The sequence below is a fragment of the Arvicanthis niloticus genome, chromosome 3 (assembly GCF_011762505.2).
Source record: "Arvicanthis niloticus isolate mArvNil1 chromosome 3, mArvNil1.pat.X, whole genome shotgun sequence".
Classification (NCBI taxonomy): Eukaryota; Metazoa; Chordata; class Mammalia; order Rodentia; family Muridae; genus Arvicanthis; species Arvicanthis niloticus.
In genome coordinates, this window is record NC_047660.1 from 64045120 (window position 1) to 64106067 (window position 60948).

Below are 60948 nucleotides of genomic sequence, written 5' to 3' on the forward strand. Positions count from 1 at the left end.
CATGCTTCCTGTCTAACGCAAAAGGCACAAGTACAACTTCCAAAATCGGGCTGCAAACAGGAGCCTGCATTGATTTCCAAAAGAGCTCTGGAGGAATCTGTATTTCTGCCAAGTGGCTTCTTTACAATTCTTTTTAATGGAGTTCAGTCTTATTTAACCTTTTACACCCCCCACATTTGTTTGTAGGTTGACATATTATTAAATTTTCTGACATAATATACTATACATTTGCAGTGAAAGCTGTAGCAGCTTCAGAGATGGCAGGATTCCCAGGAGATCCCAAAAGATTCTTCCAGGCCTAATGTGCTCTATTCTAGCCCCGTGGTTCCTCCATCCCCTGCCCTGGCTTGGTGGGAGCAAGGTCTAGTTCTCTGTGAGGGGAGAAGCTCAGCGCACTGGTGTCTCCAGTAACTGATAATTCCACAGCAAAGAATCGAGATTCCATCTTTTATGTCCAGGTAGACAGGAAATTCAATTATCCATTCCTCCAACAAAAGTGCGTGCAGGTGAGATCATGGCATTCAGGGTGGTATGGATGTAGACAGTAGAGCTAGCCCTGGTGTCATGGCTGTGGGTGTGAGAGGGGGTGGGCTGACCCTGACTCTTGCCAGCTGTGCCACTTGGGTGAACTGGCTCTGCCTCTCACCTAGGCAGTACTGGAGAGTATGGGTGGGGAAGAGCTGGCACCCATGTATAAGAACGGGAGAGTTGTCAGGGTTCCACCTAGGCCCAGATTCAGGGCTTTGAGTTGGCCTACCCCAACATCTACTGCATCTGTGAACTGTGTGTGAAGAAAGAGGCTGGTCCTCCAGAACGGAAGCTACAAATATCTGCACAACACAGAGCAACAAGAAGATATCTGACAGGAGTCACCGTGAGGATCAGTACTGATGGTGTAGCAAAAGCTAATGGCCTCTAACCAGGCCAGTGATCCACTGCAACGATTATGTGCAAGAAAAGCTGTTTGGGCAAAAAAGTATACTGCATGACACACAGTGATACACCTCAGTTTACACGGTAAGATGTTGTGTTTGTTTGTTTTCTTTTGGGGGGAAACTGCAAGGGTGAAAGAAGGATGTGGAGAGACTAGGAGATAAGTGGGATTAAGGTGTATGATGTAAAATACACAAAGAATCAATAAAGGGTTTTGGAAAACGAATGCAGGCCTTCAGAGACTCCCTGTCCGTGGGCTCACACTTCCGGTGATGCGCAGTGCAGTTTCTGACCACAGGATCCCCTGGAAGCCGACTCTCTCCCTTTCAGCAGAGGACTTGTGCTAAGAGTGTGTGCCCTAAAAAGACTCTGATCTCCCTAAACTCTACAGCCCTCCATTCCCAGGGTCAGGGAGCCTTGGAAGAATATAAGAAGCCTACCTCAGGCCAGCAGACTCAGGCACTCGGACTCCTGGAGCGCTGTCTCCGGCTGCACAAAACTACGCGGGTCACAGCAGCCTGCTTTATAGAGGTCTATCCCATCCTCTCTCGCTTCTCAGTCACCACCCTTAAGATGACCCTGCTTATTTTCTGTAACACTCCCAAACCCTTTTGATGACTCATGACACATATCTGCAACACGTTGCATCTTTAGCGCTACCTCAAGGTAACCTCCTGAGGCACACCCTCCTACCGTTCCAGATGGATCCCTAGTAACAAAAGATTCGGATGAAGACCGCTTTATTTCTAGAGTCAGTACAGAGAAAATGATGATTGGAGTAAGAGAGAGGTCCCGGAGAACTGAGTTAGGTTATGCGTCAGTGCATATCTATTAAATAACTGCGATAAATATTTATTTTATATACATAAATGTGTATCACACAGATAGATACCCAAGTGGCCAAGAGAGCCCGAAGGAAGCTTTGACGGAAAAAAAAAAAAAATCTGAAGAGCTGTGGCCACCAGGAAACACTTCAGCAGATTTTTATCAAACTCACCACATTCTAGACTTTTTTTCTTTTCTTTTTCTTATTTTATTTTCCTAATCAACTCCATTCTAACCCACATCTTGACCCCTCTGGAGGCATGTTTGTCACAGAGCATAAGATGCTTCTGCCAGTGGCACACGCCTCTTGGCATCTGTAAATGTTGCTCATTCTCTGCAGGTTCCCTAAGACCTCGGGCGCTGTTGTGCAATGTTTAGGTACTCGGGAAACACTTGCAGATTGAAAGGCTGTCTGTCACCTCATAGTGGGGTGCCGTGAGTTTTAGACATGTGCTTATCTCTTCTTTGAAAGTGGTGACATCCCTACGTATATCATACACCAAGTGTATTGGGAAACATTTCAAACATGAAGGACAGAGCTGGGTGATAACGCTGCTACTCACGTTTGACAAGCACTGACATTTCTTTCTGTTTTCTCCAACTTTTATTTAAACATTAAAAAAAAAAAGCATTAAAACTTGAACAGACATTCTTCTGTGCTTCTTCCATACCCCATTCCCTTCTCCCTTTCTTCCCAAGAGGCACCGTCATCCAGAAGTTACCTGCTTCCTCTTTGTCCACAGGTTTGCATCTCTACTGTGTATGCACCAATTCCTATACGGAGCATTTCTTTTGCTTTGATACTTTACCAAGCACGGTATTATCACTCTAAACATATGAAACTTCCTAGTTCTCTGCAATCTTATGACTTGGGTATTGAACTAGGACAAATGGCTTCTCTAGTTTATTCATTTGTGCAGCTATAAATATTACACAGACATAAAATTAACTTATTCTTTTTTCCTGTTGATTGACAATTACATCGTTTAAAAATCAGTTTCAAAAAGAAAAAAAAATGTTACCACATCACCCTGTGAACTTCTCCTTGTACCAGATGTGAGCTGCTCCCCAGAGATCACATCTGGAAGGAGGCAGTTGAACCCACGGGCACATGGGTCACCAACACAAGCGCAGTGTGTTAAATTCATGCCCACCAGGCAAATCTTTGGTGTGGTCCCTCTGGCCTGATTCGCTTCTTTAGAGATGCACTCTCATCATTCAACTCCCCATGTAACTGAGGATGACTTTGGACTTATGATCCTGCCATCTCCACCTCTGAGAGCTGGGTTTATAAGAGTGTACCACCACACTTGGTTTGTGCAGTGCTGGGGAATCAAACCCAGGGCTTCGTATATGTGAGGCAAACATTCTACTAACTGAGCTATATCCAGAGGCCTCTCTAATTTCTTACAATTCCTTTTCTTTCCTTAAATTTCTAATATCATTTGGTTGGACTCTTTCAGTTGATGAACTTTCTTCTTATGTTACTGGGAAGAAAATACAACAGAGAGAGATAGCCCATCCCCTACCTACATCTCAAACTCTCTGCTTTCCCTCCATGGATAGTGTTGATATAAAGCTAGCACATAAACTGGTCCTCTGGACCCTTTCCTTCTCACCTCAAGAATATTGTTCTTTGCTGACTCGTTCCCTTAGCATACAAACACTCTGTGTTGGCTCTCAAACTCAGGACAAACATCTAATTCTGGTGTACATTCAACATATCAAAGTGTACCTGGTCACCGGGTTCTCCCAGCATCCCTCAGTTCCCACCTGTTACAGGGTATGGCTGGCATAAACTTCTCCAATACAGTGGCTATCTTCTCTCCCCTCTCCCCTCTGTCTTCTCCTCACATGGTCCAGTTGAGAGTCGTGTTCATTCTGGACTTTCCCAGATGTCCCTGCCTCTTCTATGCTCTCCCTTGTATCTACAATAATCCTTCTCCTCCATACCTAGGGGCAGTTATAGCCTCCTTTTCTACTTCTTTTTTTCATTCACTCGATATTAAAGAATGTGTGGGAACTGATTCCCACAGGTTGTCCTCTGACTACACATGCACCAGAGCATGGATGGTGGTTTGAATATGCTTGCCCCATAGGGAGTGGTACTATTAGGAAGTGTGGCCTTATTAGAGGAAGTGTGTCATGGTGAAGGTGGGCTTTGGAGGTTTCCTCCTAGACTCAGGCTCCACACATTGTGGAAGAGAGCTTCCTCCTAGCTGCCTGAGGATGCCAGTATTCCCCTAGCTGCCTTTGGATCACAATGTAGAACTCTCAGCTCCTCCTTTAGCACCATGTCTCCCTGGATACTGCCATGCTTCCTGCCATGATGACAACAGACTGAACTTCTGAAACTATAAGCCAGTCCCAATTAAATGTCTTTTGTAAGAGTTGCCTTGGTCATGGTGTTTCTTCACAGCAATAGAAACCTAACTAAGACAGCATGCAGACTTCCCATGCCAAATCAATAAATAAAATGTAATTTTATTTTAAAATAGTCATTTGCTTTCCTCCTGTACCTCTGCATTCTCCTTTCCCTGTACAGAAAATCTCCTCTGAAGAGCATTTGCACATTCTCCTCAATTGCTCCTACCTCATTCTTTCTTGAGCCTACTCCTGATAGGCTTTCATCACCACAACTCTCTCGGCACCACTGTCAAGGTCATGGGTAATCCCCGACTTGCATCCACTGGTAGATGCTTAGTCAGCTTCTCACTGAGCCTTCAACAGGCTGATGGAATCGCTCTCCTTCTTGGGACCTCTCGGTATCTTCCACACAGTAGCAGAGAGTACTCGTGGCAGCTGTAGACTGCTGCTCTTCAGTGCAAAGCCCACTACAGTTCCCCAGGCTCCTCAGCTGCTCTACCACAGCTTTCCCAGCCTCAGCTATCAATCCCTCCACTCCCACTTTGGTCTAGCTTTGGCATTACTGGCAATTTGTGTTGGATAATTATTTTGTACAGAAGTTTCTTCCATGCATTGCAGTATGTTTAGCAATATTGCTGGCTTGTACCTACAACATGCAACAGTACTTCCTCTCCCACTTGTGACAACCAAAAAAAAAAATGTCTCCAGATATTGCCAAACACCCTCAATTAAAGACCACAGGTTCTAGATCAAGGAAAGCAAGCTATAGGGAAGTCTCCACTCCCACACGACTTCTTTCCATGGACCCACCCTCATCCCACAATTTCCAAACCAGCTTACATGAGTTGTCATGTGTATGCTGGGAATTGAACTTGGGTCCACTGGAGGAATACTCAATGCTCTTAACCAGTGAGCTATCTCTCCAGCTTGGGACCCCTGGGCTGCCACCATCCCCAACAAATTTAAACTGATTCAAATCATACCATCATGTTCTTCAGCCCCAATGGTTTTAAACTGAAAGGAGATAAATTACCTGAGAAGTCCTTGACTATCTGGAAAGGAATTGGCACATTGCTGAGTGTTCATGCCCCAGAGAGGTCTTTATTAAATGAAAGTGAGAAGACATCGATATTATGTGGGATCCACAGGGGTTGAGTGAATCTCTCTCTTTTCCAAAAACAGATTTCATAAGAGAAGATGATCCATTTTTTGCTGTAAAACCATCTTGCTCTCATGCATTTGAGAGGAGACAGAGGGGTGAAACTGAACTATTGATTTGGTCTTTAATTATTTTGATTCTCTATCTCCTTGTTAAGGTTTTATTATTATGCATATTCAGCCCCTACCTCACCTCTGCCCACCCACATGCTTATGCTGCATGGTCTTACTATGTAACTGAGGCTGGCTTCAGACTCACGGGCTGCCTCAGCCTCCCTGGTGCCCAAGCTCCACCATAACTTGCTTGATATTTTTCCTCAAGTCTTAAGGCCTAACAGTCTGGCTTTCCTCCCACCCCTATGGCTGTTCTCACATGTACCCTTTAGGAAGCTGGGGGAGAAGAGGGCCCTCGAAGGAGGTATCAGGATGGTGGCAGTTCTCTCCTCAGGATGATGGGAGAAGATGATGCTGCCTTGAAATGTCTTGAGAACAGGAGACAGAAACAGAAAATCATTTTAGGGACAAGGACACTGAAAAGAATAGTTTCATTCTTGTCCTTGGTCAGAAGCCAAAAATGTCCTTGGCTCTGTCCTATCCAGAGACCAGGAGTCCCAGAAGGCAGCTTGGTTCTTGTCCCCCTTCCCTCAAACTGTATGTGAGGGTGAGGCCAAACTCCAATCCCTCCTGTCAAGCACTCTGGAACTAGGGCTCTGGATTGTCATGAAGAAAATGGGTTTTATCTAACCCCCAACTTTAGTCCATGTTGTACATGGTTTTAAGGTCTCAACTCTAGAGGGGGGTGATGTTCTCTAGCTAGACAGAGAACAGTAGTTTAGGAGGACAGTTTGAATAGACTCCTCCCTATGGTTAGCTTTGGACCCCACGCCCATTCTCCTGCTAACAAAGAAATGAAAACATCAACTTTTCTATGCCTTAATCCTCCTGATCAAAAGAACATAATGGTTCAGGAGACCAAAATTCAGATATGCCCCAAAGATTAGAATTTTTCACATACTGTAATCTCCTCCCAGAAGTTAATCCAGTTTGAATTGTCGATAGCCTGGCCCTAGGACCACCAGCCCCACTCCCAAGAAAGCTGATTCACCTGGAGACAGTAAGGAGATGAGAGAAATATTGATCCCCTTAATGAGATAATGTGTTTACTCTTCCCAGATCCCTGCTCCTGGCAGCTGCATGCAGAGACTTCACCAGAAATGAACTTGTCATGACCTTATAAGAAAAAAAGCTTCCATCCCTAAGATGGACCCAGGATGGAGCTACAATGATTGAGGAGTTCCTTGGTGTAGGCCTTGTCTTGGTTGAACAAGTGTTCCCTTCTTTGGCTGCTGTTGCCCACCCTGGATCTGATGTAGCTTTGGTGGCTGTAGGCTCCTGGTAATAAGTGCTTTTGTGGGTCAGTGGATGACACAAAGCTCCTTAGTAAGACCCTGTCTCAAAAACAAATAAAAAAAGAAAGAAGGAAAACAAAAGAGGCAAGATTGGTTCAATTTCAAGGCCAGCCTGACCACAAAACGAGATTTCTCTCAAAAGAGGGAGACGGGGGAGGGGCTAGAGTGATGGCTCCTGGGTTAGGAGTACACCTGATGCTCTTCCAGAAGACCTGGTTCAGTTCTCAGCACCCACATGGCTGCTCATATCTATCTGGAATTCCAGTTTCACGATCTCTGACACCCTCTTCTGCCCTCCTCAGGCACAATGCTCAGACATACATGCAGGCAAACACTTGTACACATGAAATAGTAGAATTATATGAATGAAGTAGAAACTTACAGGTTCTTTTGAAAGTCAATTGGATGGTGTTTTTCTGGGGCAAACATGTGAAGGAGTGTTTTGTTAAAATGGACACAGGTGTGAAAGGCTAAGGCCGACTCATGAAGAAACAACGTTTCACTGAAGCAGACACAGAAAAGAGGATGTTTTGCTAAAACACACATGTAAAAGGAGACATAATGAAAGATTCTTTGCTAATAACTTGCATATATTGGTCTGCCTTACACTGCATAGTTGAGCTGCATTTGTTAGAACGCCATAGAAAGAAAGGCACCAAAAAACTTCCAGTGGTGTGCTGCAGTTTCTTGTGGCTTCTGATGATTGGATGCATGTGCTGGGGCAAGGCCCATGCTGAGGCAAGGGACATGGAGGACAAGTAATGTTTGGAGGGTATAAATAGGACTCCATGGAGTGACAGAGACAGAACTTGGCTTAATGGTACAGCTAGCTGTGCACCGCTTGTGGGTCTCATGTCTTCCCTGAGAGAGGTACAGTGAGATCTTCTCCTGCTGTTCCTGTTGGTCCCTCCTGCTGACTCAAGCCAAGGCTGAGGCCTGGTTGCCTCTGCTAGGTCTTGTCACCACTGTTGCTAACCAGACTCCACTGAACTGAACTGCTGGTGTATCTGTGAGGTATCTGCGAGTGGATCAAGTTGTCACTGCCTGCTAACCTATGAACTGAACTGCTAATTTCCAGACAACGCAGATAAGAGTTGCTCAAAAAAAACTTCCTAAACAAGTCCACTTCCTCCCCCCACCCCTCCCCATATTCTTTCTTTTCTACTACCTCTGGTGGGTGGTGTGTTACAAGAAAGGTTAAAGTGTTTAAAAACCATCATTAAAAATAAGATTTTTTTAAAAATTAAAGTTACAAATGTGATATCCCATCATTAATGTGAATGTGTCTTTCTATCTAGAAAGATAAAACCTGCAGATTCCTGCCCTTACAGTTTAATGCTAGGAAAAGTAAAACTTTAATGCATGAGAGTAGGTCTCTCACTACCTCATCTTGGGGAGCAGATCAATGAAAGACAAGAAAAGTCAGTGCCAGACTTCAATCAAGACATCTAGAGTAAAGTCACATGTATGCATAAATGTTAAAAGTTATTTGCATTGAAATGGTTTACATCCCTTACTGTGATGAGTCCACATTTTGGAATATCGCTAGAAGCATAACACTAAATCACGTAAGGAACTTCTTGGTAAATATATTCACCATAAAATGATTTATCATAGCAAAACTGAAAAACACTGTCTAAATAGTCAACACAGAGTAGCAGTTAGGAAAATAGAACCTTTGTATTATAAAATTACTGGGAATGGAGGCTTGCTTTGTTTATATTTTACGACATGCTGTGTTCTATTTCAGTTTTATATTACAGCATAATGGCTTTACTACCACAAAGGTGATCTAGACACCACTAGCCTGATATTACCTGTCCGCATTCATTAAAGCTATAAAGTAAAATAAAAATTTTATTTCTTTTCTGCTGTGCAATTAAGACATTTTAATCCTTTTAAAAATTATTTTGTGTTTTAATGATATTCTTTGATCAGTGTTTCCTCCTCCACTAACATTTTTAAAATTGATTTCATGTTTACTGTGTATACAGGGGTCAGAGGGCAACCTATGGGAGTTGGTTCTCTCTTTCCACCTTGTGGGTTCCAGAGATTGAACTGAGGTTACCAGACTTGGCAGCAACCACTTAGCTCACTGAGACACCCTCCCATCCTCTCTTATTGTCTTCCCTCTCCCTCCAAATCCATTCTTCTCCCCAAGACCCCCTCCTGCCTTTCTTCCATGGTGTGTGTGTGTGTGTGTGTATGTGTATGTCTGTCTGTGTGTCTGTGTATGTATGTGTCTGTGTGTGTATGTGTCTGTGTGTCTGTGTATGTGTCTCTGTGTGTGTCTCTGTGTGTATGTGTCTGTGTGTGTATGTGTATATGTGTATATGTGTCTCTGTGTGTATGTGTCTCTGTGTGTAAGTGTATATGTATGTGTCTGTGTGTCTATGTGTGTGTCTGTGTGTGTGCATGTCTCTGTGTGTGTCTCTGTCTCTCTCTCTCTCTCTCTCTCTCTCTCTCTCTCTCTCTCTCTGCCCACATTTAGTTAGTGTTGCCTGCATGAGCCTGGGTAGAGAGTTATTTGCTTGAGTGAAGGCCATGTACCAGTGGCTACACCACTGAGGAATAGAACTCCATCTCCTCCTCTGACTTTTATTTACAGCTCCCTCAGGAGGGGTGGAGCCTTATGAGAGAGGCAGAGGCAGGCTGATCTCAGTGAGCATGACCTATGTAAAGAGGATAACTGGACTATCTGGAGAGATCCTGTCTCAAACATTAAAAATAAATAAATAAATCACCCTATGATGGGCCCAGGAAGCCTACACAGACAGCCCTGCTTCCTTCTCTGCCCTAAGCAGTCTTAGCTGCTTCCTCTCTCTCACCGGCCCAGGCTCACTCTCCTCTCCATCGCTGATTCCCCGCAAGCCCTCACATCTACACTTCCTTCTGCTTGGACCACTCCTACAGATCTTGTAGGTCTTGGCTCCCACATCACTCCCTCAGAGACCTCTCCCTCTTCTTCCTATACAATATTGCCCTTCCTAAACATTGTGTTCAGAAGTTATGGCTGAGAGTTTCCATAATTGAAGGAAAATATCAAATCTCAACCAACATTAAAAACGTAAAACAGATAAATCCACTCATTTGGAAGACTCATGGTACAGGGATGACTTGGGAGAAGTTCTAAAGGATCAGTTCAGCAAGAAGCGATGTGGCCGGTACAGAACGAATGCAGCACAAGACGCAACAATGGGCCAGGAGAGCAATAAAACAATGTCGGCAAATCTATTATTTAATAGATAATAAGTCATGACTATTGAGAGGTTAAAAGCCTGGGGAACTGAAATACTAGACAACAATAATGTGGTCTTAGGAAGAAAACATGCAGACAGAAATACAGACAGCCTGGTTTTCTTTGAGGGAAGAAAATATATTACAATTTTAATTAATGCTGACTTTAATTAAAAAAAAAAAACCAGTTAAAATCTTGGGGGTGTGCCTCAGTGATGGACCGCTACACTAACCTGACATTCATGAGGCTCTGAGTTCAGCTCCAAGCCAAAGAAATGAAGGGAGGAGTTAGATACTTAGTCATAAAAAAAAAAAGGTAGAAATAGAATATATTACTTCTAGGGGCTGGAGAGATGGCTCAGTGGTTAAGAGCACTGCCTTTTCTTCCAGAGGTCCTGAGTTCAATTCCCAGCAACCACATGGTGGCTCACAACCATCTGGAATGGGATCCGATGCCCTCTTATGGTGTGTCTGAAGACAGCTACAATGTACAATACATTACTTCTAAACCAATAGAGAAACCAAGAAAGTTTTATTAATTTTACCAACAGAAATATAGAGCTGGAGACTTCCAGTGTAAGATGGCAGACTAGTGACTGTATATGAGTGAGTCAGATACCACCATTCAGAGAAGAGTCAGGTGAGGTGGCACTTACCACCAAGTCCAATAGATCAGTAGATTTGATCTCTGAGTCCCACATGGTGGAAGAGAGAAGACCAACACCTAAGGGTTGTCCTCTGATCTCCACGAGCTCCATAGTACATGCATTAACACACACACACAAAATGGCAACAAAAAAATAGACAATCAAACATATAAATAAATATTGTGACTTTTAAAAGACTAGAAAGGAAAAGAGCTGGGGCTAGCAGCACTACTCCAGTCTCCAGCCACAGACTCCTCCTCAAGTCACCAGCATTTACAGTGAACTCCCAGCACCGACCTGACAGTTACAGCTGCAGCCATACAGGCATGGCCAGAGCAGCCACCCCTGATAGTGTTAGCTGTCTTTGCCGGAAACCTGCCTGCAGAAATGGTACCAGGAGTTTCCCAAGGAGAAGGCTGTTGCACAAAGGGCATGCTGGCACACAGTGAGCACAAGCCTGTGCAGAATTGTGACCAGGGAGCCCAAGCCTGAGATGAGAAAAAAATGACTTTCTCTAACATTGCTGGATGCTACCAGGAATCACTGGTGTGTGCTTTGGCACAGTGCTCTGTGGAACGTAGAGATATCCAGGTGAGCGAAACCTTCTACCTTCTTCAGAGCCTGAGTCATAGAAAGCCCTGCCTCAGAAAGTTTGATCCATGTCCTACTGGGGACAAGGCTGTAGTTTTGTCAAGGGGAAGAACAGGATCTGACCAGACAGATATGACAGAAAGCAATCTACAATTACAATAATCCTTTCCATCAAGAAAGACACGCTGACTTAACCCGCCTTGATTGTTGGAAGAGTCGTCCTCTCTCCCACTTGTGGAGACAGATACAAACAGTAATCCTGGGAAAAGAGGAGCCACACCATTACAGTGAAGCTGAAATGTTGGCTGAGAAAATTGTCCTAGTTAGAATTTCTATTGCTGTGGTTAAACATTGTGACTGGAAACAGCTTGGGGAGAAAATGGTTCGCTTTAGCTTATAGTTCATAGTCTTTCATGAAGGGAATTCAAGTAGGGAACCCCAGGAAGGAACCTGGAGGCAGGAACTGAAGCAGATGCATGGGGGATGCTGCTTACAGGCTTTCCCCTCTTGGCTTGCACAGCCTGCTTTCTTATACTACTCAGGACTGTCTTCCCAGGGATCATACCATCCAGTGAGCTGGGTCCCTCCACATCAATCATTAATCAATCATCGATCAAAAAAATTCTCCATAGACTTGCCTACGGTCCTGTCTCGTCAGGACAGTTTCTCAGTTGAGGTTCCCTTCTCTTAAATGACTCCAGATGTGTCAAGTTGACAAAAGACTAGCCCACACGATCATACCACCTTCCACTTCACAGTATTACCCATGTCCTTAGCACTAAAGAGTTTATAAGGGACACATGCCCCAACCAGGACCCCTAATAAGGCTGTCTCTGAGCCTTATTTGGCACACAAGTGAGCTTGCCAAGTGTCCCCTATTGCCAATCAATGTTGATACTGCTGGTGAATCACTAAAGGAAACTGCAGCTCCATAAACAGCAACAGGAAACATAATTCCTAGTGAAGACAACCCACCAGGACAACTGACATAAACAAAACCGATGAGCCAGAGGATTGGGAAAGGGCAGAAGTGGGAGACTCACCCATCCCCGATGCACGAAACACAACAAAGAGCACAAAGACTGTGGTGAAAACCTACAACCCCACAGCTCCCCAGTAAAAGAAGTGAAAGACACTGAGAAGGCTGAGTTGACTGAAAATGAATTTAGAGTCTTATTTTTAAAAGGACTGGTGGCCATAAGTCAAACAAGTGGATGAAAGAAGAAGATCAACTTAAGACTATGACAAGAAAAATAATTGCTGGAAAATAATGAAACTAGATTTCTAGGGAAAAGAAAAAGAGTAAAGCACTCAAGTAAGAAACACAATAGAAAACATGAGCAATAGACAAGATCAAACAGGAGAATCAGTTTAAAAAGCCGAGGGCAGATACAAGATGATCACATATTCAAGGCATTATGCAACAGAACACAACACTGATAGAGGTGACCCAACTTCCAAGGAGTCTGAAATATAGTCAAGAGACTGGGCATGGAATAAAAGGATCATAGATAAAGTCAAAAGGTATAAATAATTTAGTCAATGAAACTATAGGAGAAAATTTCCCAAACCTAGAAAAAGAAATGAACATAAGCACAAGAGACATTTAAAATCCCAAAAAAAACATCAGCAGTAAAAAAAACTTCCCCATGAATCTCATAGTCAAAAATACAAAACAAAGAAACACTATAAAAAGTTCTGGGGGGAAGAAAACACCAACAACGCACCATTAGAAACATCACGACAACAGAGCTTCACCAGCAACCCTGAAAGCATAGAATGATATACTTAAAGCTCTGAGAGTAAATGACACAACCAAAATTGCTTTATCTAACACAATTACCTCTTTAAAATGATGAAGAACTGAGAATATTTGAAGACAAAAAGAAATTAAGCCAACATGTAGCAATGAAGCCAGCACTGTAGAAAATACTTAAAGAAATAGTATATAGAAAAAAAGAAGGTAGCCTCACCTGTAAGAAAGTTCATCTCATGAGAGGAACAGATGAACAAAGAGCAGGGAAAGATCCAATTCTGTCCAACATGGCAAACCGGAAAACCTCTAACACTAACAGAACAGGAATAAAAGAAATGAAGCTATTCTGACTGACCAGGACAATTAACAAAATCATAGGAAATACAAAACTCATCGCAACAACAACCTTAAGTTAATAAATAATTCATTAAATTAAAAATGTGAACTAAATGAATCATTATAAGATCCAATATCTATAGTCCCCAAGAAACTCACTTAACTTGGAGAGACACCCTGAAGTTTAATCAAATGCCAGAGATTAGCTTGTCAAGCTAACAGAAGACACAAGCAGCCTACAGACTGATTCTTCCATCTGATAAAGTATACTTCAAACAAAACAGGTCAGAAGAGATTTTTAAAGGCCATACTATATACTAATAAAGAAAACAAGCCATCAGGGGAATATAACAATTATAAGTATTTATGCAACAAACATTGGAGCTTTCAGTTTTATAAAACAGATACCAAAGGAATAAAAGGTCATGTTGATCTTAACACAGGAGTAGTGAGCAGCTTCTATACCCTACTCTCATATTTAGATAGGTCTTCTAAACTAAAATCAGTAATGAAACCTCACAGTTAAATTATACCATAGAGCAACTTGATTAAAAGGTATTTCTGGAATATTCCATCCAAAAGTTAAGAATATGCACTCTTTTCAGTGACAGATGGAGCCTTCTCTAAAATGATCACATTATAGGCCACAAAGTAAACCTTAAGAAGTACAAGAAAAAATTCAAAATAATTTCTGGCACCTTATCAGACCACAGTGGAATAAAACTAGAAATCCACAGCCATAGTAACCGCAGAAACTACACAAATACATGAGAAGTGAAGAACATAGTTTTGAATGAACAGTATGTTACCAAAGAAATCAGAGATTAATTCCTAATCAAAATGATGCAGATCCTCAGAGCACCCTACAACACAGCCAAGAGTTCTGAAAGAAAGTATTAGCAGTAGGTGCCCAGGCTGACATTAGAGACACCTCGAGCAAGTGACCTAACGATGCTCCTTAAGGCTTCAGATAAACAAGAAGAAGCTAAACCCAACCCCGATATACAGTAACAAACAATAAGATTAGAGTAAAAAAAAAAAACAATAACGCTATAAATACTAAGAGAACAATACATAAAATCATTCAAACAGGGCCTGGGAGACGGCACAGAAGTTAGGAGCGCATACAGCTGTTCCACATCAGCGGTTCCCAGCCACTTATAAATCCATCTTTGTGGGAATCCAATGTTTCTAGCACCTGTGTGCACCATATAAGCATGCAAATATCCACCACACACACACACACACACACACAGAGAGAGAGAGAGAGAGAGAGAGAGAGAGAGAGAGAGAGAGAGAGAGAGAATGAATTAAAAAAGTCATGTAAGCAAATAGTTGGCTCATTGAGACAATCAATTGACAGGATTGCAAACCCTTAGCCAAACCAACACAAAAGCAGAAGATACAAATAAAGAAAATATGGATTTAAAGAAGTGTTGTTACAACAGACTCCAATGGAACCCAGACAATAATTTGGAAAGACTGTGAAAGGTTGTATTTTAAAAAGCAGAGAAAATTAAAATACTGGATAAATTTTCAACTAATGTGACCTACCAATAATAACAAAGCCAGAAGACAGAAACAATTAAAACAAACTGTTGGCAAACAATGAGATTGAAGCAGTGATTTAAGTCTCCCTATGAAAAGGCTCCCTGCAGATTCACTGATGAATTTTATCAAAGCTTTAAGGCAGATCTAACAACAGCACTTCTCAAACCATTCCACCAACGAGAAGGGCAAGGAGCACAACCAAACGCGTACAAAGCCAGTATTACGGTAATTCCAAAGCCAGATTTTTTAAAAATAATAACAAAAAAGTCAATAGCACATTCCAGTTCAGGGGCTGGAGAGATGACTTGGGTTAAGATTGCTTTTGCTTCTTTTCAGAGAACTGGAGTTCAGTTCCTAACACCCGTATCAGGTGGCTCTCTACTGCCTGTGATCCCAGGCCAGGGGCCCTGATGCTCTTTTCTGGCTTCTATGGGCACCTGTACTCACCTGGAGAGAGAAAGAGAGGAGGGGCATAATTTAAAAATAAGGGCTGGAGAGATGATTCAGCAGTTAAGAGCATATATTGCACTTGCAGAGGACACAAGTCCAATTCCCAGCACCTTTATCATGCAGTTCGTAGTCTACTGTAACTCCACATCCAGATCCAATATCTCTAGTCCCTGCAGGTTCCTGCACTCACGTACAAGTACTCATACACAGAAATACACACACACACACACAAAGAGAGAGAAAGAGAGAGAGAGAGAGAGAGAATTTTAAAATAAAAATTTTAAATAATAATAAGATAAATATCTAACACTTGTGGTGGTTAGAATGAAAACAAGCCCCCATAGGCTCATATATTTGAATGTTTTGTTCCCAGTTGGTGGACATCTTAGGACAGATTAGGAGGTGTGGTTTTGTTGGAGGAAGTGCATCACTAGGGATGAGCTTTGAGATGTCAAAAGCCTATGCCAGGCCCAGTCTCTCCCCTCCCCGCCTCTCTCTGTCTCTCTCTCTCTCCTCCTCCCTGCAACTTTCAGACCAGATGTAAGCCCTCAGCTACTGGTCCTGGAACATATCTGCCTGCCTGCCACCATGTGTTTCACCACGATAGCTATGGATGAATGGTCTAAAGCCATAAGCAAGCCCTCAATTAAATGCCTTCTGTTATAAGCTGCCTTGGCCAAAGTGTACCTCTAGAGCAATAAGAATAACTAAGACACCATTATCAAGTTGGTTTTATTTCAAGGATGCAGGCTGGTTCAACATGCACAAATAACTAAGTGTAATATACCATGTAAATAGATGTAAGAACAGAGATCACATGAGTATCTTACTATATTAATGAACACAGAAGAGGTATTTGATAAAGTTTAGCATTTCATGATGATAAAAGTTCTGGGAAAAAAATAAAAGTAAACAGAACATACCTCAATGCAATGAAGGCTATATACTCATACCAACTCTATACTAAGTGGGAGAAAAGTGAGGGCATGTTCTCTAAAATCTGGGCTGAGACAAGGTGCCTACTGTCTCCACTCCTATTCAAAACTATGCTAAGGATCTAAGCTAGAACAATAAGGTAAGATAAAGATATAAAAATAATACCAGTAGGAAAAAAAGTCAACTCATCTGTGTGTGTAAATGAGGTAGTTCTCTACTCAAAAGACCCTAAAGACTTCATCAGAAAACTACTAGATTAATAAACACTCTCCATAAAGTCTCAGGATAAAAAAAACAACATTAAAATATCAATAACTTTCAAAAGCTAAGCAGTAGTGACACATAACTTTGATCCCAGCACTCAGGAGGCAGATGCAAGCAGATCTCTGAGTTCAAAGCCAGCCTGGTCTACAGAGCAAGTTCCAGGGCAGCCAGGGCTACTCAGAGAAACCCTGTCTTAAAAGATCAAAAACTTAAAACAAAATCAGAAACTTTTGTATGTACCAATGAAATGAAACCAGCTCATTAGTGGTGTCTTAGTAACTTTTATTTTTGCTGTGCAGAGACCCCATGACCAAGACAGCATATAAAAGAAAGCATTTAATTGAGGGCTTGCTTACAGTTTTAGATGGTTAGTCTGTCTAATGGATATGTTGAGAAAGAAATTAAGAAAATTATCCCATTCACAATAGTGGGAATGAAATGAGTGCCTAGGAAGTGAGAGACACCCAAGAAAAAAAAAATCAAGCCCTAGATGATGCTCTGAGATTTGGCAGAACTAATACTGTGAAAATGACTATACTACCAAAACTCATCTACATAGTCAATTTCCATTAAAATTCCAATGACAATCTTCACAGAACTGATGGGAGAGAGGACACAGGCATAGTCAAGGACTTCCTAAATAGAACCCTAACGGCATAGGAGAAAACCCAGGAACTGAGAAATGCAGAGGCAGGAAATTAAAACGCTCCTTCGCACCAAAGGAAACTCTGAGCAAAGTGGAAAAACAGCCTACAAGATGGAAAAACAATCTCTGCCGGCCATGCTTCAGACAGGGGCTGCTTTAGTTATTAGTGATAACACACTCTGACAAAAGCAACTTGCCTTAGGGTTTCATTGCTGTGAAGAGACACCATGACCAAGGCAACTCTTAAAAAGAATAACATTTAATTGAGGCTGGCTTACAGTTCAGAGGTTTAGTCCATTATCATCAGGGCAGGAAGCATGCAGAAAGACATGCTGCTGGAGACAGAGTTGAGAGTTCTAAGTCTGAATACATGGGCAACAGGAAGTGACAGTAATACACTGACCAGGCTTGAGCTTCTGAGACCTCAAAGACCACCCCCTAGTGACACATCTCCAACAAGGGCACTATTTCTCCCACTCTCAGCATTTCCTGGTTGCCAGGTTGACTCCTTCTGGGCTATCCACTGACCACGTTAGAAAAAAAATTTTTTTTTGTCAAAAGGAGAGAGGTAGAAGGACATGGAGGTGGGGGTGCATTGGTGGGGGTCTATGAGTTAGGAGGGAGAGCTAAAGGTAAATATTAAGATACATTGTATACATGTGTGAAACTGTCCAAAGAATGAATTGAAAAACTTTCCTTTCAAAAATGAACATGAGAGCAATGTCAGATCAGATTTCTCTAAGTCCTGCTAAGTACTGCTTAGAAGACATCCTCAAACAAAATGATCTAGAAAGAGGGACATGATGTTCGCTTACTTATGTCTTTCCCCGTTACTTCCAAAGGACAGACTGTGATGAAATAGCCCTGCACCAAAAGGTTAGTAGATGAAACCCACTGCTGGCAACCATCAGGGCATCAAGTAGATCCGACAGTAATCCGAGGAGGACTCGGGTCAGAGGAGTCTTCTTCTCAAACCAGGAAGACTCGGAAGGCGTTACTGAGGGAGGCTGCCCTTGGGCATCCAGGGGAACATGACAGTCACTGTCAAAGCCATCTCCAGCAGCGGGAGGCATTTTAACAAGCCAGTTAGGGTGTGTACTTTGAGCCCTCAGGTTTTAAAGCTCTTCGCTGGTTTCAGGACAACCTTGACAGACTGAGACAGTTCTGCATATCCTCTTAGTCAGTACAAACTGTCTCATAGACTTGTGCCCCACAGAGTTACAACTGTGGGAAAGAAGGTTTTTGGGGTTTTTTTTTTTTTTTTTTTTTTTTTTTTTTTTGCTAGATTTGGTCAGTGAGAGCAAACACAGAGTGACATGTACCCCTCTTGGGAACATGTCATTATCCATAAAGCCACATGGTGATGTATGCGTATGTGGTTGCGAGTAGACTGAACTAGATGGTAATGCCAAGGCCGGCTGAGTCCTGGCAATCAGCAGCTACTACTGGCTAGCAAGATAAGTACCTGCTGTGGCTAGGATTGTCCCTCCTGGCAGCAAAACCCCAAGGGCCACCTAGGCCATAAGAATACAGAAAGTATTGCACAGGAATCAAAAGTACAAGACTCTGGTATGCAAACCCAAATACAGCCTTCAGTTACATATAAATGTCAAGTAGACAGTTTCCGCCAGTCTTGAAAAGAGCACTTCCTGTGAGAGCAGAGCCACAGTGATGACAGAAACATTACATTCACAGATCTTCTGAATATTCAGAGGTGGGGTAGGCATATAGGTCTTTTCCATAAGGTTACTCCATAGGCGTGCTCACTTCTCCTGTGACAGGAAGGTAGACAGTCTCTGCTCCAGGCAGAGTGCATCCCGTGAGCCTGGTCCCCACCTCTGTACTGTAAGCATGGTACTATGGGGCTGTGGGGAACATTAGAAGCATCTCTGCTTGTACTAAATCCTTGGTAGAATGCAGTTCATACTGGTATTCCTGGCCACCCAGGGATTTATTTAGGGAATCTATGGGTAGGGCACAAGCACTGAACATTATGGGAGAAGTTTAATTGCATGAAACACAGGCTATAAGAGTTGTCATCTGGAGCTGGGCAGTGGTGGCACATGCCTTGAATCTCAGGGAGGCAGAGGCAGGCGGCTCTCTGAGTTTGAGGCCAGCCTGAGCTACAGATTAAGTTTCAGGATAGCCAGAGCTACACAGAGAAACCCTATGTTGAGACCCATTCCCCACCCATTGGGGAAAAAAAAAAGTTGTCACCTGGAGCAAACTCATGGCAAAGAGAGTTAAATGCTATTACTGCTATGACCTCTAGGAGACAGTGGGATACACCTCACTCTGTATTTGTAATAAGTGACCAAACGGCAGCCCTAAAACATTGAAGGAATTCTCTGCCACAGATGTAACTCTGTCAGCCAAACGTTGGCACTGACTATAAGGATGTGCAGGATGACATCAGTAGACGCTATGACCTGCTGTGGGAGGTTCCAGGAGGTCCTCGTCTCTTGGTGCTCACACCTTTGTCCATTGTCCCTTCAATGTTTTGTCATGAGTGGTGACAGATCACTTCCAAGGCTGTCAAGAAAGAGATTATGGCCTCTTCCTTGCTCAGTTGTGCCACTCATCCTGAAGCTAACTGTCCTGTCTTGAGTAGCACTAGACAGAAGCCTAGGTGGTAAGGAACTGACTACTACTCAACTATATGAGCCTCCAGGAAGCCAGTGCTCTTTCTCTAGGCAAGAGTTCAGGTGGTGACAGGCCCATTTGAGACTACAAACTCACAGGAGGCTCTGAAACAAAACTGCCCATTAAACTAGCCATGAATTCCAGACCCTCATACAGTGTATGAGATAGTGAACATTGCTGTTTTGGCTACTGTAATAATAGATAACTTATGCATGATACAATTAGAAACAAATGAAGTTTAATGGCATAAGACCCATTATGAAACTCTATCTAAAACATTAAATGTGTATTAGTTACTTTTATCATTGCTGAAACCAAAGTCTCTCAAGAAGCAATTTAAGGGAGAGGGGGTTTACTCTGACTTAGAGTTCAAGAAGTCTATCATGGCAGAAAAGGGATGGCAGCAGGAACATGGGGCTGTTGGTCATACTGATCCACAGTCAGAAAGCAGAGAGGAAGAAATGTTTGCACCATTAAAACAGAAAGTACTGCATATAAGAATACTGCCCCAAAGCAATGTTTGTAAAATATGCCAACTTCTATGTCTACAGAGAAAAAAGAAAGCAAGCTCTTCTGACTGCTTCAGTCACATAAAAGTAATCCCAGCACTGAGGAGACAGAGGCAGGCTGATCTCCTTGAGTTTGAGGTCATCCTGCTCCACAAAGCAAGTTCCAGGATAGCCAAGGCTAAACAAAGAAACTCTGTCTCAAAAAAAGGAGGAGGAGGAGGGAGGAGGAGGAGGAGGAGGAGGAGGAGGAGGAGGAGGACGACGATGACGACGACGACATAGAGACAGAGTTATTTTGGCTTACAGCTTATGAAGGAATTCTGTCCTTCATGGTGGGGAAGGCATGGTGGCTGAAGTCTGAGGTGGCTGGTCACATTGCATACACAGTCAGGAAACAGAGCAGAAAGGAAGTAGGGAACTGTCAAATCTCAAGTTCTGCCTCTAGCCACACACTCTTTCTCCTCTTGCAGGTTCCACAGCCCTCCACAACACCACCACCATCTGAGGATCAAGTGTTTAAACAAATGGGCCAATGGGGACATTTTATACCCAAACCACAAGACCTAGTGTCACTATCCATGTTGATGGCTCCAAAACAGTGCTATAGGTAAAGCTGTTGTAGACATCTGCCAGATTCAGAGAGTCAAGTAAACTTTCCTGTCTCCTAATCACCTCCCTTCTGATCACCTCTCTCCAAACCTGATCACAGAGGAAGTGAGTGGGAAGAGAGCAAAAGCCCCTCTTACTCCTTCATAAACCAGATTCCTGTCCTGGGGCCGGCTGGAGAGAAAGAGGGTCAAGGAGGGAAGGCTATCTGCAAATCAAATATCAAATATTGACTACTCTCTTGGTTGGACATTCCTCTAGGTTATTTTTATTATGAAAGGTTTTTAGTACCTAGGGGCAAGTGCTGTTTTGTTTCCAGAGAATTCCATTCAGTAAAGAAATTTTATTCCTGCTGAATAAATCTGGAAGAGATGTCAGAAAACGAGGAGGAAATGTACACTTTCATAAATTCAGACAGAGTTTATGCATTGTGAAGGTGACAGATACTGCTGACAGATAACTCAATAAGTCATTCACATTCTTCTAACCCAGGTGTTTACAAATTGCACAGGAGCCTCTTACGTGGCTGCTGTAAACAGGTGTGAAGCCTATGGCAGCTGCTCTGGCTTTGTCCATCAAGATGTTAAAAGCACTCTTTGATCCAGCAATGCCTTCCCAGGGGATGTCTTCTGAGCATACCCTTACCACGGGAGATGACTTGGTAAAAGGCTGTGCCTGGCAGCATTGTTTGTGTACAGTGGCCTTAACACTGTTAGTGAGGAGTAGTTGAATGTACAGCGGCATATATTGTTACATATATAGTTTATCATTTTTACCTGTTTCTAAGTCAGCTCACACTGCCAAAACAAAATACCAAAGGCCGAGTGCCTTAAACAACAGCCTTATACTTCTCACAGCTCTGAAAACTAGGAAAGTCTGTTGATTAGATTCCTAGTGAGGGCTGCTCTCTCAGGACCTGTTGGATGTCACCTCCTGCTGTGTCCTGATGAAAGAGAGAGACAGAGACAGACAGAGACAGAGACAGGGCAGAGACGGAGTTCTTTGATGTCTTCTCTTACAGGAATTTTTGCTATAAGCCTAACCTCCATGATATCATTTAGGGTAAAGGATGTCTTTACTCCAAATAGTCACATTGCCCATCAGGACTTCATCATAGCAAAGGGGCATGGTTAGGTCCACAGCACGTGTTATAATAGCATTCAACAAAAGAGATTCAGGGGAAGACTCTAAGCCATCCGGAAGGAAGAGGCTACCCACCCAGACACATTGTTAAGTGGAAAACAGAAAGGCACCACTTGAGGTGCTAACCGGCCGAGTGACTACCACGCCTTTCTCATCCTTCCACCCTTCCCGCCCACTCTTAGCCCTGTAACTATACAACAGGCTCTTCTGTCCTGAGATACAGGCTTGGTCCTCTCAGTGATCCTGCAGTGAGAGGAAGGCAGTAAGAACAGGTATTTGCTCTTTGCCCTGCCCCTCAGTAAGCTGTATGGTTTACATAGTCACCACGACATCTCACCCAGTTGGTGCCTGTCCTGGTTTCTGTGCCAACCCTGTGCTTTGCCCATAGTCGGCCCACACCTTTGCAAGCAACACACACACTAAACGCCACTCACTTGATATGTGCTATCTGGTTTCTTCAGCTCTATTTATATAGTTAGTATGTTAGCATTTATGTTCTTAAAAGTGTGTGAGTGTATGTGTGTATGTGTGTGTATCTGTCTGTCTGTCTGTCTGTACATATGTATGCGTACATGCATTTATTCATACATAGCAAACCTCAGTAGTTGTCTTCAGGAAAGAAGCCTGTTGGCTGGGTTGGGGCTCAGGAAGAAGGGGTATTTGCTTCCACTGTATCTTTTTTACTCCACATTGAATTCCATACTATATGCATGCATTCATTATTCAAAAATACGTTTGATTTAAATTTTAGAAAATAACATGAGAGAAAGGCTATAGGAGGCTTTGGCACCAGAAGGCTCCCCAGGCAGCTGTCCCTATAGCACCTCGGTCCCTCCTTCCCTGGGAACATCTGCTTTTCTTGGCAGATGCACCAAGCTACCAACTGAACAAAGGAAAAAGAAAGTGAGCAGGTGCCTTCCACTCTGCTTAGTGGACAGGAGGTAAAGTGCTAGAAACCATTTGGGACCTTAACTCTTAGACCACATGTGAGTCTCTTCTTCCATGTCACCGAAGGCTCCGCACTTTCAGAGGCTTCAAGCTACAACCAACTGGCTCCATTGCTTTTATTCAGGGCTGTGGCAGCAGGGATTGCTGCTTCCTCCATGACAGCCACCTGCAGAGAGGGAAGGGGCAGAGGACCAATGTGTTTTGCCAGAGAAGACCCTTAGTGAGCCACTTCTGCCAACAAGATCCAACCTCCCAGTTTCCATCACTTCCTAGCAACGCCGTAAATTCATCAAGGGATTAATTCATCTGTTGTTGCCCCAGCCCTCAGACCCTCTGATGGTCCTTGTGGGGAGGGGGTAATAAGGCACAGAATCAATGACACAGACTCCAGGAGTCAGGTGAGAAGCAGAAGCAGACTCAATTAGTGAAGAATTGGGGAGTGCTTTTATACCTTCCACCCATGTCCCATTGGTCTATGACCTTGTTGCTGGCACCATCTGATTGGCTGGCCAGCTCATATACTCTATTATCATTTGTCTCCACGAGCCAGGCAGATCTTAAGATTGTAAAATGAGGACGCAGCTGTTGCGCATGAGTGGACCATTATGGGCTGCCAGTCAGGGTATGTTGACTCATTTCTTCTACAATCCATAAGGTCAGAGCCCGTGGAATCAAATCCCTTCCCCAGAGCACATTAGCAGGCAGCCAAGCCTCAAACACAGGAGCCTTTGTGGGACCTCTGAGACCTAAACTGTAGCAGATCATTTTCTTTCTACTGTTTCTGGCTGGTTTGGTTTCATTTCATTTTGATTCATATAGTCCATGGAGATCCTCCTCTCTGCCCTCCCAAGTGCTGGCATTGCAGCCATGAGCCACCATGCCTACAGATAGCTTTCTGATACTTAACTGGCAGTCAAGACATCTTTGTAAGGTAGTAATTTCACAACTACTGCTGACAATTCATGCTTACCACATCTTTGGCCCTCCTCTGGTGGACTCTGTTCACAAAGAACAGAACAGCGCTTCCTCAAAGCTTTTAGTTAGGCCTGCCGTGCAATCCCTCTCTGACAGTCTAACCATACCAGGACTCAAAACTAGCTCTAGCTGGCTGAGTCACGGTGACACAACAGGAGTCTCCCTTTCTGGGTGAGACTCCTCTTCCTGCTCTTCAGCCACAGCTGACCCATCATTAGATGCCATCTCTATTTCTGTCGTGTTTATTACACTGTAGGGCGCTCTGCTTTCATCTCGTTATTGTTGCTGGGTCTTCTAGAGACTCTGTCACCCAGGAAACAGAGAAAGAGAGGCAGCACAGTGAGTCCTTTTCCCTCGACGAACTAATTCATCATCTGCCAGGACAGCATCAGGCATCTGTCTTCTGGTGGTAAGAGACTTCTACAGCCCCATCAGTCTTTATGGCTCTTCCTCCTTCCCAGGAAATGTGCAAGTGTCTGGCTCAATCATAGTCTTCAACATCAACCTTTCCTGCTTAAACAGAAAGAAACATATCTAATATGTTTCCTATATTAATAGACATATGGTATTAATAATGTAACTAGTAAAGAAAATAGATCATCCTCTGTGCATATCTTCCAGGAGAAGAACATAGTAATTAGTTGAAACACAGGAAGCATAATGTAGTCCTTCTCAACCTTCCTAACCCTGTGACCTTAATAAGTTCCTCATGTTGTGGTGACCCCCCAACCATAAAATTATCTCACTGCTTCTTCATAACTGTAATTTTGCCACTGTTCGAATTATAATGTAAATATCTGATATTCAGGATATCTGATATGCCACCCCTGTGAAAGGGTCATTAGACCACCAAGGCAATCGTGACCCATGGGTCGAGAACTCTTTGAAATCAAAAATAATAAAATTCCTGCCTCAGGAACATAGGTTGCTGTTCTTACCTTGGCTGGAAGAGAGACCCAGAGACACATGTGAAGGCTCCCACCTCCACAGCAGCAACTTGAAACTGGTTATGGTCCTAAGGAGACAGCCGCTGGTAAAGGCCTGGCAAGATACCACTGCTGAGAAGAACTGACCCCTGCGGCCAGTCCCATTTTAGGGTGGGGCCCACCTCCTCCCAGTTCTACTCTGCAGCCCCATGGCAGAGGCAAGAGATGCAAGCCCTCCCACCCTGAGCTCCTCCTCATGAGGCATCTCTGCTGGAAATGCCCCTTCCCATCCTATAAAACCTGACTCCTCTGTGTTATCACATCAGTGACCACTTCCTGGACCCATCCAACATTTGCCATCTCTGGCAAAGCAGTACATGCTTTCCTCTGCAGGCATGTATCGTCTCATTCTTGGGATGGCTGTGGTTGACATCCACTGTGTGACTTAGCCATGCTTTTGTATAATCAGAGTGTCCTGGGTCCCTGGTGCACAGAACATTATTGAAAAGACTGAATCCAAAGTTTAATTAGAGGTGATTATGTAAAGCATTGTCTTAGCCACTTTGGGTTTAAACAACAGATGTTTATGTAATGTAATTCTGGAAGCTAGAAGTGAGGTATCAGGGAACAGGCATGGCTAGATTCTTGGTGAAGCACCCTCTTACTGCCACACGGACAGCTTCCTATGTCCTCACATAGTGGAGGCAACTTTAGTACTTTCATTCCATAGAGAATTACCCATCATGACTTCCTCTCCCCAATGATGACCCAAAAGCTAGCTAGCTCACTGCCAAATTTCATTGCATTGAGAAATGGAGTTTCAACATATAAATCTGTGAGGAACACGCAACTTAAAAAGGCCAGGTATGGTGGCATACACCTTTAACCTCAGCAGTTAGGGGGCAGGGTTATGTGTCTATAAGTTCCAGGCAAGGCAGAGCTACCTGATGGGTTGCGGGCCAGCCAAAGGTACACAGTAAGACCTTGATCCCCTCATCAAGCAAATAAGATAAATAAATAAAATAAACAAGTTGCTTTATTCCCAGCCCCATATTGAGAGCCTCAAAGGCACCATCTTACTTAATGCTTACCACACCCCAGAGGTAGATGCTCTTATGCCATCCTACAGAGGAGATTATGCTTCTAATAGTGGGAATTGTTAGGAGAGGAGGTATACAGGAAGGCAAGACCAGCAGGGTTCAGACAGAGATCTACAAAGAACTGTTGCTTTGACTATATGCAAACCTACAGGGTCAGTGGCTAGCAGTCAGAGGTTTGTGCTCTGTGCTGGGGGACAGAATATGGAGCAGCCTGTGAAACAGATATAACAGTGGAGCAAATCTCCAAATTAAAGAAGGCCTGGGAGATGCTTTCTTATCCAGAAGGGTAAGGTGAAAGTCCACCAGCTCAGAGCGCTGAGAGGTGCACGGTGCTGGGGTAGAACAGGATGATGCCGGAACACCTCAGATACTCAATGCACACTGGCAAAGGCAGGCAGAGGCTGCACCTCAGCCCAGCGGGTGAAGGAACAGCAGTGGCCTTGGGATGGGTTGCTTAATAAATAGTGGGATGTGGCTTCACACTCTGTGGAAAAACTTGTTGTCATAGCAGCTAAGATATACCCTAAGTCAGACTCCTGCATCCACTCACCTCATACCCCTAACAGCCTGAAGAGTTTCTTCCCATTTTACACATAAGAAAACTGAGCTGGGGCTGGAGAAATGCCTCAGCAGTTAAGAGCCCAGGCTGCTCTTCCAGAGGACCTGAGTTTGATTCCCTATCTGTAACTCCATTTCCAGGGCATCTGACACACTCTTTCTGGCCTCTGTGATCACCAGGCATACACATGCACCAGTGCGCACCAGTGCACACCAGTGCACAGACATGCATGTAGGTGAAACACCCAAACACATTTTTTTAAGTTTGTAAAGTAAGAAAATTGAGCCATAGAAATATTGATCCTCATACTGATTAGTTTTTCTTGTTAAGACAACACAACTTGGAGTCACCTAGTGTGGTGGTTTGAGTAGATGTGACCTCCATAGCCTCATGTGTATGTGAATGCTTGGCCCATAGCTGAGTGGCACTATTAGGAGGTGCGGCCTTGTTGGAGGAAAGTGTGGGAGCAGGTCTTGATGTCTCCTAAGCTCAAGCTATGCCCAATAAGGCAGTCCCCATCTGCTGCCTTTGGATCAAGATGTAGAGCTCTCCTCTAGCACATGTCTGCCTGTACAATGTCATGCTCCCTGACATGACAATAATGGACAAACCCTCTGAAAGCCAGACCCGATTAAACATTTGTCTTTATAAGAATTGCCATGGTCACAGTGTCTCTTCACAGCAATAAAAACCCAACTAAGACACCCAGAAATCAGTATTCCTCTCGGGTTCCTACCTCCAAGTTCCAGCCCTGAGTTCCTTCCCTTAATTCTCTCAGTGATGGATTATGACCTGGAAGTATATGGGGTAAGGCTTTTCTCCCCAAATTGGTTTTGGTCATAGTGTTTAATCACAGAAACAGAAAAGCAAACTGGAACAGCCCTCTAGACCACAGAGACGTGACTTGTCTGTTGTCAGAATTTAGCCATCAGGTTAACTGTGAGGGACACACATGCAGGTCACTTGCCCTTCCTGAGATGTGGTGTCAATGAGAATAGCCCCAGCAGGGCATCAGCTTTTAGTCATGTCTGTGGCTATCCTAAGCCACTCCCCCCACCAGAAACAGATCTCAGTACCACTTTGCTTCTCTTTGACCCTTCTGGGTAAAGGATATGGGAGAGACATAAAGGATAGAATGATGTAAGAACATTGGAAGGCACATCAGGAAGACCAGGGCCAGGGGGTAAAAGGAATAGCAGGAAAGCCAAGGAGGAAAGGGTAGGCAAGGCTCCTAGTCAGCTCTTTACCAGAACCAGCTACAGACTAATGCAGAAATCACCAGGTCTACCCTTGTCAGGTAGACACCAGTAGGTGGGAGGTGATGCTGAGATCTACAAGGGAGGATGTGACAGGCTTCTGGCCTACTACAAGTGAGTCCTACTGCTGAGATACCAACCTAGCAACAAGTACTTGTTTGGGGTGAGTGGTCTCCCAGGGGAATGTTGCTGTTGCCTTTGTCCCAGAGTCATTTGATCATTCTCTGCCATCTCTCCAGCTTTCTATTAGCTAGCCTAGCCAGAGAAAAGGAAGACATGGAATCAGACAAAATAAAGCTGACTGGCATTGGCAGCCCAAGACCTCAGCCCACCAGGCTGGGCAGCTGTGAGCACCAGCTCACTCTCAGAGGAAGGCGGATGCCCTTCCCTGACCACACTTGTGAGAATCACTGCAACTCCAGATTGGATTGCTGTCTTGGCTTTGGTCTTTGAGGTGTTCTGGAGCTCTTTCCAGCCCCCACAGGTTGTCATGGTGCCTGCTGTTCAAACTTGTGATTGGTCAGAGCTGCAGATTGTCTCCATGGCAATAAAAAGGATCTGTGCTGAAAGGACGTTTGGCCTTGGAAATGAACTCATGGGAACACTCCTGGGAAATGAGCCTCCTTTGCAGGGAAAGGGGGGGAGTGAGGGGCTGGAGACCAGCAGACTCTCCTGCTACAGCTCTTCAGCATTGCTCCCCAACCCAGCTCCCCTCCCCATGCCCCCTACCCCCATCCCGCCCTGGAGGACCAGAAGTGCTATCATGCTGGTAGCCACAGAGGACATCAACTTCAAATTTCTGGCTATACCGAATAAAACTTGCAGGTCTGAAAAGTATGGCTGAGATAAGGGTCGCCTGTCCTTGTGGTGATCCACAGAAGCCCTCTCTGCCCACCATACTGCTTCTGTGCCCCCTTCCTTCCCAGGTCTACACAGAATTTAGCCTCTCTCTGCCCCTGACGTGCCCCTGGGACCGCTCTTCCCTGGTAAGACATGATGAGCTCAAACAGCTGAAAATAATGTCCTTCCTCCCCTTGTAAGACCTTTAATAATGCGACAAACACCCACTCTCCAGACGTTATCTTCCTTCCTCACCTACAGGTCTTTCTTTCTCTTTTGTGTTTCAAACCGGGAACCTGGGCTTTGGCATCATTCAGGCTCCCCATGGATCTCGAGGGTTTTCAGAGCCTCCTGGTCTTTTTTTAACAGATGTTTGCACAGTCGTGTGGAGCTGGGTTCAGAGTGATTGCCTCTCAGGCAGGTAGTCCCCTCCAAGCACCTCTAATCTCTCCCTATTACACTTGCTTTTTAAAAAGGATCAGAAGCCCATCCTTACTTGACTGTGACTTAATAACAGAAGGGATGCTGTTCTCCTTCAAGGCAATCAGAGGTTAAATCAGACCCGGCAGCAGTGCAAAGATCAGTAGTGTAAGAAAGGTTTGGACTTTCCTCTTAGCAAACATGTCATAAGGGCGAAGCAGGTCTGTTCTCCAAAGCATGCATTTCCTGTTGCTTCTGACTCCGTTGGATCCTAACGGGAGCTTGTTTTTGCTTCAGCTCCTATTTTTAAAGGCTAATAATGTGGTTCCTCATAAAATCCTGTGCTAAAGCTGGGGGCGTTATCACTGTGAGAGGACCTAGGCCTTCCCAGCCCAAAGCAGGGAACCCTGAGAGCAGAGCCCAGCCACTTGGAGATGAAGGAGGGTAGGGGCACAAACCCAAACCCATGCCACCCAGAATCAGGAGCAGCCTCACTGCAGCTGCACACTGACCAGCTGCAGCTCCCTGCCCAGTGCAGCTGTGGCTCTCGTCACATAGTCTGAATCAGTCTGTCCTGTAGTATATATAGGACACTTACAAACTAAGCCTGCTTCCTTGAGCTGCAAGGACCACTCCCTTCCTCGGAAACCTTTAACAGCAGATACCTCCTTTGTCTGGTGGATCTAGGACTCTACCTCAGTCACACACCCCTTTTCCCTCCCACACCCTTTTCTACATGGGAAAGATCCATATCAGTGTCTCTTCTCTGCCTCTCTGTGTGTGTCTCTGTCTGTTGGTCTCTCTCTCTCTCTCTCTCTCTCTCTCTCTCTCTCTCTCTCTCTAGTGGATGTGTGTATGTTGCTCAGGTGCATTTGAATGATGTCTTACTTTTCTATTGCTATGATAAGATACCATGACCCGGCAACTTACAGAAGAAAAAGGTTATTTGGGGCTTACAATTTCAGAGAGTCCATAACCATCATACAGGGTAACATGTCAGTAGGCAGGCAGGAATGGCTCTGTAACAATAGCCAGAATGTGCATGTTAATACCTCAACCATGATTCAGACAGAGAGAGCTACTAGGATGGGGTAGACTTTTAAAATCTCAAAGCCTGTCCCCAGTGACACACACCTTCTCCAAAGAGGCCACACCTCCTAGTCCTTCCCAAATAATTCCACCAACAGAGGATCAAACATTCAAATATACAAGCCTAAGGAGGCCATTCTCTTCAAACCACCACATTCATTTCCCTTGTGAACCCCACAGGCTTGTGGTCATTTCATAATGCAATATATATTTGGTCTAATTTCAAAAGACATGGTCATCTTTCATAGTCTAAACACTATTTTAAAGTCCAAAGTCTCTTCAGAGACTCAAGGGAATCTCTTCATTGTAACTCTCTGTATAATCAAAAGCAAAAACCAAATTACATACTTTCAACATACTAAGGCACAAAACATACATTACCATTCTATGCTGGCTAGTTTAATATCAACTTGACATAAGCAAGAGTCATCAGAAAAGAGGGAACCTTAATTGAGAAAATGCCCCAATAAATTGGGCTGTGGGCAACTCTGTAGGGGATTTTCTTAATTAGTGATTGAGCGGGGAGGCCAAGCTCATTGTAGGTGGGGCTTACCCATGGGCTGGTGGTTCTGGGCTCTATAAGAAAGCCAGCTGAGCAAGCGGTGGGGAGCAAGCCAAAAAGCAGCACCCTTCCATGGCCTCTGCATCAGCTCCTACCTTCAGGCTTCTACCTTGTGTGAGTTTCTGTCCTGACTTCTTTTGATGATGAACTGTGATGTGAAAGCATAAACCAAATAAACCCTTTTCTTCACAGTTTGGCCACAGTGTTTCATTGCAGCCATAGTAACCCTAACTAAGGCACATTCAGGAAGGAAGAGGAACCCGGTAGGGCAAACCCAATCCTGTGACTCCATGTCTGGTGTCAAAGAGATTAAATGGCTTCTCCCTTTCAGCTTTGCTGACTGCAACACACTTCTCTTTCTTAGCTGCCCCACCCCACTGTGCAGCTCTCCTTGGCATATGTCTCTGGCATCTCCCATATCTGAGGTCTCCAGAACAATCAAGGCTTCACTTTCATAGTTTCATGCTATGGCCTCTCTGAGCCTCTTGTGCAGGAACTCCCCTGCCTCATGCCAGGCATCATTGGCTCTCCTTAACCATGGAGGAAGATTCTACAACCCTTTTACTTTTACATCCTTAGTGACTCTAAAGCCAGAACCTCATGGACAACACTACCCAGGACAGAACCTGGCCCACTCCTTGAATTACATGTGTAGAAGCTTTTCTTTACTGATTTTCTTGGAGCAGAAAGTTCCTTAGGCCTTTCCTTTTTACAAGTTACTTACTGGGTGGGGTCTTGCACTGAGGGCCCCTCCCCCAATGGTTTCACATCAGGCATCTTTATTTCAGCACGAGCCTTGGCTCCAACATTGAATTTCCTACGTTCTTTTTCACTTCAAACTGTACATTTTGTATTTCTTTTTACCCTGTTTGCTTTTTCGCATTGTAGACCTGTGTAAGAATAATCACTAATTGCCACATGACAGTGCCAACATGACACAGCTTCTCCAACAAAGCCACACCTCTTAATTTTTTCCAAATAGTTCCCCCAACCAGGACCCAAACATTCAAATTTATGAGCCTGTGGGGCCATTTTCATTCAGACCACCGTACACACATATGCAAAGCCCAGGTCTGCATATGGCATCATTCCTCTTGTGCTGTCCACCTCTGCCCCTGCCATCTCTTATTGTCCTGGAGCGTGCCAATTAGGCTAGACTGGTTTCTTTCTTTCTTTTCTCAAAGAAAGACAAACTCCTGGAGCTCGGGAGTGGGCAGGGGCCAGAATTGAATGCTAATTTTAAAAGAACAATTTTCTTATGTTACTGAAAATCCATGTCCAAGGAAAAGTTCCCAAGAAACAGGGGGAGCTAGACATGTCTGAGTGATCTTGTACAGGAGGAATCCAGTCACACCTCATTTGTTTGTTTAACAAACTTTCACTAAGGATTTTCTGCATGACAAGTTCCCCATTAGAGACTTTAAGGGAAAACATAGAGGATAATGATGCCCATGCCCATGGTCAGCAGGAGCAAGGCTCTGCAGCAATGATGCCCATGTCCTGTGAGCAATGGGAGAAAAGCTTTCAAGGACAAGTGGTGGTTAAAGGAAAAAGTGGTAAGAAAGGCAGAGGCAGAATCTGGGGGAGTGTTTGCCACCCAAAGGACTTCAGTCTTGTTTAAGCTGATGGAAAGACAGCCCAAATGGTTTCATCTATCTCCTAACGTCACTGCCTAGCTATGGGTGAGTGTGCCTCTCCCAAAATTCAGGCACTGAAACCTAGCAGACAATGTATTACAAAGCAAGGCGTCAACATATATATTGACACACAGATATATATACATATATATATATATATATATATATGTATATACACACAGATATATATAGATATATATGAAATAAATAAACAACTCTGCAGTTTCCATGTCAGCCAATGTAAGGTATTACAAGTTGTGCTTTGAGTTAGAGAGATGACTCAGTGGTTAAGAGCACTGGCTGCTCTTCCAGAGGACCCAGGGTTCAATTCTCAGCACCCACGTGACAGGTCACAACTGTCTGTAACTCCAGTTCCAAGGGATCTGATACCTTTGCACAACATACATACAATCAAAACACCAATGTATAAAATAAAATAAAAAAAAAAGAGTTAGGTCTTGGAGCTGCCAAGATGGCTCAGCACTTAAAAGCACTCACTGTTCTTGCTGGGTTTGTTCAAGTTATGACCACATAAGAGGTCACAACTGCTTGTAAGTCCAGTTTTAGAGTATCCAATACCTGCTTCTGGCCACCATGCGTTATGTGTCAGAGTGTTTTGCCTGTATGTACATCTATGCACCACATGTAGGCCTTCAGATGTTAGAGGGAGGCACCAGATCCCTTAGAACTGCAGGTGCATTGAGTAGAGCGTTGTTCAGCTTCCATGTGCATGTGGGCTTTCTGTTGTTTTTGTTGTTATTGAAGACCAGCCTTAGTCTGTGGTGATCTGATAGGATGCAAGGGATTATTTCAATCTTCTTGTATCTGTTGAGGCCTGTTTTGTGACCAGTTATATGGTCAATTTTGGAGAAGGTACCATGAGGTGCTGAGAAAAGGGTATATTCTTTTGTTTTAGGATGAAATGTTCTATAGATATCTGTTAAATCCATTTGGTTCATAACTTCTGTTAGTTAAACTGTGTCTCTGTTTAGTTTCTGTTTCCATGATCTGTCCATTGCTGAGAGTGGAGTGTTGAAATACCCCACTATTATTGTGTGAGGTGCAATGTGTGCTTTGAGCTTTAGTAAGGTTTCTTTTATGAATGTGGGTGCCCTTGTATTTGGAGCATAGATGTTCAGAATTGAGAGTTCATCTTGATAGATTTTTTTCCTTTAACAAGTATGAAGTATCCTTCCTTATCTTTTTTGATAACTTTTGGTTGAAAGTCGATTTTATTCGATATTAGAATGGTTACTCAAGCTTGTTTCTTGGAACCATTTGCTTGGAGATTTTTTTCAGCCTTTTAGTCTGAGGTAGTGTCTGTCTTTGTCACTGAGGTGTGTTTCCTATATGCTGGATCCATATCCAGTATGTTTGTCTATGTTTTTTTATTGGAGAATTGAGTCCATTGATGTTAAGAGATATTTTTAAAAAGTGATTGTTGCTTCCTGTTATCTTTGTTATTAAAGATGAAATTACGTTTGTGTGGCTATCTTCTTTTGGGTTTGTTGATAGAAGATTACTTTCTTGGTTTTTTTCTAGGTTGTAGTTTCCCTCCTTGTGTTAGAGTTGTCCATCTATTATCCTTTGTAGGGCTGGATTTGTAGAAAGATATTGTGTAACTTTGGTTTTGTCATGGAATATCTTGGTTTCTCCATCTATGGAAATTGAGAGTTTTTCTGAGTATAGTAGCCTGGGCTGGCATTGGGAAAAGCTCTTTACCAGTCCTACATCTAATAGAGGGCTTATTTCCAATCTGTACAAAGAACTCAAGAAGTTAGACTCCAGAGAATCAAATAACCCTATTAAAAATGGGGTACAGAGATAAATAAAGAATTCTCAACTGTGGAATACCGAATGGCCGAGAAGCACCTAAAGAAATGTTCAACATCCTTAGTCATCAGGGAAATGCAAGTCAAAACAACCCTGAGGTTCTGCATTATACCAGTCAAAATGACTAAGATCAAAAACTCAGGTGACAGCAAATGCTGGTGAGGATGTGGAGAAAGAGGAACACTCCTCTGTTGGTGGTGGTATTGCAAGCTGGTACAACCACTCTGAAAATCAGTCTGGCAGTTTCTCAGAAAATTACCTGAGAACCCAGCTATACCACTCCTGGACATATACCCAAAGATTCTTCAACATATAACAAGAACAGATGCTCCACCATGTGTTGGGAGCCAACTCCTACCAGAAAACAGCCATCATCTTTGCAGCCATCTTGGGCCATATATTTGCATATATTTCCACCCTGACAAGAGACTTGTTTTTCTAGCATAATATTTTTGTAAGCAGCCTACAACAGCTGAACACACTCTGATAAACATCTTGTTTTTTCTCTGACATATCCTGGACTTGTTTAGTGCTCCCAGCTGCAAGGCACTCGTGGTTAAGTATCTCCAGCTGCACTCCCCTGCTTGTGCTTATATATCCATAATTGCCTTTCAATAAACGAGACTTGATCAGACACCCTGTCTTGTCTCCATTCTTTGCATCTCTTGCCCCTCCATCCCCACTCTCTCCCTTACAGATCCCATTGATTGACCCGTGGGCTGGGTTAACTATGTTCATAGCAGCCTTATATATAATAGCCAGAAGCTGGAAAGAACCCAGATGTCCTTCAACAGAAGAATGGATACAGAAAATGTGGTACATTTACACAATGTACTACATTTAACAGCTGAGTACTATTCAGCTATTAAAAACAATGAATTCATGAAGTTCTTAGGCAAATGGATGGAACTAGAAAATATCTTCCTAAGTGAGGTAACCCAATCACAAAAGAACACACATAGTATGCACTCACTGATAAGTGGATATTAGCCCAAATGCTCAGAATACCCAAGATACAATTCACAGACCACATGAAGCTCAAGAAGAAGGAAGACCAAAGTGTGGATGCTTCAGTGATTCTTAGATACGGGAACAAAATAATCATAGGAGCAAATACAGAGACAAAGTGTAGAACAGAGATTAAAGGCCATCCAAAGACTGCCCCACTTGGGGATCCATCCCATATACAGTCACCAAACCCAGACACTATTGTGGATGCTAAGAAATGCATGCTGACAGGAGTCTGATATAGCTGTCTCCTGAGAGGCTCTGCCAGAGCCCGACAAATACAGAGGCAGTTGCTTGCAGCCAACTATTGGACTGAACACAGGGTCCCCAATAGGGTCCCCAGTGGAGGAATTAGAGAAAGAACTGAAGGAGCTGAAGGGGTTTGCAACCCCATAGGAAGAACAATAATATCAACCAACCAAACCCGAAGAGCTCCCAGGGACTAAACCACCAACCAAGGAGCACAACCATGGAGGGACCCATAGCTCCAGCTACATATGTAGCAGAGGATGGCCTTGTTGGGCAACAATGGGAGGGGAGGCCCTTGGTCCTGTGAAGGCTCAATGCCCCAGTGTAGGGGAATTCGAAGGTGGGGAGGAGGGAGGGAGTGGGTGGGTGGCAGAACACCTTCACAGAAGCAAGGGAGGGGTATAGAGTAGGGGATCTCCAAGGTGGGGGGACTGGGAAAGGGGATAACATTTGAAATTTAAATAAAGAAAATATCCAATTAAAAATTAAATAAATGAAGTCTTCTAAGAAGAGTTCATGGGAGTAGCTAAAATCAGGACTAGAGCATAAGTGGTTTTTAAGTAACGATGATGAATAAATGAATCTGACAAAATAAAATTAAAATTAAAAAAAAAAAAAAGAACTGCAGGTGCAGATATCTGTGAGCCACCATGGATCCTGAAAACTGAACCTGGCTTCTCTGCAAGAGCAACAAGTGTTCTTAACCACTGAGATGTCCAGCCCACAGATTTTTTTTTAATTTTTAAATATTTTTAAAGAGGTAGGCCTTTAAGAGGTGACTGAGCCATAAGCCATCCCCATTGGTGGATGAGATTTAACTTTTACAAAAGTGGCCTCACACTGTGTTTGACTCTTTCTCTTCCCTTGTCTACCATTCTTTTCTCTCCTCCTATAAGATGCAGGATTTCGAGGTATTATTTTAGAAGTAAAGAGACTTAACCTTAATTTTCTGTCACCTTGCTTTCGGACTTCCCAGCCCCCAGAACTGTAATTAAATGATGTTCTGTTCTGTAAGAAGAAACCATTCCCAGACACTTTGTTACAGCAGAGGAGGCAGGCTCATGTTTAAAATCTGCACCTTCAACAGTGGGTGGCAGGCACACATCCGTAATCCCAGCACCCTAACAGCTAAGACTGAGGATCATTGGGCTGAACTCTGCCTGGGCTACAAAGCAAGGCTTCATAAATAAAAAAAAACTAAATAAATAAATATAAAATAAATAAACAACTCTGCAGTTTCTATGACAGTGACATTCTGTTCCAAAAAAAAAAGAGTTCAGAATAAATAAAAAAAAAGCAGCCAGTATGCCTCTCTGCAACTAAAATTTTATATGCTTAAAATCACCACCAGCAGCTAAGCCCTCTCTGTTCCTCTGCTTGTTGCAAGACTGCACATTAGTATGGAGTCCAGGTACAGTGTGAAGTTAGCTGGTGGAGTTCGGGAGATTGTAGAAAAAAAAAAAAAAAAAAAAAAGAATGAGTTGAAGGAATGTTGTGGCCTTCTGGGTGGAATTAGGACCTTTAAAGAGTCCCATAAGTCATCAGGAATCACTTTAACCCTATATCCATTTAGCAGCATAACAACGGGCTCTCTCTTAGGCCCTCTGACCTGTCTAGCCATCGTTCTTGACTTGATAATGCTACCAGATGTGAGTTTCGGCACGTGGGATTGGACTTAGACCTAATTGAAAGTGTTTGGCTCCTCTTGCGATGATTACCAACTATTGCACTAGCAGGCTTATCTCTCCAGGCCAGCGATTATTGTATCTCAATGGTTCATAGTTGGGTATGATAGGTAATAAGAGCTGAGGGAGAGCTGAGTTTGACCAAAACACACTGTGTGAAACTCTCAAAAACTAATAAATCAATTGGAAAAGGGTTCAAAGGAATATGGTCTGTGCCACCCTTCCACCACATGAGGACACAGCAGTGAGATACAAGCTTGGAAGCAGAGAACAATCTTTCCCAGACACCAAATGCTACTCATTTATAGCCTCCAAAACTATAAGAATAAAGCATGCCCTTTACAAATTCTCCAGATTGAGCTGTGAATGTCACTGTTAGTAAAATGCCTACCTAGACTACACAGCTCCTATTACCAGCACTACATAAACCTAGCATGGAGGTGCAGATCTATAATCCTATCAGTCAAGAGGTAGAAACAAGGCTACACAGCAAGTTCAAGTCCAGCCTGAGACACACAAGATGCTGTCTCAATAAATAAATAAATAAATAAATAAATAAATAAATATCTGTTCTGTGTTTTTTTTTTGAGAAAATTTTAAAAGATTTTTATATGAGTTTTTGCCCTGTCTCTGTCCCTGTCTCTGTCTCTGTCCCTGTCCCTGTCCCTGTCCCTGTCTCTGTCTCTGTCTCTGTCTCTCTGTGTGTGTGTGTGTGTGTGTGTGTATACCTTGAGTGCCTGGTATCCTTGAATGCCAGATGAGGTTGATGGATCCCTGGAATTGGAGTTAAAGGCAGTTTGTTAGCCACCATAAAGGTTCTGATAATCAAACCCAGGTCTTCTGCAAGAGCAACAAATGGTCTTAACTGCTAAGCCACCTCTCCAGCCCCTATCCTATTGTCTGACAACTGACTGACTGACTGACTGACTGATTACAGCAGTACTAACAGATTAAAACAAGGATGATGACAGTCTCTTTCACATGACATTTTGCTGCCTGTGGCAGGTGGGAGAGCTGGCCCTGCCCCTCATCTGTTGCAGTACTCCAGGGAGCAAGCCCTGCACAGTAGAGCTAACCCTGGTAGCAGGGGTGAGGGTGAGTGGGCTTTGAGGGCATAAGCATGGGAGAGTTGGCCCCAAAGCTTATCTGCTGTGCAGTGGTCCAGATAAGAGACAGATATGCCCTCCTACTCCGTCCCTTGCCACAGATGGCAGGTGGGAGAGCTCTGGGGTCATGAGAACAGGAGAGCAGGCCCTGCACCTAGCCTGGGCAGCAAAGCAGAGCTGACCCTGGTTGCCAGGATTGTGAGTGAGCAGCCCAGAGGCTGTAAGAGTGGGGTACAGCTGTGCCAGCCCCTGGCCTGATGCAGCCCTTGGGTGAGTGGGCCCTGTACTTCACCTAAGCTGCACCTATCACCTACCAGCATGGGTATGGATAAGACAGCTCTGGGTGAGAGCAGGAGAGCTGGCTCTGTGCCTTGCTGGCTGCAGCATTGGATGAACTAGCCAGAACAGGGCTGAGGAACTCACCCTAGTTGTGTGGTACAGAAGAGCTGCTGGGCTGACAAGCTCAAATACCTCTCAGGCCCAGTTCTGGGGCTTTGAGTTGGCCCACCCCAACATCGACTCCATCTATGAACTGCTGGAGCTACATGAAGGGGCTGGTCCTACAGATCCAAAGCTGTAGGATCTCCATGACACAGGGCAACAACAAGACATCTGAGAGGAGTCCCAATGAGGATCCAGAATTGATAGTGTAGCAGAAACCTTGAACCAGACCAATGACTCATCACAATGAACATTTGCAAGAGAGGAAGTGTGGACGAAAGGGAATACTGTGGGACACACTGTGACACATTACAGTTTCCACAATGAGAGTTTTTTAAATGTGTTTCTTAGTGGAGGGAGGTTGTAAGTGTGTAGTGTGGATACAAGAGCACAGGGAGGTGAGTGAGACTGGGGTGCATGATGGCAAACTCACAAAGAACCAATAAAAAGGAAAATAAGAAAAGAAAAAGGAAACTCCCCATAAATGAGCCAAATGTCAAGTAAGGGACCTTCTCTGTAGATGGAAGAATAGCTCATGTCTTTGATAAAAATCAGAGCTAGGACAGTTCTAAACTCCTGGTGTTCCATTTGGGGTTACTAGTTATTAAAGCTCCAGATCCCCACATCTCAGCCCTGGCATTCTTCAGGTCACCAAGGCAACCACCATTGCCACCTGCACCTTTTCTCAGTTGACTTCCAAAGCTGCATCACCGTAAACCAGACAGGAGGCAGCCCAGCACATTCTCCTTTCTGGGGTCTTCACAGTCCTAATGTTAGCTTAGAGAAAATTGAAGGGAAATTTTAAATTGTGATGGAAAATTTTTACAGTATTGCATTTAAGCAATTCTATTTGTAGCAAATAGAACATTCAGTTGTTGAGAGACACCCAGTTCCTTTATGCATGATTAGCTAATTAAGGGTTTTTTTCTCTATGATCCTCCCTTCCTGCCTTGCCATCCTTCTCATTCTCTGGTTTCTTCTGGTAACCCCCAAGGGACAGCCACAGGACTGCTCAAACCATTAGTGGAGATTTGAGATTAGCAACTTGAAAGCTTCCTGACATTTCTCCATTGCCGATCTTTGCGGGAAGTGAAGTGACTGTTTCATTCTGTGCAGAGCTTCACAAAAGCAACGGATGGGGTGTTGTCCCCCACCACAAATCTGAGCACGGGAATTGCTGCTTCCTAGAGACCTCTGCAGACAGTTTACTGCCCTGGTCACAGCCTCTGGCCCTCATTTTAATTTCAAATGTGGCTGAGAGAGCTGCTTGCTTCCCATTGTGCACTGTGGAACAGCATTCTCCTCTCTGGTTGGAAACAGTGGTTGATAATTCCCCAACTCAGAAGCTCTTGATGGACAGGTGACAACCCGTAGATGAATTCTCCCCCACCACTGTTAGTAGACACTTCACTTGTGAGTAGTAAGCTGTACTCCTATTTAGAAAACCTGCAGGAGACAGCCCTGTGACTTACTGTGCCATCCTCCGTGATGAAGTAAGAGAATGGGGGGGAAAGAGGAGGCCAAAGGCATCAAAATTGGCATCTGTAAAAAGCTAATATAGAGCACGACTGGAGAGAGCCCCACCATTAGGCTGCATACAGGCCTGAGATCTCTAAATGCTGAATGCTGGAAAGGGGACACATACAAATAAACAGTCTATAAAAGGAGGGCAGACATTCCTCATGGCCCAGAGATTTTTGAGACTCAGACCTGCCCAATTCTCTGGCCTACTTCAATTCCAGAGAGTGTCGTTCTCATTCTTAAAAATGTCACTGTTTTTATCATTGTCCATGTGTCCTTGATCTAACTCTTTGTTCCAAAACACGAGAACTAAGGAACCTCAGCAGGTGCCCTCTGGATTCCAATCTGTGCCCTCTGGATTCCGATCTGTGCCCTCTGGATTCCGATCTGTGCCCTCTGGATTCCGATCTGTGCCCTCTGGATTCCGATCTGTGCCCTCTGCATTCTAATCTGTGCCCTCTGGATTCCGATCTGTGCCTTCTGGATTCCGATCTGTGCCCTCTGGATTCCGATCTGTGCCCTCTGGATTCCAATCTGTGCCCTCTGGATTCCGATCTGTGCCCTCTGGATTCCAATCTGTGCCCTCTGGATTCTGATCTGTGCCCTCTGGATTCCAATCTGTGCCCTCTGGATTCTAATCTGTGCCCTCTGGATTCCGATCTGTGCCCTCTGGATTCTGATCTGTGCCCTCTGGATTCTGATCTGTGCCCTCTGGATTCTGATCTGTGCCCTCTGGATTTTGATCTGTGCCCTCTGGATTTTGATCTGTGCCCTCTGGATTCTAATCTGTGCCCTCTGGATTCCGATCTGTGCCCTCTGGATTCCGATCTGTGCCCTCTGGATTCTGATCTGTTCCCTCTGGATTCTGATCTATGCCCTCTGGATTCCGATCTGTGCCCTCTGGATTCTAATCTGTGCCCTCTGGATTCTGATCTGTGCCCTCTGGATTCTGATCTGTGCCCTCTGGATTCTGATCTGTGTCTGTAACAGGACACACAGCAGCTTCTCCCATGTCCCTGACTCACTCTCATCCCTTGCTTCTACCACTTCTGTTCCAAAGCCTTGCTTAGGCAGGAATTTCAAAAACACAAGACCATGCAGGCACTGCAAGAGAGGGCTGGACAGAGGCCTGAGATCACTTTTCACAGAGGCTGACTGAGAGAAGAACTTGAACTCAAATCCTAGTCTTGCCAAGCTACATAAAAAAACATAGACAAGAGAGCCCAGCCAGAAATACAATGACATTTTTACTCACTTGGATTTACAGGAACATTTCCTGCATTGATGGACAGTATCTTTTAGCCTTTAAAGATTAAAGGAACAGAAACACTGAAACTAGAGACCTGCCTAAGTAAAGCCCCTTCCCGTGGCTCATCTGCTGCTAATTAACTCCAAGGGCTTAGTCTCCAAATACTGCTGATACTTGAACATGGGATTCCAACCATTAGATTTTTAAGCATGCATTCAAAATGGAGAGGGACATGTCTTAGCACAATCCAGCCCAGTTTGTCTACCGTCTATTACCGTCTATTACCGTCTAGTAACAGAGAACAAACAGCCTTGGATACTTCCCTATTTTTGTCTTCACCTCACCCCACAGAGCTCAGCTCCCATAAAACCTCACATCCACCTCTCTACTCCAGCTACCCAGTCTCAGACTACCCCAAGACCACTTCTGTCCTAGTTCAGCATGGAGTCACTACACTGTGGACTATACTACAGTGGACCCTGGAGTAGGACAGCTGGAGCCCCACCTGAAATGTGCAAATATACAACCAAGTGTTCCCAATGGAGGCTTTGTTATTCAGATTCCTGTTCCTACCCCTCTCTAACAGCTGAAGATGGATAAGTGCAGTAACCCTGCCCACAACCTTCCCTTACTGATGGCCCTTTTTATTTCCTCCTCCCCACATAAACGACCACCAGCCAACAGGAGCTCTCAGAAGTACCAATCTTGGTTATCTTTTGTTTCTGCGTGGTTATTTTTTTTTCCAGATATTAGCCCAAGAAAAAGATGTCTTGGTCCTGCTTGGAACCACCTAGATACTGAGGTTAAATCTCCCAAGAAAGCAGATGCATGCAGTATCCACAACCCTCCACCCCTGAGCTGGAAACTCTCAGCCCTGAGCAGGGCTGAGAGAAGATACCTGACCTCATCCTTGCTCAGCCCATGGAGGCCACTAGGGGGAGGCTATGAGACTTGGGCATTGAAGACACAGCAGATGAAGTCAGAGTTACTGGGTCTTCTACTGCCCCATCCCCACCCGCAGAATAGCTAGGGACACTCCCTCACCTCACCAGTTCTGGAAAGAAGGGAAGACAAGAACTGTATGTGGAGTGCAAAGCTCCCCTCCACACATTTTTACCTGTGATGGCTCCTCAGCCTTTCCTCTCCCAACAGAAGTCTCCCCCAATCCGAACGTGTATCACAGGTCCACCAACCCTCATCTTTGAACACTTCTCCATTACAAAGTCCTCTTCTAGATCATCTGTCTGGAAACAAGACTCTCTCTTTGGGTGACTCCCTCACTACTCTGCGGGCAGGCAATGTTGCCTCCACTCTCACTGAACTGAATTAGCACACCTCTGCCCTGCCTCCAGTCCCCACCACGGTGGGCCTGCCACAGCAGACAGGAAATGCCTGTCCTTGCTATGTTGCTCTTGACTCTGCCCTTCCCAGGACCATCCAGAGGTGAGGACAAATATGACTTTATTTTAGGAAAGAGATGTAAAGCACAGAGAAGGTTTTGGGATCCTTTATGGCCACTCCTTTCTCTTAAGATTCTTCTAGAATGCCAAACCCACTATATCTGTAAGCTCACAGCCTCATATCAAGAGCCTCAAATGTTGGTGAGGTCCATTGAGTCTCCAGTGGTCCTATAGAGAATCCAGAGATGAGAGTACTGATGGGCTTCCTTCCTCAAGCCTAGCATAGGTGAGCCTCAAGGTACTAGCCTAACCAAGCTGCAGACCCTCTCCTTAGCTGCTAGGCCAATACCCTTGGGTGTTCAGCTCTCCAACTCCCCCCCCCCATAGAAACAGCCAGTCACCACAATATTCTCCCCAGTAATGTAGCTGGCATCTTCAAGCATAGGAAGAACACAGTCTTCAGGCTGCCCAATCCTGGATGGAAAGAGGATTTGCATTCTGGTTCTGATGCCCGGGTGCTTACAGGCCACATATGCCATGGGGGTTATGTGGGGGGAATGGGGTAGACTCAGCCATGTGAACCCAGACTTCAGCAAAAGAAAAGGCCAATCGATAGAGAAATAAAATATCCTCAGCTGCCCCTCCCCATACTGCAATCCCACTTGCCTCTGTAGCTGGTAGTTCTCCTTTAAGTGGTTCCAGACAGCCTGGTTGCTGTATACCAAGGCAAAGAGAAGAGAGAACTAAGTCATCCCAGCTAAGACAAGGACGTGGTGAGACCCTGAAGTGGCTACCTGGCCAAGCAGCCATGGCTGCCTGTTGCAGCATCTGTGGAGTGAGCTCCAGCTGAGTTCAGAGGACAGTGAGGACATACAGTCAGGTTGGGGAGTGGGCTCCAGCTGAGTTCAGAGGACAGTGAGGACATGCAGTCAGGTTGGAGAGTGGGCTCCAGCTGAGTTCAGAGGACAGTGAGGACATGCAGTCAGGTTGGAGACAGCCAGTTCTCACCACTTTGCTGAAGTCAGCCATAATAAACCCTGGAACCAGACAATTCACCCGGATGTTCTTAGGAGCCAACTCCAGTGCCAGTGTCCTAGTAAGACCTAGCAGGGCTGTCTTGCTAACATCTTCTTCCCATCCAAGACTGGGCACCCAGCTCCTGGAAGAGAATGACAAGTGCTTGGGATGGGGAGAAGTAGAAGAAAGCATCTGTTGGATTTCTCACTCACAAGGATCAGAGCTGGACAAGCCCAGAACTCAGTCTGCCCGGCTTTGTCAAAGAGCAAAGGCATGTGGGTACAAGCTCAGCCCAGGACATCAGGAGTAAGACAAGTGTCTATCCTGGTCATGGTCCCTGGGGGATGCTGGAACACACAGTTACCCCTTACTCTATACCAACCAAGCAGATGAGAACCAAGCACTTACCATAAGTCAAATACAAGCTGAGATGGAGGAGTCAAAGATGGCAGCAGTGCTCCTAAGAAGAGTCTGAGAGAGGCAAAAGGAGACGTGAAGCTAAAGCTTGACTACCGTCTGCCGGGGTGTTATGACAGCCATCATACCAGCCAATGCAGGGCCCATCACTACCCCAACTCTGCCTTAGAAAACTGAGGCTAATTGAGTGGCAGAGCTGAGATTCTGGTCCCACTTCTCATGAGCAGAATCTCCATGTTCATCCCTTGTATGTCCCCTTCTTCCTGAGGAAGAGAGGAGCAGAAAATCAAGTGTTAGGAGGAAGTGTCAAACAGGCCTGGAGAAATGACCACCAGGACAGGGGACAAATGCCTATCAGTGGTGCAGTGGAACCCATCAGAAGGAAGCTGGCTCAGTCAGGTAAATGCTTGTAGTGAAAGTCTGAGACCTGAGGTTGGTCCCCAACACCCACGTACAATCCCAACCGACCAAGAGCATAAGCAAAGACAAGTAAATCTCTGGAGAACGCTGGTCAGCCAGTCAAGCCAAATCAGTGATCTTCGGGTCCAGTTAGAGACCTTGTCAAAAAAAAAAAAAAAGTAAGCAGAGTATAACTTTAATTTTTTCAAACCTTATTTTTAATGATGATTCTTAAATGCTTTAACCTCCCTTGTAGACCACCACCTTCCAGAGGTAGTGGGAAAGAAAGGATATGGGGAAAGTGGACCTGTTTAAAAAGGCTCTTTGGAGTATCTCCCATCTGTGTTGTCTGGAAATTGACGATTCAGTCCACAGGATGGCAGCAGCAGCTTGATCTACCTGCAAACACTTCATGGATACACCAGCAGTCCACTTAGGTAGAGTCATGTTAGCATCAGCAGTGACATGACCTAGCCGAGACAGCCAGGCATCAGCCTCAACTTGAGTCAGCAGGAGGGACCCAGAGGGACACCAGGAGAAGTTCTCAGCTGTGCCTCTCTTAAGGAAGCAAAGATTATCAAAGACTTGAGACCCACAAGCCTTGCACAGCTAGCTGTATCAACAAGCCAAGTTCTGTCTCCATAACTCCATGGAGGAGTCCTATTTATACCCTCCAGACATCACGTGTCCTCCACGTGCCTCACTCAGCACATGCATCCAAGCAACCCTAGTGCTCAGAAGCAACAACAAACTGCAGTGCACCACCAGAGTGTTTTGATGCATTTCTCTCTATAGAGTCCCAACATATGTGGCTCAACTACACAATGTAAGGCAGACCAATACATACATGTTGTTAGCAAAGAATATTTTATTACATGTCCTTTCATGTGCTTGCTTTAGCAGGACATTCTCTCTCCTGTGTCTATTTCAGTGAAACATTCTTTCATGTGTTTGCCTCAGCAAAACACGTGACTTTCCAAACAGCTGACTTTCCAAAGAACCCTTAGGTTTCCACCTCAGTGGAGATAGAGGAAGACATTGAATTTTGACCTCTGGCCTCACACTCATATGAACGCATTTAAGCATACGGTGGTCAGGGGTTAGAGAGAGATGGGTCAGTGGTTAAGAGCACTGGCTGCTCTTCCTGAAGTCCAGGGTTGAATTCCCACAACTCAAAAAGCTCTGTCAATTCCAGTTTTAAGGGATTGTCTGCCCTCTTCTGGCCTCCATGGGCACTACACACATATGGTGCATAAGCATTTATTCAAGCAAAATGCCAATACACATAAAATAATACTATTGAAGAAAAAATGGTGGTTAGAAACATTTTTTTCTACCAGAGACAACATTTCTGCCAGTTGGTAATGGGTCCATGAGGAGAACAGTAAGGCTTGGGTGTACACATAGATGCAATTGTTGGAGACAGAAAGTTAGGAGTAAGAAATGACATGGGGTGGACTAGAGAGACAGCTCAGTGATTAAGGACAGAGTATAACAGAGTTTCACAAGGGATTAAGTTACTGGCTCCAACAGACTCGGAAAACAAACTTGCAAAGGCTATCAAGCAATATCCATATGCTGCTTCTAGCATTTATGGTGAATAGTTGTTTCATATGACTGCTTTTTAAAACTGAATTATTATCATATTACTGTAGCACACATACAAACACACACACACACTGCCCTCTGGATCGGGGCATGGAAGAGTATATAATTGAAGATGATAACTATACACTAGTTTAGGTTCTAAACATCAACCACATGGGAAATCCAAAGCAAGTGAGGTCAGTTGTTATATCATTCTCTTAAAGGCAGGTTAACCAAGCAGTTTGAGCACATAGTGGGATAGCAGTCTTAGATCTAAATGGCCTCAAGGTGTATTATTAATGCTGGCTGTGAAGTCTAGCAAAAATTCCAGACTCTTGAAGTGTAAGAGATATTTTTATAATGATTATATTAGCATAAACTCCAAACTCACTTTATGAGAATGCTTCCAAGATGCTGGTAGATATGATCCAGGGACAATTACTCCATCAAAAATGTCTGTCCAGTGAGAAAACAAGGCTTCTTTACTATCAGGTCCTTGAATAATAGGAATACACCAGAGAAATTTAGGCCAGTGGTCACCATGTTCTAGCCACCTCGAGAGACATGCTTTCTAACAATCTGAGGAAAAGTTGTGATTTCATGAATTAAGACACCAAAAAAAAAAAAAGAGTAACTCAGAAGGAATGGGAGACCATTTGCAGTGAAATGCCACCTATGTAGTCAGGAATGATCTTTCAGAGACATTAGAAGTGAAGCTAAAGAGCCTGGGTGGCCGCTCAGCGGTGGCTGCCGGCAGTTCAAATTTCAGGTCATCTCTGAGAGTGGAGTGAAGGACACTCAACCAAGAACAGAGAGAAAGGAGGGGAATGAAGATGGTATCATTGAAATAGAAGCTGGGGAGGGCAGAACACACCAAGGTCAGCAGGCAGAAAGAGCTTTGACTCGGTGCCTAGAACATAGCAGGAAATACTGACAGGTATAACGAGACTCAGTCCACATCTATCTGATCTATCTGAGAGAACTGGGAACAAACCATAAGACCTAATAGAACAGGAAGTCGGAGAATATCAGACCCTAAGATGACTTAGATTCATTTTACAGTCTCTCCCAGATCCTTAAGGCTAAAGAGAAAATGTGTGGTGTCCAGAAAGTCTGAGCCCATAGACTCAGTCCTGATTGATCAAATCCCCAAAGAGGAACACAGTGAGCACTACACAGCCCAATAAGGCTCTTCCTAATATGTCCATAGACATATCTCAGGGCCTGGAACAGTGTCTAGCACACAGCAAGTGCTCAATAGATGTCACCTTAATTGATTGACAGATACTTAGATTAGTAAAGCATACTCTTGTATATGTCTGTGAGGGTGTTCCAGAGAGATTCTTGAGAGAAGATCTGCCGTGAATGTGGGCAACATCACCCAGTGTAAAAGATGGAGTAGAAGGTGTGATGGTTTGAGTGAAAATGGTCCATACAGGCTCATATATTTGAATGCTTAGTCATCAGGAAGCGGCACTACTTGAGAAGGATTAGGAGGTGTGGCCTTGTTGGAGGAAGTGTGTCACTGATCAGGTGGACTTTAGGGTTTCAAAGGCTAAAGCCAGGCCCAGTGTCTCCCTTTCTCTTCCTGCATGGGAATCTGGATGGAAAATTCTCAGCCCCTTCTCCAGCATCATGTCTGCCTGCATGCTGCCATGCTTCCTGCCATGACGAAAATGAGCTAACCCTCAAACCATAAGCCAGCCCCAGTTTCAAAAGGGAAAGATGGAAACCCACTACTGCAGGCATCTGCTCCCTTCTCTTCTGCCTGGCCACCATACAGAAATGCCTGTCCTCCAGGCCCCCACAACATCATCACAACCCATAAATAAGCATGCTCTGAAACTCTGAGCTAAGAACCAATTCTTCCTCCCTGTGTTTTTATCAGACTATCATGACAAACAGTCACTGACCGAGCAAGTAAGTGTGTAAGAGATGGGAAGACAAAGCAGGAAGAGTATGGGGGCTGGATTTTAAAATAAACCACAATAGATCAAAGCTCAGGAAAGGAGGAGAACAAAGTCCTACCCTGAAGGCCCTGCCTTTACAGCAACTTCTGGAAGGAGCTCACTGCGGAGCTAGTATCAGCCCCCGGCCATCTTGGTTGGTCTCTCACCTTGTCCCACTGTTCACTGGCCTGCAGAGTGCTCCCTACCAGAAGGTTGACTGCAGTGTTGCACACCAGGCAACCCACACCTCCATGGTGCTCCAAGGCCTATGAGAGTGTGCCTGTGAGAGGGTGGAGATGGCCTGAGGAGACCTCTTTTCAGAGCAGTCTGGGAGTGCAGACTGGAGGCACAGCTTGCTGATACAATACTACCTCCAACAGGAATGGAAGGTAAAAGCATCCTGGCTAGACCTAGTGGTCCTGAGGCCTAACACATTCTCCAGGAATCCCCCAGGGTATCCCCGCTTCTTTATACATTCTTCAGCTGTGGAGTTCTCTGATTTGCAGAAGGCCTGGGCCCCCACTCCCATCCTGCCTCTCCCAGGCCTTTGCTATGAAACAAAGTTTCTGGGCCTCCTTCTTGTCCTTCCACTCCTTGACCTCTCACCTTAGCCACTAGCCCTTGCAGATCCTCAGCCTTTCCCCCATGGCATACAGTGCCAGTCACACTCAGACCCTTCCCCACATGGTCACCACATGATCCACGTTCTGCTATTTGCAGCTGCTGGTGACCACATGGGTCCCATCCTAGGTCAAGGAGCTGGCAACGCCAATCCTACAGGCAGGCAGAATACAAGTCAGTCTCACCCCTCTCCAGCACCTTCCTGGAAAACTACAAAGATGTGAATAACCTGCTCTACAAGTCTGAGTCTTTCCATGGAGGCCAAGTTCCCTCTCTGTAAGAGGTTAAGACTCCAGGAGATGAGAACACTCACCCATCAGTGGACCCTGTGCGCACAGCCATGTGCTTAGTCAGGACTCTGCTCTCCACTGCTCAGCACCCTCACAGACAGCCCAGTGCTTGAGTAAGACCGGCACCCTTGGGCCCAAACCACTGCTCCAGGCCTGGTGAATAGGCCAGATACTGCTGGATCCTCTGCCCTGGAGGAAAGAGTCCATTTCCACTTCACAGTGGTGACATTAATGAGAGTCTCCTACCCTCCAACCTGCTCCCACCCCAACCCCAACATACACACCTCTTACGCAGCTAAGGCTGCCAACAGAGGGTGACAAGGAAGCCCAGCTAAACAGAGTGAATTTCTAGCACCTGAGTCTCAGGTCGGGAATGGGTCTCTGAAAATCTCATAGTTATAAAATTGACACATAAGAGCTGGATCTCCATGTCAGAGTACTTCCCTGGCACATATGAGCCCCGCCCGGAACTCTATCCCTAGCACCCAAGAAAGGAAAGGAGAAGGAAGGGAAAGGAAGAGGATGAGAGGGAAGGGTGGAGGGAAAAGGGAAGGGAAGGGAAAAAATATTAATTCATAAGAGTAAAATAAGATTTCATACAAGGCCGTGAATTAGAAGCCCTTCTGGTTCAAGTGAATAAAAGAAAAAGTCAGGATAATAAACAATCTCTATTCCTAAAAGATATAATAACTGAACAATGAGCTTAATAACCCAGGTGAGAACCCCCACAAAAAAGCAGGCAGGAGAGCCCATAAGCATGTCCGCAGCACATGGCTAGGGTGTTAGGGCCAAGATCAGCAGGAGACAGGGCACAGTGTGCCCTCCCCCACACCAGTGATGCCACAGGAACAACTAACTGGAGAGGGAGTGAGACCAAGGGCTGGACAAACGGCAGGAGAGAGACAGGGGACCACACGGGTTGTGAAGTGTGAGACACAGAAGTCTGAAGCGGAAATTATCTGTGTGGAGATAGATGAAGGGGGACGGCTGAGGCTGCACATACAGCCTGCACATACCACAGGTAGAGAGAAACAAAGGATTAGAGCAAGCTGTGCAGCCGGAGGCTAATGTGTGACAGGTGCAGCCCCAGACAGAGATGCCCTGCATGCTGGCCTCCAGCTGACTCAGTTGAAGCCTCCAGGAAAAGGCTTCCTATTCACGCAGAGAGAGCAATACTAAAGGAAATCTGCTTTCCCCACCCTCACAGCCAGGCTCCTAAAACAGGCCCAGGGTTCCAGGAAATCTGCTGCTGGTAAAATTCAGGATGAGTCCCCTGTGATGCCCACTTCCCACTTTCTGATTCCTTTAAATGTCTGCTTTATCGTTTTCTGTTGAATGTTCCCTGGTTATAAGTACTTACACATTTAGAAAGGAGGCCAAAGGGGACATGTAAAGGTAAACATACTTATTTTATCAAGTTGTCTGCTCCCATCTGCAGATACACATAAATTGAATGTGGGTAGATGCTTTTGTGCAATTCAGATTTCAAACTGACACGGGGAAAATCTAGACATTGGTAAATGCAGATACCTACCCTGGCCAGCCTGATTTTGCTTGATCATAAATACAGAGTGCCATGTACCTCTGACCTTTATTAACTTACAGATATCACAGGGTGACCCTTCAAGATCAGATGTTCTTTTGATGCAAGAGGAACTTGTTAAAAATAAAATTGATGCTATAAAGGATTTACTAATAAACTTGCTCAGCAAATATTAAGTTATCAATTAGAGAGAGAGAGAGAGAGAGAGAGAGAGAGAGAGAGAGAGAGAGAGAGAGAAAATGGCTCCAGAAGATCAGGCTGTACTCAAGCCTATAGGACATTTTTTAATTAGTGATTGATGCAGAGGACCCAGCCCATTGTGGGTGGTGCCATCCAGGGGCTGGTGGTCCTGGGATCTATAATAAAGCAGGCTGAACAAGCCATGAGGAGCAAGCAGCACCCTTCTATGGCTCCTGCATCAGCTCCTGCCTCCAGGTTCCTTCCCTGTTTGAGTTCCTGTCCTGACTTCCTTCAGTGATGAACAGCAATGAGCAAGTGTGAAGCCAAATCAACCCTTACCTGGCTAGCCTCAAACTCAGTCATCTTCCTGCCTCTGCCTCCAGAGTGCTGGGATAAAAGATGTGTACTGATTCTTTTTAAACTAACTAATCTTGGGGACTGGAGAGATAACTCAGCCCTTGAAGGCTCATAATTAAAATGAAAAGAATTTGGTTCAATTCCCAGAACCCACACTTTAGATATGAGGTTCCCAGTTTCTTCGAGGGTTGTATTTATGGTTAATGTTTATTTTGATGGTAAAAAGAGTTTGAATTTCAAAAACTGTTGTTTCTTAAAACTCCAAATCTTTGCAAAATTAAGTTACCTTAGTTAAAATCCTAATATTATGGGAGCTTCTAATTTATTATATACTGTTAAAAACATTGGCAATTAAGATATAAAAGTTAATGAACATTCACCTTACAAGTGATTAAATGTCTTTAATATGCCTAGAACTGTATTTATAGTCATGTCAAATATAAACGTTATTTATTTATAGAGGCCAGATTGGAGGAAGAGGCCAGTTTATCTCTCTCATAATACAGCCTTCTGTAAAAACAAAGCCTGGCTATGGAAAATGGGTTAAATGTACACGCTCTGCTCTTGCATGGTACTGCATCCAGTCTCACGGAGACCTAAGCCCCCCACCCACTAGCATGGGACCTCCACGATAGTCCAGTTGGCCATTCCCCTTATCCCGGCCTTCAAGTCTCCTCCCTTAGCAAACCTAATCCCAATGCTGAGAGTTCAATACCTACTGCTATAGTGTCCCAGAGCAATTTCAAATAAAGATAATACAGAGCTCTACCACATGACCAGTTAACTACGGACACTCATTTAAACACCAAGTTACAGGTGTCATTGGCTCCACCACACAAGGAAAAACTGCCCTAGAAATAGGAGCCCATACCAAATAATTCACTTTGCTCCCATTCCTTGCCTCTCTTACAAGACAAGACTCTTGGATTTTCAGAACAAATACCTTTGTATGCTTATAACTAACTGGACAGGTACCTGTACCCTCGGCTTTATATCATCTACTGTTTCCCTCATCCCCCCAAAACCCCAGTCTAAGAAAGATGTCCAGCTGGTCTCTCTGGGCATCCTTTCAGGCCTCAGAACAAGAACAGCTGGACAGGGGGGGCTTCTTTCCATCAGGAAACTTCTCTGCCTCACCAGCTCTCAGACAGCCTTAAAGAAATGTCAGATCAGCTCAACCCCACTCAGGATTAACTCGATTGTTTGGTCAAAGAGGGCTAGACCTCCACACTCCTGCCCCTGGAGGGATCCGCTTGGACCTACATGAATATTGCTGCTTCTATACCAACAGATCAAAATTGGTCGAGACGGGAAACAAAGACTCAAGACGAGACACAGAGAACTCAGCAGAGAGTCCCCTCCTTGGATGGCTCTGCGTTCCCTCCCACTGTGGCTCCTCCCACTGTGGCTCCTCCCACTGTGGCTCCTCCCACTGTGGCTCCTCCCGCCATGGCTCCTCCTGCGCTCACCCTTTGCTCCTAATTATCCTCATATTCATGGCTTTACCATACTTACGGTTTTACCATATTGACGGTTTTACTGTGTCCTTTAAACTTTTTGCAGAAGTTCCATTCCCACATTATCCCATCCACCACACAAGATGAAGTGAAGATGATGTTTCTTTCGCAGTCCTTCCATCCCAGGAGCCAAAAATAATGTCCCCCCCACACACACACACCCATCAGCAGGAAGCAGCCAGATCCAAAATGGTGCTCCCTATACTTTATAAAGGAAAAATCCTCCCAAAACTAGGGTCCTAACACAGGCCCATGGTTCTAGGAAATCTGCTGCTGAGGAAATTCTGGGAAGTATCTAACCCCACCATAAGTCCCGAGAGCCACAGGCTGTAAAAACAGGCAGTCCGGCTTATCTTCGACCCTACAGTTTTGAGAGGCAGTTTATCCACAGCAGTTTCTTATCTCCCGGCAGTTAATGGAGCTAAAGGAACAGCCTCCTAACACACAACTACTACATTGTTTCATGGCGACCCTAATTCAGCTGCCACTGTACTTAAGCTTTTTCTCTTGGAGTGATATTGGGAACTGTACCTACCCCCTAAGCCTGTGACCTGATAAAGTAGAAAGGAACCACCTCTGCCACAGAACAACTTAATCATACTCACTTAAACACTGCAAATAGTTAAACTGAAAGAATACAGCAAATAAAAAAAAATAAAAAAATAAAAAAAAAAAGCCAGTCAGTGGTGGTGCACACTTTTAATCCCAGCACTCACAAGGGAGAGGCAGGAGGATCTCTCAGTTCAAGACCAGCCTGGTCTATATAGAGAGCTCCAAGACAGCCAGAGCTGCATTAAGAGGCCCTGTCTCAATAATTAGATTAAATAAATAAATAAATAAATAAATAAGCCAGAATGATGGCTCGGTCACCAAGCCTAGTGACCTGAGTGCCTCCTGTGAGGAGGCCTCACATTCAGTTTCCAGGGCCCACATGGTGACTCAGAACTGCTCAATTCCGGATGGGAGCTGAGAAAATGCTCTTTAAATACCAAAGCTTAAAAACCAAAGCTTTATTTTCTGAGCACTCAGGGAGGCAGCCAGTTCAGCATCTGAACTGAGTCCCCAAAGGGAGACTATACGACACTTTTATAGGATGAGAACACAAAGCAAGGGGAGTGGGCTGGGCTGGTGCACTGACCAATTAACATTGGCGACTGGGCCTTATCTGGGTCACCTGGTTTCAGGGTCCTTGAGTCAGATTTTGCAGTCAGTCGGGTCCCCTCCTGGACTCTGGCCTGGAATCTAGAATGATAAGGGGACAAAGGAGTGGGCAAGCTGCACATAGTCGATCATGTCAAGACAGGCAGCACATTGATGACTTGTGTGCCTTGGTTTAGGCAACGATGAGATAACGGCATCTTCCCTCTTTACATCCTTTACTGAGTAACAGACAAACATGAGACATATGAAGAAGCAGGACAGGAGCCGGGTTCCGGGGCCTGGGAACGTGAGCTCAAGTTTGATCCTGCTGGCGAGGTGGAACTCATTCCTGAGATGGCTGGACTCAGGAACCTCCCTCCTAACAATAGCTCTGTAGCTCTAGTTCCTGGAAACCTGGTGCCCTCTTCTGGGTCCTTGGGCACCAAGCGTGCATATGGTACACACACATACATGCAGATAAAAGTCATTCACATAAGACAAAAATAAGACATCTTCCTTAAAAATCAATTTAAAAAATAAATCTCCTCATGCTGTTTGTGTGTTTCCCCATTGAGTAAAGCTTTCACCTGTTCTAACCACTGTATTAGACATAGAAATTTTTTCTATTAGAAAAAAATTATTCAATCGAGGCAGTGGTGGCATATGTACATCTTCAGTCCCAGCACTCAGGAGGCAGAGGCAGGTGGATTTCTGAGTTCAAGGCCAGCCTGGTCTATAAAGTGACTTCCAGGACAGCCAGAGCTACACAGAGAAACCCTGTCTCAAAAAAACAAACAAAAATAATTCTTGCTGCCCCTAGATGCCCTGCAGGTGTGGCTGCTGTGTCACATGTGTGTCAGTAGGTGGCGGAGAGGAGAGAGGCTAGGTCTATGCTCACTGTTTTGACCTACAAACATCTGAGTGATTAGTAATCTAAACTTCCCCCCAAAAAAGCAAGCCTAAGATGACAGTCGACAGTTGTCTCCCAGCTGGGCACAAGCAGTCTGGGCATAGGCCCAGATGGGTTCCCAGGGTGGGGAGCAAGCTGGAGACCAGACAAACCCCACTGGGGGCCATGAGCCAGAGACTAGAAGAACCCTGCTTGGGACTGCAAGCCCCAGACAGGAATGAGCCAAAGACAGACAACTCCAGAATGGGACCACATGGGGAGAGGAGAGAGCCTGACACAACCACCAATCCAGCTCCATGGGTCCCGAAAAGGGAGCTAGCCTGAGATGACCACCAATCTTGCATGGCACAGGTCTGGGGCAGGCAGACCATGCCAGAGATGACCCCTGCCCAGTGCCATAATTGGCTTTGAATTGCACGGGTGGGGCGTAGCTCTCCTGAGCCCACTCTTGAGATGACCCCCAAACACAAGAAGGAGCAAGCAAGTGATAAGAAATGGAAGAGAACAAGAAACAGAAGAATGTGGTCACAAAGAGAGGCAGAACTGGAGACTCAAGGGTAACGAGGAACAGCCTGATCATGGTAGAGTCCCTGGCCTGTGCTGCCACAGGGGACCACATCTGGGTCCACGGCCCTGCAGCAGCAGGGGTCTGTTACTACCAAAGTCTAGGCAGACATCTCTGGTCTGGACTGCCACTCAGAGACAGGTGTATATCTGAGGACTGTGCAAAAGTGGCCCTACTTTTCACCTGGGCATTGTGGGAAAGCTGGTCCTGGGAACATGAGAGCAGGAGAGCTGATAGTGCGTCTAACGTACTGTGGTACACAGGAGAGCAGGCCCTGAACCTTGCCTGAACAGTACAGTAGAACTAGCCCTGGACGTGGGGATTGCGGGTGAGCAGGCCTCGAGGACCTGGGGGCAGCTGGCTCTGACTCTTGCAGGCTGCAGTATTGGATAGGCAAGTCAGAGGAGGGCAGGAGAGCTCTGGTGGCTTGGGTTCGGGTGAGGGGACAGGCTAGCCAGCTCAGATAACCTCTCAGGCCCAGATCCAGGGCTTTGAATTGTCCCACCCCCACATCTACCCCATTGATAAACCGCAGTGCTTGAAGGGGCGGTCCTACAGATCCGACGCTGCAGAATCCCAGACACAGGACAACAACAGGATATCCAAGAGGAGTCCCAGTGAGGATCCAGTATTGATGGTGTAGCAGAAGCCAGAGGCCTCGTACCAGGCCAATGACTCATTGCAATAAACATTTGCAAGCCAAGAAACGTGGGCAAAAGGGAATACTGTGGGACACACTGTGACACAGTGCAGCTTCCACAACGAGATTTTTTTTTCTTTTGTAGGATGGGAAGTTGCAAGGCTGGAAGGGGTACAAAGGGCGAAAGAAATGAGTGGGACTGGGGTGCATGATGGGATATTCTCAAAGAACTAATAGAAAGGTTTGGTTTTTTAAAGTATTCCTACCTAAAGCATTCCTTTCAAGTTACAAAATTAGCATAAAACCTTATTGGACAAACGTTTTAAATCTATTTAAAAGTTGGCTTATTGTCTGGAAATTTCATTGTGTCTGTGATCTTCAGTCTTTTATACTGGTGGTTTAAAAAATGGTATAATAATTGTCTGAATTAACTAAAGTTTTTTTATATCCTTAGCTTAAAATATTCCCATCACTTTTTCTAAATCTATGATCTACCCCTTCAGGAAAATATTCATTATCCCCTTATAAAATAAGTACGAAATGTTCTACTAAAAACTAAGCTTAAAGGCTGGAGAGATGGCTTAAGGGTTTAGAGCACTGGCTACTGTTTCAGAAGTCCTGAGTTCAATTCTCAGCAACCATATGGTGGCTCACCACCATCTGTAATGGGATCTGATTTCCTTTTCTGTGTGTGTGTGTGAAGACAGTTCACTCAGATATAAATCTAAAAATTAGGTTTAAAAATTATATGACCCATGTTTATTAAAGAAAGATTTACATATTATAAGGAAAATTTTATACATAGTAACTAAAAATTCAAAATTGTTTATAGAGTCTTTTCATGGAAAGTTTCCAGAAGATAAAGAAAAGCAGTGGTTTAATTAATTGAAAAAAAGGTCTCATGCCGGGCAGTGGTGGCGCATGCCTTTAATCCCAGCACTTGGGAGGCAGAGGCAGGCGGATTTCTGAGTTCGAGGCCATCCTGGTCTACAGAGTGAGTTCCAGGACAGCCAGGACTACACAGAGAAACCCTGTCTCAAAAAAAAAAAAAAAAGAAAGAAAGAAAAAAAGACTCCTTCCAGCCTAGAGGAACAGGACTGTACTTGTATATTTCTTGAATCTTCTTATATTCAGCTATTGTTTAAGTTGGTCAAGATATTTAGAACTCTTCTGGGTGTATAAAAATGCTAACCTTATCTTAGTGAAGCTACAAATGGGAATGGTATTATGTCCTTACAGTGACTAAGCTTCTTATATAACTATTTGCTTACCTAGACCTGACTTAAACTATGTCTTCATGTTTAAAAAATTCTAGTTTTAACCAAAACTCCTGCACCTAAAGCTCAGGGAACATGGAGGAAAAGAGGAGGGCAGAAAGATTGTAAGATCCAGAGCACCAACAGATCTGCTGTGAGACAGTATCTTGTAGCGATGACAGGGAAGCGTCACCCACGATACTCCAACAACATGGCTGCCTAAACAATGTCTGACCAAGCACAGCACCAACAGAGATGGCAATAAGGAATGGAGAAATTCAGTGGGGTGGGCGGAAGGAAGCAGCCCTAGCCAAAGAACTAGAGGCATCTTAGGAGGCTGAAACCTTCATTGGCTATCTAATTCCAAGCACTCAGCCCTAAAATTGTGTGTGTGTGTGTGTGTGTTTGTGTGTTATGTCATATATATATATACATATATGTGTATGTGTGTAATATGTGTGTGTGTCGTGTATGTGTGTGCATGTGAGTCATATATGTGTGTGTGATGTGTGTCGTGTATGTGTGTACATGTGTGTCATATATGTGTGTGATATGTGTGTGTGATATGTGTGTTTGTGTGTTATGTCATATATATATACATATACATATATGTGTATGTGTGTAATATGTGTGTGTGTCATGTATGTGTGTGCATGTGTGTCATATATGTCTGTGTGATATGTATGTATGTGTGTGTGTGTGTCACAGTAAGCTGACTGAGAAGGTTGTGTTTATGTATGTAGGCATATATATGATATTTAATTGATATGCATTTTTTAAGGTCAAAAATTCAAAAGGGAGCGGAGGGGAGCAGGATGCTCACAGGACAGGCTGGAGGAAGAAGGGAGAGGAAATGATGTAACTACATTTTAATTCTTAAAAATCCTAAAACTTGGGGCTGAGGAGATGGCTCAGCAGTTAAGAGCACTGACTACTCTTCCAGAGGTCCTGAGTTCAATTCCCAGCAACCACATGGTAGCTTCCAACCATCTGTAATGGGATCTAAAGCCCTCTTCTGGTGTGTGTGAAGACAGTGACAATGTACTCACATATATAAAATAAATAAATCTTAAAAAAAAAAAACTTTAAACTCTAATTTTAAGTAAGAAAAAAAAAAAAAACCCTTATTTTAAATTTTCTAAAAAGTAGCACTGGCATGATGGTACATGCCTTTAGTCCCAGCATTCTCAGAGAGGCAGGCAGATCCCCATGAGTTTGAGACCAGCCTGATCTACATAGTGAGTTACAAGACCCAGAGCTACATAGTGAGACCCTGTCCAAAAAAAAAAAGCAAAACAAAATTTCAAAAGAATTCCATCTGGGGGGTACTTCTAATTCAAATTCAAATATTTAAAGTTTTAAACAAAGAGAGATTTTCCTAGTAATGGAAAATATTCATTGGGCCCAACAAATTATATCACTATGTTGCCATGATATTAAGCTACAACTAAATTAAATGTTCTAAGAAGTCCCACAATAATACCCAGACTTCTGAAAAACTTAAAGTAACTAACTCCATTTCCTCTAGAGACACTCAAGGCTTTGGGTTAACTCTTCTTCCCCAACTTTAAAATACCTTCTTCTAGGGCTGGAGAGATGGCTCCGTGGTTTAGAGCACTGACTGGTCTTCCAGAGGTCCTGAGTTCAATTCCTAGCAACCACGTCGTGGCTCCCAACCATTTGTAATGGGATCTGATGCCTATGTGTCTAATGACAATGGCTGAGTGTTCACGTGTATAAAATAAATAAGCTTAAAAGAAGAAAAGTACCTTTTCCCTTTATCTGCTACCTTGATTTATTTAAGCCATACTATGTTCTTGATTATTTTAAGTATAATACTTCTACTACATGTGACATGCAAATGTTATTTCATATACAGAGGATACAAGATAAAACCAGACCCAATCGTGATGACTCCGATTTGGCTTGATCCGTGGATTCCTTCCTTAATGAAGTGTCAACCGGTTCTCTCCGCTGCTGACTGGTTTCCGGCCTATTCGGCCTCATCTGTCTGTGATCCTGGGAATAAGCTTTTCCTGGCAGTAGAGAACATGAGATGCTCTTTGCCACACGCAAGAACTGTAATGTTTGGCCAGCAGGGGAACTATAAAGTTCCCAGAATAAAAGCCACCTGTGTTCTGAGAACTTGGGTGATGGACGTCAGCAACTGCAGAGCGTATTGTGAGTCCACAGCCAAAATTCTCGTGGACTGTCTCAGCTACTTAAAATAGTCAATCATTGTCCATCCACGGTGTGACGTAGCAGCCCTGTGACAGGAACTCCGGTGCCAGACGAGTCCTGCAGTTTGCCTCCAATGACTGAAAACCAATAAAATATCTGATACTTCTCTCCTGATGACATCTCAACCAATCAGATAAGTGGCATTTTACCTGGATGCTCCGAGACACCCCTGCTATGGGCTGCAGTTCTTCCAGGACTGCTGTACCTTATACTAAATTATTCCTGAGGGCCTGTTTACTCTCTCCAGGGTGAAACCATTTTTTTGTGTACCAGGCTCACTTTAGTGGAGCATCCCGATGCCTTTCACTATCAAGAATCCCTAAATGTTTTCCTTTTGGTTCTTCCATTCCCTTCTGAATCATAACTGTTTCAACACCCTGTTGCTTATGACCTAGCTGATTAAGCTAGTTCCCTCTTAAATATCACACACCTTTGCTGCTGGTTATGCTCCTCCAACTAGATACAGAAGCTACATACATCCAGCATTTGAGAAAACATGCAACCAGTCTTTCCAATGTTCTGCCAGCCAATGGTTATTGGCCTAGGAGACTTAGAACAGCATTAAACTTGTGGTCCAGTCACAAATTGGCCACAAGTAAGACTTTGTTCATCCCTAGCTGCTTGCTGTGCAAATATTTAACCTGGTAAAGCTACAAATTCCTTCCTGTATATGTAGTAAAGGGGCTGTGGGTAGAAAAACAAACCCATTTGTCTGCCAGCCCTGCCAATCCATCTTTTTAGAGGAAACCCCAATTATTTGGGATTAGCCACAAAACATCTTTAGCAACCCCACTGGAAAAACATCTTTACTCTCTGACACCTCCCCACAGCCTCCTCTAACCTAGCTTATAATTATTGAGTTATCAAAAATATTCTGAAAGGGGCTAGATTCAGTGGTTACAGGCACTGACCACTCTTGCAGAGGTACCTGGGTTCAAATCCCAGCACCCACATGGCAGCTCGCAACTGTAACTCCAAGATTTGACACTCTCACACAGACATACATGCAGAAAAAAAAAAAAAAAACACAATGCACATAAAATAAAATTTAAAAGTTCCTTAAGGGGTTCCTTCCGGTCTGGGCCAGAGCACTGAGCAGATCTTGGGTGGCAGCTCTGTCCCCAACCTCCAAGAACCCAGAGGAAGCAGGGATCCCAGGCACTCTAACTTGGACAGTGTCTTAGAAACTAGTTCTCAAATCTGAGGCCTAGATCAGACCTCTGCCAGGTCTGCTGTTGTGTGGACCCCGGATTCCACCTGAGACATACTGGAAGGTCCACTCAATCCAGATCCACAGAGGAACAAATGAACTCAGAGCTTCAGACAACATATCCTGAGATATTCTAGAGGAGACACTGCACCCAGAACAGCAGACACCTAGCTGGACTACTACCTTGGAGGCACCATATCCTGAGGCATCCTAGAGGTACCACTGTAATCAGTGCAGCTGGAAAAGATCACAGAGACATCTGGACCCCTAGGAGATCAGACACAAGCTAGATAACTAG

The 60948-nt window shown here is 44.4% G+C and overlaps 1 long non-coding RNA gene and 1 other non-coding gene across 3 annotated transcripts; one reads left to right on the top strand and one right to left on the bottom strand.

Annotated features, from left to right (window-relative positions):
* Positions 1-29957: 29957 nt before the first annotated feature.
* On the bottom strand, positions 29958-59461 carry LOC143441719 (uncharacterized). 2 transcript variants are annotated; one of them, XR_013109356.1, is made up of 6 exons: positions 59101-59461; positions 53827-53930; positions 44237-44508; positions 39321-43970; positions 37823-37868; positions 29958-33977 (listed from the first exon to the last, which is right to left on the bottom strand). It is a non-coding gene; the product is annotated as an uncharacterized LOC143441719 (long non-coding RNA). The 2 variants fall into 2 exon arrangements; XR_013109357.1 differs by lacking the exon at positions 37823-37868.
* LOC117706406 (small nucleolar RNA SNORA17) lies at positions 54638-54769 on the top strand. The gene has a single exon (XR_004606514.1). It is a non-coding gene; the product is annotated as a small nucleolar RNA SNORA17 (small nucleolar RNA).
* Positions 59462-60948: the final 1487 nt, after the last annotated feature.